Below are 72,089 nucleotides of genomic sequence, written 5' to 3'. Positions count from 1 at the left end.
TCAAGGCGATTCTTGTGGCACTACCTAGGCTGTTACGCTTACCGGTTTTCTAGATTTCCTCACAGTCCTCTAGTTTTTTGAAAGTGCCTATATAAGACAATCTACCTCACAGCACGAAAGTCTAAAGCAACTACGGGTTTTAATCCTGGTTTAATAGACAATGGAATGTTTAAGGACTTATAAACCAAACCGAGACCTATTAATAACCTCGAGCCTCACAGCGACAAGATTAGCAGAACACTTGATTTTATTAAATTACCGAATATTACTTCTAAGGTTACTTACTAGATTTTCACCCTAAAGGATTAATGATCTATTACGTGATAAAGACCGTCACCTAAATCAAGAACCCTAGCACAACCCTATTATGTGATAAAGACCGTCACCAAGGATTATACGAAGCAATAAACAGTGATAAAACAATTGTCAAGCACGCATATACACCAAGTTAAATTCCCAAAGCTTTTACAATACAAGAAAAATCCATAACCACGCCAAAAATTGAATAAAGATCCAAACTTTATTTAACTCGTGTTATTAGCCTAGGTAGTTTATGAAGTTTAGCCGGAAAGCATAATCAAGAACATAATCAAAATCATAAACAGATCTGAATTCATCGTGTTACACATAAAAACGAACGAAGAACGAAAGATTAGGATAGTAAAACCCATAGTCTTCACTCTTGAACGCTCCTGGAGTATACCCGAATGATTCCTTGCTCCAAAATGCTCTCAAGATCTTCAACAGCCTTCAATGGTGGTTTCCAGCTCCAAAATTCGTGTCCCCTCCGACTGTTGATGAAGATGATGTTATATAGCCCTTAAACCCTACTAGCCGTTGCTTATTTGAAGTCGGTGCAGATCTTAACTCTATCGCGGCCCAATAAGTTTCCTTCAAAAAGTGCACGTGTACCTTCTTATGTCCCCCCCAACTGTCTTCGTGCCCTACTCTTTTCTTTTTATTTACGTCCACCTTAGCCCATTCACAAGTCAGCAGCCCAAACAAATAGACACATAGTGGTCCACCAACTCAAAATTTGGTCAATACTCACATGCTCGGTCAACATCTAATTCTTGAACACTTTGCACTTTATCAAACTAGAATTAATTAAGTTTCATCACATATGCAACTTTAGTCCCTCGAATTTAATCGACTATTTTTAAACCGACTTTCAATTTATTGCGGTTTGGTCCTTCGAGCTTATATAATAGAGATAGCAGCCTCGACTCACTCAAAGAAAATAGCACCAATTTTGCTTCGGTTTCTGGCACCCCACTCTGCCCAACTGGCTGGTTATTTTTATATTACTCGTTTTTTCCCCATTTGCACCAGAACCTAGCAAAACACAAAATAATATAATATAATGCTAAAACTAAAAATAATAAATAAAAAATATACAAAAATTATACAATTTACACGGAACAAATATGTGTATTTTATCACTTATCAGGGTCGTATACTATTATACGGCCCGTATACACCATGTGAAAAAAATTTACCGGGTCATTTTTACCCTTTAAATACGGGTCGTATACTATTATACAGCCGTATACAGCATGTGAAAATTTTTTTTACCGATCGTATACTATGTATACGATGATTGTATATGGGCCGTATATTGTTATACGGCCCGTATACTATGGGTAAAAAATGGTAAAAATTGGTTTATTCTCTATTTAATCTATTAGAACGATCCTTGTAATCATCAACCGGCTTTGAACGACTGTAGAACACTCGTAATCCTCAACCGGCTTTGAAACCGGACGGAACCTTTGGCTGCTTTCATTTGAATATGAAGATGAAGATGAAGATCAACAGAAATAACTGAAATAACTCGCCATTCTCTTGCACCTGTATACGTTGATTGTGGATTTAACTTGCAAGAATTGGGTCCGTCGCATGATAGAAGATACATATCGTCCATTCAAGTTGAGCTTCCTGATGCAATTTGTTGGAATTTGTGGATTTCGGTTGGTTCAGATCTCAGAAGTACTGAACAACAGAAATAACAGCTTCGGTTTCATCAACTGGTTTTTTGACAAATCATCTGTTTCCTGAATCTGAATCTGAATCTGAAAGTTAACTAGACCCCTCAAGTTGTCATTCATAAAAACTAAGCGTCTGGAGAAGAGTATGTTGATATAGGAGAGTTGATGCAATTTTCCAAGCATTTTATTGTGTGTTGTAATTTTAATGAAGCAATGAAGATTGAATATGCAAACCGCATCCATCTTCTGTTATGATTCGAAACATTCTGAATAACTAGCAGAACCCGACACGTCTTCTGTGATGATTCGAAACATTTCGAATAACTAGCAGAACCCGACACGTCTTCATAGCCATATTCCCACTCACAAGTTGTTGATCTTTGGGTGGTGATTTACTCCCGAACAAACCATGCCCACCTTGACCAAAATAGATAAGCGTATCACTCGATCCACTTACATTCGAATAACGCTGAGAATCCACAACGCTTATGCCCAGATTCTTTCCTTTAATCTTGGCAAAATTAATGGCTGCTTGTTTTATTATCACGAAAGTACTGAACAACCGAGATAGGCACAATAACAACAACAGGTTTGTCTGACATCTTGATTTTGATTACCAACTCACCATATCAATTTCTAGGGTTTTGAAAATTTGGGGATTTTAGGTAGAACGATGTACCGTTATTTTCACTTTTGTAGGAGGGGGTGTAAAAGCATGGTCTTTATTTTCACTTTTGTTAATCTTAATGAGAAATTAAGGATACTAGTTTTTTTGTCGTCGCGCATTGCGGCGAAATCGAGCAAATGATAATGTAAAACAAACGTGATTCACATACACAACGGTCTCTTTGCTTCGTCCACTAGAACTATTTGTGTATGCATTCTTTTGGTAGTTAACAACGCTAATTAGAAAAAAATCTGTAAAATTAATCATATCGATTGCTATAACAGGATGGATGTGACACACATAGATAGATAAGCTGTCACAGTTGTCAAGACTGTTTGTCGGGTTTCCAATGCTCACACAGGGTGATAAACAACGCTGATACGAACACATGTGTTTCGAAATAGGCTTTGTTCTTGGTTTAATGAAGTTACACGTAACATCTAGTTATATTCAGGTTTAAACAATGCCCGCCTCAACTGAGATAACGGACATCCATCAAGCTCAAAAAGAAAACTTGTGTTTCCCATAGTCACAAAAGATTGCGGTTTGTATTTCGCATAGCCACCGTTTCCGTAGTACCGGTTGGGTTTGCACATTCAATCTTCAATACTTCATTAAAATACCACTAGTAGAAGAACCCGACACGTCTTCATGTTACGGAGAATGTTCTAGAAATTGAAGGAAAAGGAAAAGATTTGTTGAAATCGAATTTGACAACTATGACAGCTTATTAAAAGTAGCAATCACCTCCAATCATTTCCTGGTCAAATCACACACTATAAAGTTTAAAGTTATCGTGTGTTATAGTTTGGAAAGATGACCGAATAGAGATCTGAATAACAAACTGTGGAGAACTTGTTTGTGTCGGGTTCTTCTGCTAGTTACTCGATCAACGGACTGATCGGTAACGTTACTTCTACTTGTGCTCCGATTTAAGCGGGGTGTTCCGATCAACGTTGTTAAAGGTGATGAAGAGTTTAGAAAACCTAGAATGATGGTGTTTTTACGGGAAAAAACGTGATACTTGAAAAACATCCATATATACGGCCCGTATACTGTTATACGGCCCATATACATTTGGTAACATCAAAAACCTCCCAAAATAAATCCATTGAGCCGTATAGTTTTTACAAATCGTATAACTATATACGGGCCGTATATAGTAAAATCAAAAAAACATTCTCTGCGCATTTTCCTATTCAAAAACATTCTATACGGGCCGTATATTTTGTATACGGCCCATATACACTAGGGATGTGAAAATAAGATATAGTGGGTGTGGGAACAAGGGGGCCTTGTTAAAACTTAAAATTGTTGCTTTATACAAATTTAATATACTTTTTATGGAAGTTGGTACTGAAACAGTGCAACTTAAAAACAATAAAACATGTTACTTTTAATAAATCACAAATAGTTATCTAATTTCTATTTAATCAAACATTTTTATTTGATAGTGTTCACACATGGGGAATAACTTTATATTATATATATATGTATATATATATATTATATTATAATCATACAAATTTGAAGTTAGTAATCCATTTTGATTGGTTGTTAAAAAAGTGAAGCCAATTAGAAGCTGCCATGTGTTTTCCACTAACTTTTTTAGTTTATTTTATTTGTATATATCTATAAATATAGATATAGATTATTGAGTAAACTTCCGTTTTGCTCCCTATGTTTTGATCATTTTAATAGTTTTGTTCCAAACCTTTAAAAATAGCCATTTTCCTTCAATAGTTTGCTATGTTTTTCCATTTTGCTCCCTGTGGGAAGCAAAATGGAAAAACAGACAATTTGGATGGAGTTAAAGGCAGGGAGCAAAATGAAAAAACCATACCAAAGTATTGGAGGAAAATGACTATTTTTAAAGGTTTGGGGCAAAACCGTTAAAGTGACCAAACCACAGGGAGTAAAACGGAAGTTTACTCTAGATTATTTAAAAGGCATATAACTTTTTTTTTAATTTATTTTATGTGTATATATCAATAAATATAGATTACTTAAAAGACATAAGGGTGTCCGGAGTGGGGGCGGCAAACCCACCCGGCACCGATCTTTCATCAATCGGTAACCAATGCCGAGCCCCTTGCCGCATGAAGGTTTGACGAAATGGGGTTTGATTCGGTGGGTGCATGCCGACGCGGGGAAGGGAGGAAGGAGAGAGAGAGGATAGTGTGGGGTGGGGTCCATTTTAATTTCAACCAATCACACATTTTTTCTTTTTTTTAAAGTTTACCACTTCACCAAATGTCTAAACCATTGCCAACACTTTTCACCAAAGTTTAAACACTTTTCACTGATTGACATGACGCACTCTGATTGGTCGATTTTTTATTTTATCACTCTCAAGTGTTTAACCGCTCCTATCACCCTAAAGCAACTCAACTTGTTATCATGTATACACTCAAACCTAAACCGGATGTTTCGGTTTCAATCTCCGAAAGTTTGTTTTTGTCTATTTTTTATTATACAATTATTCAGTGTCCCTTTGTAAATTTGTGTAATAGAATTCTAGTAGTTTCATTTCTACACTTTTCAAATATTTAGTAATGTTTATATTTGTTATTTATGTTTTAACAAATTGTTATATTATGGTTGTGTTTAGTTCGGTATAAATTTTGTTAACAATGGAGTTGTATTAAAAATAGAGTATTTTGTTGAGTGCTGGGACCGTGCCAATACCCTGGCATACCACATCGATTCTAATCAAATGACATTTACACTAATAATCCAACACAACAATTATTCGTTAATTTAGTATTATTCTAGCCATATTCTTATTTAAATAGTATCAAAATTATTATTTGATGAGAAAAAAACTCAAATTACAACTAAATGCATTATGGGAACTTTGGAAAGTTTGTTTACGTTATCTTTCTATTAAAAATACGCAATTAATTCTTTTTCTCAATGCTCAGATATAAATTTTATTAAACTTGGAATTGTATTCAACTTATAACATTTTTCATTAGGAACAAAACAAACTACGTAACTTCTTTTTTTTATGTTGTACATGTGATAGTTTAGTAAAAAACGCTCACTACTTATTTACGAGACACCCCGCTGCATAGCGCGGGTGTCTCACCTAGTTAACAACAAAAACAAATTAATTTAGTTAATTAACTAATAAACCTTACAAACAATGTTTAGTCACAGTCATTAAATTGGTGTTCACTTTAACTTTATACATCTATACATATATCTCTGTGTTCACATGTAATAACTTTAAAATTCCCAAAACCGAGAGAAATCTAATGGCGTTAAACGGGTTATGTTTGCGGCTTTACTAGTCCACCCTAACCTGAACCCGGAAATCGTGTCAAAACATGAGCACGACAAGAATGCACACAGGTTGATGCGGTTGATGCGAACACGGCTTGTTTAACCCGGTTTTTTTTAAATCTTTTTATGTTTTTGCATATCAATATTTTAAATATAATAGTTTACAACAAAAATTACAATTGTATATAAAACAGTTACATTTGAATTTTAAACAATACGTAAATTACTCTTTTAAGTTTAATTATTGTATAAAATATCCAACCAATTTAACTTATGACATAAAATCATATTTCGGAAAAATTAAAATATAATATAATATAGTATAATATAAATATAATAAACACGTTAACCCGCCAACCCATCGGGTTTGCGGGTTCAACCAAAAACTGGCCCGAACTTGTTTACACTAAACCCAAACTTGCGAATTCCGTGTGATGTTCATGTCGTGTTTTCGAGTCATGACCTCTAAAAAATCCTAAGACAAATCATCGGTGTTCACATGAAGCAAAAAACTCAATCCGAAAGCAGTAAGCAACAAATTTTAGGAAAAAAACAAATTAAGTGATTCAAAAGCCATATGATTCATTCATAAACTCATATAAACTACATATGATTTCGGATCAACCATCTACTTATCCATAAAGTTATAGTCATTAGATGACATCTATTAAGTACATGTTTTCGGATCTGGGATTGTGATACTACAAGCCTGTGCAACTGTTTTTATACCAGGCATACCAAGAAACGGTTGGTATGCTGGATTCTTCACATAGCCACAAAGGCATTTGTTTTGATCGTGAAGAACATTGCAACATTCAGAATCTGGTGGTGGCGGCGTATTACCGGTTACAAATGAATAACATGGCGGTACTAGCTTCATCGGGTCGCATTCTTGTGCCATACCCACATTCATCTGGACCATAAGAATCGTCATAGCTAACATCGTTGCGACCAAAGAAGCATAAGACATCTTCATCATTTTGAAGATAAAAAAAGAATATTGAGAGAAAATGTTTTGTAAGGACTGATTGCTATGTGGTACCTTAACAAGTTTTGCAATGCTATTTATAGACTTCAAAGAAGAAAATTGTGAAATCTTGAGTGTTCATTTTCTGATCTAACGGTGATAAAGAAAAAGGAAATTATATATATTTAATTGTTCAAAATGTACAAGCATACAAAAAAAATAAATTAATGTTAATGAATGGATACAAATTCAATAAATGCTACTTTATTTTGACTATTCAAATGAAAAATATTAAATAATGAAAAAGAGTACTTTAATCATTCAAACGTGGTTAATTATCCAATAAACAGCAAAACCAATATTTCAAAAAACTAATTATGCTATAATTAACAAGTTTTTTATTTTGAAATTTTGATTTGGTTGAAAATTATATATATTATACTAGGTTACAATCTCGTGTATTACACAGTTTGAGTAGTAAAGGAATGTTATACACTTAATAAAAAAGAGAAAGTGAATATGGAGTTGTTATACATCTAAGCTTAGACACGAAACCCTCAAAAAATTTATATAAATTTTATACACGTAATAAAAAAATTTATAAACAAGTTTATATTTATAAATGTGTGTGTATATGCATATATATTATATTTATAATTATTTTTATTTAAAAATAAAAAAGAAAATTATAATATTAAAAAGACAAAAGAATAAATGGGTAAATTGGCAAAATTGTTCATGAGTTTATGAAATTGCTAAAATCGTCTATGAGTTAACGATACATTTTAACTAAATTAGTTAAAAAATCTTATTTTAGATGTAATTGACAAAAGTATCCAAACCTAATAGAAGATTTTAGCATTTTATTATGTAACATATATTAGTGTTGGTAGATGTTTCACTTTAATGTAAGTAACATATATCAATATTGGTTGATGTTTCACTCCAAAAAGTTTTTTTTTATTAATTTTAAATCCACTGGAAAAAAATGTTACTAAATAACTAATATCAAATAATTTATTAGAAACAACTTATTTTACACTAAATAAGTAGTTAATCTGAAAAAAAATAGTTTAAACATTCAAAAATAGGTTTTTGTTAATGTGTGAGAAAGTTACATATTTTTTATATTATGTGGTGAAATTAACAAATAATTATATTATTGTAATATTTTATATATGTTCATCTTATATTATAAATAATTTTTTTATATTATATGTGGCAAAGTTACACTTTTTTTATTTTAGGTTTTTATATAGGTTTTTTATTATTTAGATTTGAATTTATGCTATGTAATATAATTTTAAAAATTATTTTATTATTTAAATATATACATAATATAAACAAAAATAATTTATTATAAAAGAAATAAATTAGATATGTATTAATAAAGGGAAAAGCAGAAGATGAGGTGGATGCTAGGCGGTGGTTTGTAGTGGTTTTTTATTGGAGGAAAAATAAAGGTTTTTGAAGGTTGGTTTATCTCATATGACATATTGAGGTGGCTGTTTGAAATGGAGGATGAGTCCACTGCTGTTGATGCTCTAAGTACCCTAATGGATCCAACCGTTGAGTGATAACCACATTATTTCTACTAGGGGTATGCATGGGTCAGTTTGGGTCGGTTTTGACAAAAAAAAAATATAACCATAACCACGATGTCGGTTAATGGATAACCATAATCATAACCGATCGGTTATGGTGGTTATGGTTATTCGGTTTTGATGGTTATAGCGGGTCTGTTATGGGTGGTTAACCGTGTATTTAGCTTAGCTAAAAATAGCTCAATTTTTTTTTTAACATGGAATAAATTGTTATTGCATATTTGTATATATTAGTATATTACATAGTATTAAAATATACATATAATCTATAATATTAATACCAATTATTATCGAATATTCAAATAAAGTGGATATTCAAATAAAGTGATATGATATATTCCATAAATTCAAATAAACATTCAACCAAAACCACAAAATGATATGAAAAACCCATAAGTACTAAAAATCTTGAGTAAAAAACATCAAATATTAAAAATATGGTGAAAAGTCCTAAATCCTACAAAGATTTATTACATGTCGGTTCGGTTCGATTATTGTGGGTATGGAAAAATGATAACCATACCCGACCCGCTAATTTCAATTTTGAAAAAAATCATTAACCGACCCACCAGTTTTTTATTTGGTTTGGTTTTTTTGGTTCGATTTTTTCGGTTAATTCATTTATGGTTTGGTTAATTCGGTTTTTCACATCCCTAATTTCTACCCAAATCCAACCCAAAGTATCATAAGTCCCTAAGTGGTTGTGTCACTACCCTAAGTGCCCTAATTCATTTGTTTCATTTTTTATACATTTTCTAATGTGTGTGTATATATATTATATTTAATGCATTTATTTAAAGAAAACAAAAACCTGTAAACAACATCATCATTTTCGGCAACCGCACCTCTGATTGGCAACATCATCTTCCCTAGCAACGAAACTCGAAGCCTTTCCACCATGTACTCGAAGTCTTGGGAGGCCAGAATGAAACGACAACGATATCATCAGTTTCCCCCGCAGGAAGCTCAACCCAGAGGGTGATTTTTTGTCCAACAACGAAATATTTGAATGGAAACAAACAACCCATAGGCAGGTTACACACACCCAACGGTCAAAAAATCTTGTCCCTTTACCACGTACTCGACGTGGTAACCACTACCCGACCATCTTAGCCACGGGCCTACCTGACCAGCTTGTGCCAGTTTACCCATCAAACCCGAGACGCATGTGTTGGTTACCTAAGTGGTGCCCCAAGCACCCTAAGAAAGAATTCAATATGCTTATTCCTTTTATTTTACAAGACCGCGGGGAGAAATGGAGTTAGGTTAATTGCTTAAAATAATTCATGGAGAAATTTGATGACAAACTTTTTTAGTTTTATCATGTTGATCTAGACGTGTGCCAAAGATACAAATAATTACTCTTCACTTGATCAAATTAACTTTATTTCAACTTGGTTTATAGGTTCAATTCAAAACCATTATACTAGACATTTTTATCTAGGGATGGCAATCAAACTCGAACCCGATAGGTAACTTAAAACCCGACACATTTGGGACGGATTTAGGGTCAGTTAATCAGTTGGGAACTAGTTTTTATTTTTTTCACGGGTTTTGAGATTTAGTGATATACCCATTTACATAACCTGATTACCCGATAAAGTGTACTCATTTACCCGATATAATTTCTTTTATATTTTTAAATATGTATACTGTAACACCCCAAAAATATTAAATTTGATTATTATGCTTAAAATGATATTTATCAAGACGAGTAATAACTATGATGTTTTAACCTAGTATAATGTCACAACCCCTGTTCCCTAACAACCCAGGAACGGGCGGCCGTGGCCAGTTTCAGTGGTATCGGTGTTTATTAATTTGTCAGCGGAAAATTTCATCAGGACCGTAGTTAGGAAATATGTTATTAGAGTTAAACACCAAAATATTTATATTAAAGGAATGGGATAAAACCCAAGTTTTTCTGATAATATATTTATAAGTGGGACAAAACCCGATTTTTCATTTTGATACATTTATAGGGAATAATCTCAATTATTGAAAACAATTCTCCTTTTTAATTAGGTAACTTTTATTGTCACTTTTCTAAGCCTTCAGTGCTCTCTGGCTGGCTTTTATTGGCTTCACACTAAGTTACCTAAAACACGTGTTTAAAACATTTTATCAGCAGGAAATACTGGTGAGTGAATCCCAGTTTAATCAAGTTTAATAAAAACCATAGTACAGTATTGAGGGCGCATCCGCAATTATATTTGTTTCCAAGTCATATCAATTACCACCACACGGTACTGCCGTTCCGACTTATGGTCATGTTACTCCTCGCAAGATAGTAACAAATTTAGTATTCAAAACCACAAATTTACCGACTGTAATTGTATCCTTACAAATACTCAATGACTGCTTAATGTATAATTAATTAAGTGAGGTTTTCTAAAAACAGTTTGTAAAAAGGAGATTACTCACATTGCTATTATAGGGCTTTCCTTTGTGACTTCCTGGTTATAATCTAATTAAATAAACAATGCACACGTATTAGTATAATAACCCATTTTAACATTAGTAATACCCTCCCCGAGACGACATTCCAACGACTACGTCGGGCAGAACCACGACAGCTGTTACGGAACCCTAGATCAATCGGGCAACGTATCTAATACGTATCCAGGGGTTATGATACTTACAACGAGGCAGAGCTTTGCTAATTAGGGGGTATAATGCCCGGGTATAGTGTCTACACTATAGAATTTGAGAGAGAAAGTTGAGAGATTGAACGGTTTGCAACTGAAGCCTCTCGATCCAATTTATAGGGTTGTTCAGGGACTTCGTCGCGCCCCGCGAAGACCACACCAAGGTCTTACGCGGCCCGCGAGGGCTAGAAAAGGCGTCGGCGATGCTGAGTCATCCCAGGGGTGTTGACGCGTGTAGGGACACGTGGCGGCTCAAGGGCTCTCCCTGACTCCGGGCTGTCGCGGCCCGCGTAGGCTACTGCCGACACGTTCGCGGCCCGCGAGCGAGGGTTAAATCTTATTTTTATTTAATTTTTATAATAATAAAGGTATTCGGGACCGGTTTTCGTATACAGGGTGTATTTTAGGACGTATAGGGGTATTCTAAATATATTAGGGGTGTCTCAAATATTTTAGGAGGGTTGTCATATCTTGGGTATAACTACTGGATTGTTTAATAAAATATATAGTGCACTCATATTAAGTATAGTAACCCAATTCCACTTTATCCCTACGTCACGAGACAGAACCCCAACAAAATTAGTCGGGCAGAGCCTTGACATTCGTTATGGAGCCCTACGTCAATCGGACAGGGTATCAGTGATCAAGGGTTAAAACACTTAAAACGGGACATGGCTTTTGAAATATTATAGTTGGAATATTTAAGAAAAATGGGAATATATTATATGGAGAGTGTATATATCGAGAGGGAGAAACAAGGAAATTGAGCAACTTCTGAAACTCTCATTTTTTGTGCTATATATAGATACGATCGAAACTTAATGCCCACTCAAATGTACATAGCATTAAATGCTTAGCTGAATTGGAAAGTTTGTTCAAAAGATGCCATGCGTGTTATTTCAATTCTTATCCATCCTATGTAGACATTAATTATTTAATGTAAATTTTAGTTATTTAATTAGTTTATTATTTATATATTATAACTAATTCAGCTGCTTCACTACGCATATAGCTTCTAAAATATGACGTTTTATAAAATAATGAATATGTCATTAGAATGAGAATATTGGCGTCTACATTTTGACCCAAGTTTCATTAAAAACGGAGTAGGTCCAAATATGTTGTATTTTTATAATTTAATTATTAAACGGTTCCTAGGCCCGTCTAGGTACTTCATATTTCTAACAGGTATCTTACCCATGATCTATCCGTTTAATAACCTAAGTTTTTATATACTTTATTTTGAATTTTATAAATTAAAATTTTGGGAATGTTACATCCTCCCCACCTTGTTTTAAATCTCGTCCTCGAGATTTACTGAAATACAGATGGATACTTTTAGTTTGTCACTGATCTGGTCTTTGCTTTGAATTTTGACCAGAACTACTCTCTATGTTTTGAGAGTCTTATCTTCTCAGGAGTTCTTAATGAAGGTAAAATTACTGTTAGCGTAAGCTTTCACACAACTTTTAGTTACAGGTTTCCTAATGCGTCAATAATCTAAAGTATCGCAAGGAAAATTCTTATACTTTCGATGACGTTTCAACTTATAGGGTTCCCGTTGTTCATCTTGTTACACAAGACGGATGATCAAACGAAATAGTGTTTGATATCGGAATTATAGATGTATACGAGAGTTTCCTAACAAATCTAAAATTATCAGTGACACACATGTTCGTGGTTTATTCCTAATTGTCAATCATTATGGTCTTTGAATTTCCTCATAGATATACATATCTATATAATCATATATTTCACATACTGTAATATACACACCATTCATAAGGTCAATGTATTTAACAGATTTATATTTCCAAAAACAAGTCAGACATCAGGTCATGGTACTATTTAGGGAATTTCATTATCATAACATATACCCCATCTCACCCGGTCTCGCAGGAGAGGTACCCCCATCTCACCCGGACAAGCTGGAGAGTCTACTACACCATACCCAATCTTGCCGGAGAGGTAATTATCATTGTAATTCCCTTAAATGGGATTTTCTCAAATCATGATTTTTAACAGCGCATCATTTATTATGGCTTGCGTCAAGAAACAAGGAAATTAGTATTCTCATGATGGATCATATTCTAGAACCGAGTAGTACTAATAAACAAGAAATAACAGTGGCCATACTTGCACTGTTCTAGTCATCATCCTTACAGCATCCATCACACTTTATTTACACAAGTAATTAGCTTATCTCAAAGCTTATACCAAGGCATTTTTCTTAGGTTCAAGTCTAAATACTATTCTGGGTGTCACGAGTAAACATCAATATCCTAACTCTTTTGTTTAAGCATAGATATTGTTATGGTTGTGACTTTCTTTTGTTTGGAAAATGAAGTTCTGATAAAAATATTATTGTCTCCATTGATACTATGGTTAAGTTTGTTGAGTACGTTTTACAACTAACTTTATTTATGCTTATATATTATTAGATTCCGATGCACAGAATATTTTATTGAGACAGATCGTATTTTATAATACGTTTCAGGGTTTATTCTTATATGACTTCATGTTTTTATATGATTCGCCCGTGATATTTTCTCTTATGTTTATCTTTAGAAGATTTTTAATTATTATATTGTGTATACCGTATACTATCAAGAAATTCTATGTATATATTTAGAAGCATAAAATTTCAAATCTCTTGTTAATATCAAAACTTACATAATACATATACATATACATACACACACACACATATATATAATATTGAATTGTTTAATTTATATATATATCCGATGGTACCAATTATCAAGCTTATCCCCCTAGCTTTATTTACCCTTTTATAAAAGTAATATATTGAAATAAACTTCTGTTAAATTTATTGAATATAATATTTTGGAACTAAAGGATGGATCAATAAGAGATTTAAAGAAAATTAATCAAATATAAATTTTCTGGACTCATGGGAACAATTTCATTACTAGTGGGTTGAACCATATTGGTTTAAAATATTAAAACTTAACTCTCAATTTATTGTATATTATATTATTTATTCAAAGAAGTATTATAGTAAGCAATACAAAGTTTGACGTCTAAAATTGATTATAAATATGTTAGGTAATTAAGTAATATACATGTATTAGAATATGTATGTATATCTCAAACAATAGTAATAGTAATTTATTTAAAGATATTACAATATTAAAATTGTAATTTGATAGACAAGCGTATTAAACATACATTTGAGTCAATTATTTTTATTGGGGGCATCTATTTTAATTTTAGTTTGAAAATGAAACAATAACTAGAATGTTGAAGGAAATTTTAACGTGCCAGGTAAAAATAAAATATTAAATTATTAATTTAAGTCGAGTAAGAAAAAGGGGTTTTCATTTTATAATATCTTTACTTCTAAAAATATTAACTATAAACTCTCTTTTATACCTATTGTACAAACCATCAGACCCATATATATATATATATATATATAATGTAAGTATCTATGAAAAACCCATTTAATCTAGAAAACTTGGCAAACCTGAATTGTGTGGTCAAGATTGATCCACATCATATCTTTAAACACATGTTAAAATGGCAAATTAGTCATTTGTTCAAGCCATCATTTCACCCTCTTCCCCATCCCATCAAGTCATTTATTACCCATCATCTCATCACTTTTTTAAACCAAACAATATATACAGAACTTGCATCTCTTTCTTCCTTCTTTATCCCCCATTCCTTTCTTCTTCAAACACCCTAATTCCTTTGCTTTCTCCCATCTTTCATGGCTGATTTTCAGGCATCAATCCATCACCTTTTTAGTCAAAATCCAACCCCACATTTTAAACCCCCATTTTCTTTCTACCTCAACTGTTTCTCTCTCAACATTCAAAACCCCAAAACCCACCGGAGAAGAAGAAGAAAGCACTGCAGATCCAAACATTGCCGACGATCATTTGAGCACAAATTTGTACGGCGATCATTGGAGAAACAAGAAAAAACGACGGTGCTTTTCGTTTGGAGGAAAACCCTAGATATGAGAGCCACATTTTCGGTTGTTATCATCCGGTAAATGTCACCGGAAATGGAAGAAATCAAGAAGCAAGTGCAGAACCAAGTAAGTTTCCTCCGTTTTTCCGATAAATGTCGCCGGAAATGTAGTTATTACGGTTTTTTTCCGATGATTGACGGAACAGACAACCATCTGTCTCATCGCTCGTCGATCGGTAGGTGTTTAGCTTCGAATGTCTCGTGTTTTTGCGACTTTTAATCTGATACAAAATTGTTAGTTGTTTTGAATGAGAGTAGAAATATGTGTCTTCTTGTTCATAACTGATGTTGTGATTTTTTATAAGATTTCAAGTAGGATCCCATGACAACTGTTATGTGCTTAATTAGTTTATTAGAGAGTTGGTTTTATAAAAGTTAGGATTGAGATGTTCACTTGGCTGAGATAATGTTGAATTCGAGTTTTGTTATATGCTAAGGATGTTGACTTAATATTCTAGGGGACGAAAGGTTGTTTGATGAACTGTTGGTTTGTTTGCTTTTTTTGTTTGAATACATGTTGAGAATAATGGCCATAAACTGCGTAGGAGACTGTGCAATTTCAACTCAGAAAAACAGATTAGGTAACATGTGTTAAACCTGTCTTATTTTTATCAAATTAGGTAACATGTATTAAACCTGCATTATTTTTATCAAAAACATATTAGGTAAACCTGTCTTTATTAGGGTAACTTGTGTTAAACCTGTCTTATTAGGTAAACATTTAGAGTAACATGTGTTAAACCTGTCTTATTTTAATCGAATTACAAAATATAGGAGATTAATACTGATGTACTTGTTTTGTTCATAGGTGAATGGTTGTTTTGTGTTCAAAATGAAGATGGCTATCAAGAAGCAAAGCATAGCTAGATTTTAACTTATAATAGTTTTTGGATCATTTTTATATATTTAAGTTCTCATAAAACACTTTTGCCACTTTTGTTACCTTATGTATTACATTACAACTTCCAGGAACCAACTGAAGATGTTACATATGTTAACATAAGTAGATTCTCTTAATATCTGAAGAAGTATTACATCTCGTAAAGAGGAGTATTGTTGAACGTAATATAACATTACATGTACCACATAACATCATTAAAAGTAAACCATAAAAATGTTGTTGTAAACCATTCAATGAAACACGTAAACTATAATGTCAGAAAAGGGTAATATAACATTACATGTTACCCATAACATTATTAAAAGGTAATATATAAAAATGATACAAAAAGTATAAACTTCATAATTTATTCGGAATACCTCGTTTATTTTACAAATAAAAAGTCATGTTTTTTTTGTGGGATAATTAGCTACATATGTAGTAACAACGTTACACAAGTTACTTATAGTTACCCCAACCCTTTTTTAGACACAAAGAGGGGTTTCACATATGTAATACATGTTTGTAACATGTGTTACACTAGAGAGGTAACACATGTATAGCCACGTTACACATGTTACATAGGAGATTAATAAGTTTTAACTATAGAAGATTAATATTGATGTACTTGTTTTGTTCATAGGTGAAAAGATGTTTTGTGTTCAAGATGAGGATGGTTATCAAGAAGCGAAGCCCGCCGAAGCATTACAACGCATCATCAGGTTTTCGTGGTGACGATGGTGTGTTTTTTGGTTGGCTGCTATGTGTTGTAAAGATGGATGTTGCTGTGATGACCATTTTTAGAAGCATTACAACTATTGATATAAAATTCATTTTTATTTTCTTTGTTAGTATGAATACGGATGTTGTTGGGAAGGCAATTTTTTTATGCAACAACTATATGTAACATGTGTAATAGTGACGTTGTAACACATGTAAAACCTATATGTAACATGTGTAAGATGGTTATACACGTGTTACATATGTTACCCCATAGTGTAACATATGTTATAAACATGTGTTACATATGTCAGCCCGTTTGGTGTCAATTTAAACTTAGTAAAATTACATATGTAACAACATTACATCATCCAAATTGTCATATAAGTAAACAAACAAGTAATATTAGTAAAATTACATATGTAACATACGTTTACATACATGGAGTTACATGTCTTAAATAAGTGGTAACGTATGTATACTCATAATATACACATTACACCCTTATGTTAGAGACTCTGGCCTACAACCTGAGTATACACGTGTTAATGTGTTTTTTAACCTCATGGTGTTATATTAGGAAGCTACACGTAACACGTAACACAAGTTACATTTGAAGTGTTTGCACCCTTATAAATTTTCCTTTTCCATCTGTTTATGTGTTATATTAGAAAGTTAAATGTAACACAAGTTACATTTGAAACTATAACACAAGTTACATTATTGAACGGTGGGATTATGGCACAAGTTACATATCCTGATCTTCTTACACCTTCATGTTTTTTTACTCCATAAATGATGTAATATTGTTGGATTGTATGCCACTTTCTACTCCTAATACATGCAACACTGCTTGGAACATTTGTTACATGGTTATATATTGGGATCTTTGTTCCACCCTCATCTTACAAAGGTTTAAACATATCAAAACCCACTTCATATTGGTTTAACATATGTCACAACATATCCAACCATTTTTAACTAGTATATTTGTTGTATATGCTACAAGGGTTCCTCTATGCTACAATTATTTTAATGTGTATAAATTGTCACAGTTAGCCTTACCCTACGTAATTATCGCTCCCACCAATTTTATAGATCAATTGAGTGATGAGTATGGCGACTTGTCATTACCACCACGTACCAATCAAGGTCAAACATTTCCACGTATGGGCTCATATGTTCATGAAGGTTTTGATTGAATAATATCTGTTTATCAATTTCCATGTTTTGTATGTGTTACTCCAAAGTGGATAACATATGTACAACCAAGTTACATATGTTGCATAGTGTAGTTACGTGATCTACACCAGAGGCCAACACTTGCATAGCAAGGTTACACATGTTATCTTTTATTTGTAACACGTGTTACACTGATTGTAACATATTTTTAGATAACACAGGATGTTACATGTGTTACACATGTTACATAGAGTAGTTGCATGTTCTACACCAGAGGCTAGCACTTGTATAGCCACGTTACACATGTTACCACATGTAATCTTTATATAGAGAAAACAAGATGTAGCATGTGTTACACGTGTTACATAAAGTAGTTGCATAGGATATAGCATTGTAACACATGTTACCTGGAAAACCAGGTAACACATGTAACAAACTAAAAAGAGATCAAATTAAGTTGCACAAGCAAACTAACATATGATAAACGTTCGAAAAATACAAAATATGAAATACAATGCTGAAATATATACAACATATCAATTTCATCTGCCTTTTTTCACCTAGAAAATTAATACATTCAATTCCTCTCATAATTGTTTTCTTATCCTTTTTTCACTTGCCACATTGACCCAAAAAATAATATCCCACAAAACAACCGATTAGCTACTGATTGAAATCATATCCCACAAAATAACCGATTAGCCACTAATCGAATGTGGTTCAGCAATCACAACATCCGATTGGTCGTTGCAACATTTAACGACAGTGGTTGTTGGAAGAAGACGATTTGTTTAAAGTACATTAGGTGGTTTCACTTACTGATTGATGGCTACAACGTTTAACGATAGCGGTTTCACTTACCGTCGGTAAGGAAGAAGACGGTTGTGTTAGTGGCTGTTGGTGGTGTTGCCGAATCCGGTTTTACTTACCGCCGACAAGGAAGAAGACGGTTGTGTTAGTGGTTGTTGGTTGTTGGAAGAAGTCGGTTGCTGGTACGAGACATTTCCAGATCTATAAATTTGTCACCATAGCTTCAGATCTGAAAATCAGTCACCACGATGTGAAACCGGAAAAATGGTGTGAGAAGTGGCTGGACGCCCTACCTTATTTGTCTCTCTTTATACAATCCATGTCTCCCCTTTATATGCAACAATTACTAATATAACGACGAACAAAAAAAATCTCGTGATAATTGAAACAAATTTATTTAATATGAAATTTAAAATTAATTTGAATGAAAAATAAAGTTGTAGATAAAGTAAAAGAGAGAGAATGTTGGTGAGAGAAAAAAAAGTAGAGAGAAAATGTTGGTGAGAGAAAAAAGGTAGAGAGAGAATGTTGGTGAGAGAAAAAGGTACAGAGAGAATATTGGTGAGAGAAAAAGTGGAAAGAGAATGTTGGTGAGAGAAAAAGATAGAGAGAGAATGTTGGTGAGAGAAAAGGTGGAGAGAGAATGTTGGTGAAATGAAAGGTGGAAAGAGAATGTTATTTAATATTATTTCTTATGTACTTTGTGTAATATGTCTTGACCAAAATACCCCTCCAGCCACTTAAATGGTATTAAATTTAAATCAAATTACTATCTAATAATTTCAACCATTGGATCATGTTGATCAATGGTTATCATAGAGTTTACTAGGTTTTCTTACTACAAATAAGTTTTCTATAGATCCTTTCCCTATATATATATATATATATATATAGGGGATGGTTCAAATGAAAACCACTTTTATTGTGAAAACTCGAAAACTAACTAAAAAAAGCCTAAAAAACACACAAAAAAAATTTTTTTTTTTCAATTTTTTTTTATAAAAATCGCTAGTTTTTATATATAAAAAAAAACTTTTTTTCAAAAAAAAAAAAAAAATTTTGTGTAGTGCACATGTGTAATAATACACATGTGTAGTACACATACATATGTGCAGTATTACACATGTGCACTACACAAAAAAAAAACTTTTTTTTTTTTGAAATTTTTTTTATATTAAAAAACCTGCGAAATTTTGATTGCAAAAAAAAAAAATTAAAAAAAAAAAAATTTTTGTATGTTTTTTTGGCTTTTTTTAATTAGTTTTCGAGTTTTCACAATAACTAGTGGTTTTCATTTGAACCTTCCCTATATATATATATATATATTATTAACCACACAAAACTTGATATACCCATTACCACGACATAATATTATAAAAAGAATATATAAGTATATTTTTAATATGTTTAATACTGATATAATATTTGTATCACTGAAAATAATACACATCGCATACTTTTAAATAATAAAGAATTATATAATAAAACTAATTCCTGAATCAAATGATTTTCAACATAACAATAAATTCTCCATACATAGAGTAACATATTATACGTTTTAACTTGATCTATATGAAATTTGTTGAAATGAGATATTTATTTATTTATTTATTTATTTTTCATAAAATTATTTTACAAAAATACACGAAAATTTGAACATTTTTTTTTATAACCAAAGAATTCAACCAATGATCAATTTAACAAGTTAATCACGATCCATTTAAGAAATAGATTAATCCCTTTAAGAGTCTTTTGAAAAAGTTTGTATTTAAACTTTATAGTTTATTTAAAAGTATTGAATTAATAAATATTGAAATTTAAAGTTTCATATTGGGTTATACAATTTTTTTTCCTTTTTCAAAAGTGAAGTTAATTGCTGTTAGAAAAATTGTCATTCAAAATTTTTATCACCTCTAAACCTTTAATAGATTTTTATCATCTTTTAATCTTCAGCAACTTTATTACTATATATATATATATATATGTATATTTTCCAACTACCCAGCTCCAATTCTTTTCATTGGTTACTCTAACCTCAAACTAAATATACAAAATCAAGTTTTTCTCTATGAATCAACTAAGAAAATAGAAACAGTGCCACTAGATTTTAATCAATTGGCTTTAATACCTTCTGGAACAATTAGCTAAATAAATTAATATTGTATCTATATATAACTCTTATTTTAGGTTTAGCTAAAATAAGTATATAAGTATTACTATTATGATTTTTTTAATGGTGTATTATAACGTATGTTTATTATAAGTATACTATACTACAACATGTATATTATTTTGCATACAATTAGTATTGTATATTAACACGATTTCTGGATTTAAGGTCAATCCAGAAATTTACCATAATCTATACCACCATTCACCATAATCTATACCACCATTCATAAGGATAGATCATGGTATAGATCATGAAGTCTATGAATCAACTAAAATAACATACTTATATTTATTTAAGGTGGATACATAATGTTATTCGATTTCTTACGTAAGTTTACCATAAATTATGATTTTAGATTTAATATCTAAAATTTATACCCATGATCTATGAATATTTTGTACAAAATGAACATGTATTAATATTTCCTAGTAAGGTTGATATACACATAGTAGTATATATATATATATATATATATATTTTACGGTACATTCATTTATTTAAGAAGGGATCTAACTCAAGGTGGTACCCTAGGTTACTAATTGTATAAGAGTGTAGTATAATACATCTGCCTAGGTAGCCTATGGGTACGTCTCGTCAGATTGGTTACTCATACTTTGAACTCGAAACATAAAAATCGTAATATAAATATTAATATTTATCTACACAGAATAACACATAAATTGTCATATTAATTTCCTAACATAAGGTTTAAGTTTAGGTATTTAAAAGAACACCTAGATGGCTTAAACCAGTGGCATAGCTCTGATACCACCTTCTGTCACAACCCCTGTTCCCTAACAACCCAGGAACAGGCGGTCGTGGCCAGTTTCAGTGGTATCGGTGTTTATCAATTTAGCAGCGGAAAATTTCATCAGAACCGTAGTTAGAAAATATGTTATCAGAGTTAAACACCAAAATATTTATATTAAAGGAATGGGATAAAACCCAAGTTTTTCTGATAATATATTTATAAGTGGGACAAAACCCGATTTTTTATTTTGATACATTTATAGGGAATAATCTCAATTATTGAAAACAATTCTCCTTTTTAATTAGGTAACTTTTATTGCCACTTTTCTAAGCCTTCAGTGCTCTCCAGCTGGCTTTTATTGGCTTCTAAGTTACCTGAAACACGTGTTTAAAACATTTTATCAGCAGGAAATACTGGTGAGTGAATCCCAGTTTAATCAAGTTTAATAAAAACCATAGTACAATATTGAGGGCGCATCCGCAATTACGTTTGTTTCCAAGTCATATCAATTACCACCACACGGTACTGTCGTTCCGACTTATGGTCATGTTACTCCTCGCAAGATAGTAACAAATTTTGTATACAAAACCACAAATTTACCGACTGTAATTGTATCCTTACAAATACTCAATGACTGCTTAATGTATAATTAATTAAGTGAGGTTTTGTAAAAACAGTTTGCAGAAAGGAGGTTACTCACATTGCTATTATAGGGCTTTCCTTTGTGACTTCCAGGTTATAATCTAATTAAATAAACAATGCACATGTATTAGTATAATAACCCATTTTAACATTAGTAATACCCTCCCCGAGACGGCATTCCAACGACTACGTCGGGCAGAACCACGACAGCCGTTACGGAACCCTAGATCAATCGGGCAGCGTATCTAATACGTATCCAGGGGTTATGATACTTACAACGATGCAGAGCTTTGCTAATTAGGGGGTATATTGCCCGGGTATAGTGTCTACACTATAGAATTTGAGAGAGAAAGTTGAGAGATTGAACGGTTTGCAACTGAAGCCTGTGGATCCAATTTATAGGGCTGTTCAGGGACTTCGTCGCGCCCCGCGAAGACCACACCAAGGTCTTACGCGGCCCGTGAGGACCAGAAAAGGCGGCGGCGGTGCTGAGTCATCCCAGGGGTGTTGACGCGTGTAGGGATACGTGGCGGCTCAAGGGCTCTCCCTGACTCCGGGCTGTCGCGGCCCGCATAGGCTACTGCCTACACGTTCGCGGCCCGCGAGCGAGGGTTAAATCTTATTTTTATTTAATTTTTATAATAATAAAGGTATTTGGGACCGGTTTTCGTATACAGGGTGTATTTTAGGACGTATAGGGGTATTCTAAATATATTAGGGGTGTCTCAAATATTTTAGGAGGGTTGTCATATCTTGGGTTTAACTACTGGATTGTTTAATAAAATATATAGTGCACTCATATTAAGTATAGTAACCCAATTCCACTTTATCCCTACGTCACAAGACAGAACCCCAACGAAGTTAGTCGGGCAGAGCCGTGACATTCGTTACGGGGCCCTACGTTAATCGGACATAGTATCAGTGATCAAGGGTTAAAACACTTAAAACGGGACAGGGCTTTTGAAATATTATAGTTGGAATATTTAAGAAAAATGGGAATATATATATATATGGAGAGTGTATATATCGAGAGGGAGAAGCAAGGAAATTGAGCAACTTTTGTAACTCTCATTTGTGCTATATATATATATATATATACACGATCGAAACTTGCCCACTCAAATGTACATAGCATTAAATGCTTAGCTGAATTGGAAAGTTTGTTCAAAAGATGCCATACGTGTTATTTCAATTCTTATCCATCCTATGTAGACATTAATTATTTAATGTAAATTTTAGTTATTTAATTAGTTTATTATTTATAGAGTTAATTGCATGGTTAGTCCCTGTGGTTTATATGAAGTAACAATGTCAGGTACTAATAGTTTAAAATCACACTTTAAGGTATTAACTTTCAATTTTGTAACATTCTAGAGTACTAAGACTAACAGATGTTAGTTTTTTAGTCAGATTTTTATAAAATGACAAAAATACCCTTTACTTATAAGAACAAAAGGAACAAAAACCATAAGGACTAACTTGTAATTTATCAGAACATATAGACTAATTAATATACAATTCAAAAGTCAAGATTATCTGGATTACTTATATAAATTAATTAAAATTAGTAACTTTAATTGATGATCCACATACAATGATTTATTCAACGAGCATATTTCATTCTCAAATCCATTTCATTCTCACAGCCTTAACCATCATCCATATGCAAGAAATTGACGGCGTTGAAAAGCTTTTATTTGCTTCCGCCGCCGTCACTTTCTCCGGCAACGGTGACGGAGAAGGTTCCGATTTGTTGTGTAAATATTTAATTCTATGATCATGTAAGCTTCATAATGAATCACAACCTCTTCAACTCAACAATTGGAAACGGCTTCCAATTAGGGCTTGGTTAGGGTTTCAAACTTCAAGAGCAATTCACACAAAAAATATGCAAATCTAGGGGATTCAAAGTGTTGATACCCGAATTAACCTTTACCCGGTGCCATCTCGAACACACCCAAGGCCTCAGCCTTGCGGTTTTCATCCCCCATTGATGCGAATCTTGGAGTGATGTGATGCGAATCTGATGAATCTGGGGCAAGATCTTGGTCGAAATCCTCAGGTTGGATGTGGTGGTGATCTGAAAATAGAACTGGTGGTGATGATGATCTGCAGAGAGAGAGTGGTGGTGATGGTGATCTGCAAAGATAGAAGTGGGGGGTGGTGATGCGGATCTTGGTATGCCAATTAAATGTTTTTTTCTTTTATTTTTTGTAAATTACAAAAAGAGCCCCTCATTAACTAATTAGTTACATAATTAGTCTTTTAAGAGTAAAATGACTTAAATGCCCTTGAACCTAACATGAAAACTAACATCTGTTAGTCTTAGTACTCTAGGATGTTACAAAATTGAAAGTTGATACCTGAAAGTGTGATTTCAAACTATTAGTACCTAACATTGTTATTTCATATAAACCACAGGGACTAACCATGTAATTAACTCTTATTTATATATTATAATTGATTCAGCTGCTTCACTTATTTGACGCATATAGCTTCTAAAATATGACGTTTTATAAAATAATGAATATGTCATTAGAATGAGAATATTGGCGTCTACATTTTGACCCAAGTTTCATTAAAAACAGAGTAGGTCCAAATATGTTGTATTTTTATAATTTAATTATTAAACGGTTCCTACGCCCGTCTAGGTACTTCATATTTCTAACAGTTATCTTACCCATGATCTATCCGTTTAATAACCTAAGTTTTCATATACTTTATTTTGAATTTTATAAATTAAAATTTTGGAAATGTTACATATAATATATATAAGTTTCAACCATATCAAAATTGGTGTTCACTTTAACTTTATACATCTACACACACATATATATATATATACATACATATATATATATATATATATATATATATATATAGGGTTGGGCTATATAGAAAACTCTAAAAATTTTAAGAAACCCTAGAAAACCCAACCTCCCGACATTTTTTTTTTTAAAAAAATAACACATGTAATATACATGTTTTTAAGAGTATTGGGCCAAAAAAAAAAAAAAAGCTCCGAAGGAATGTTTTAAAAAAAAAATAAACAAGTTTCAGCATTTTTTGTCTAACACATGTTAGTCACAAAAGTTGCTGAAATTTGTTTATTTTTTTTTAAAAAAATCCTTCGGCGCTTTTTTGTTTTTTTGGCCTAAAACTCTTAAAAACATGTATATTACATGTGTTATTTTTTTTCAAAAAAAAAATGTCGGGAGGTTGGGTTTTCTAGGGTTTCTTAAAATTTTTAGGGTTTTTTGTCTAGCATTAGCCTATATATATATATATATATATATATATATATATATATATATATATATATATATATATATATATATAGGGTACGGATATGGTAAAAAGTGTCTAAAATGTGAGAAGGGTAAGAAGTGTTTTAAACTATTGGATATTTGATCTAATGGTTGAGATCAATAAGGTATAAAATGTAAATTGTGTTTTTATTAGAAGGACCTTATGTAAAATTAAAGGGCAATAGTGACTTTTCCAACGTTTCAAATATGGTAACCGTTTCAAAACCCCCATCAATCTCCTATAAATCAGCGAATTTATGCTAACTGTTTCAAAACCCCTATCAATCTCCTAAAAAATCAGCGAATTTCTCGTACTGAAATAAATTCTTCGATTTCCTTCACAACAACTTTTTATAACACTATAAAGAACAATATATTACATGATAAAACACTATAGGAAGATATAACACTATCTGTTTACTGTAAGACACTATACATAAATAAAACACTGTTGATGGGGGATAAAACACTATGAAAAGGAACAGTATATTACATGATAAAACACTATAGGAAGATATTACACTATCTGTTTACTGTAAGACACTATACAGAATAAAGCACTATTGATGAGGATAAAACACTATGAAAGGAACAGTATATTACATGATAAAACACTATAGAAAGATATAACACTATCTGTTACTGTAAGACACTATACAGAATAAACACTATTGATGGGGATAAAACACTATGAAAAGGAGATTAAAGATACCTGTAGATAATATAACACTATTGACTGGGGAATATAACACTACAACAAGAACTTACCGTAAACAATTAAATGTATAGAACAAATCGAATTCGAATCACATCCCTAATATATCGCCTGATATTTTTGACAGTTATCTTTGGAAATCAATTAATTGATAACAATGGACAATTACTAATATACCCTTTTGAATTATTTAAGATAAGGGACACTTTTCATTCCCAAATTATTTCTCACACTTCTCACAAAAGTTGGACTTTTTACAGGATCCTCTACCTATATATATATATATATATATATATATATATATAGAGAGAGAGAGAGAGAGAGAGGTTAACGTACAAAACTGCTTAACGTACGTTAACGTGCGCGACGAAAAACAACATGCGTGATTAAGTTTATAACGTGCGTGATTATATATTTGATCAAAATCTCATGCGTGATTACACACATGTATGCGTGATTATATCCAATTTGCTGAAAGCGTGATTAGGTTTTATCAGTTTTGTACGTGCGTGATTTTCATATTAATGTGCGTAAATTTGTCACGTACGTTAAGCCGTGAAGTACATTATACTTATTATATATATATATATATATATATATATATATATATATATATATATATATATATATATATATATCTGTGTTCACATGTAACAACTTTAAAAATTCTCAAATTCGAGAAAAATCCAATAGTGTTAAACAGGTTATGTTCGCGGCTTTACTAGTCCATCCTAACCTGAACCCGGAAATCGTATCAGAACATGAGCGCGACAAGAATGTACACAAGTTGATGCGGTTGATGCGAACGCGACTTGTTTAACTTGATTTTTTAAATCTTTTTTACTGTTTTTTCATATCAATATTTAAAATATAATGGTTTACAACAAAAACTACAATCTAATCTAACTATATAATAAAAGAAACCACTTTTGGGACACTTGTCATCATATTAAAGCATCTCTTATAGATAATTATTATTTTAATTTAATCTTTTCTAATTAATTATAGATAATCCTTCTACTAAATATTATTTAGTTTAATATCTTATGGATAATTATCATTTAGTTTAATCTTATTCTAATTTATAATATTATTTAGAGTAAATTACGATTTTGGCCCATGTGGTTATATCACTTTTACCCTTTTAGCTTAAAGAAAGAATCTTTTAATATCCGAGCCCCAACGTATTCTTTTCTAACTCTTTTGACCCCTAACACTAACCTCATCCATTAAATGTTATTTTTAACATCTGAGCCCCCAATGTTTTCTTTTTTAACCCTTTTGGCCCATAACACTAACCCCATGCATTAAATGTTAGAGGCCAAGAGGGTTAGAAAAAAAGACGTTAGGGGCCAAAAAGGTTAGAAAAAAAAGACGGAGGTTTAGATGTTAAAAAATTATTGTTTGGGCTAGACGTTGGGGGTCAAACAGGTTTTACGAAACTTAATATAAAATTAACGGATATACAAGAAGTTTTTAAGATATAATTTTTTTATTATTTGATGTATAAAATTAGATTTATTCAATTCGTACAATACACGGGGTTTTTAAGGATATATATTTTTTATTATTTAGTACAGAAAATTACATTTGTTCAAACCGTGTAATACGCATATTTTTAAAGATGTATTTTTTTATTATTTGGTACATAAAATTATATTTATTAACCTGTGTAATAAATGAGGTCTTTAAAAATGTATTATTCTTATTATTTGGTAAACAATATTACATTTATTCAACTCGTGCAGTACACGTGTTTTAAAGATATAACTTTTTTATTTGGTATATAAAATTACATTTATTCAACCCGTACAATGTTGTTCTTATAGATATAACTTTTTATTATTTAACATATAAAATTATATTTATTCAACCCGTGCAATAAAGAAGGTTTTTAAAGATATACTATTTTATTATTTAGTATATAAAATTTATTTATTCAACCCGTGTAATAAACGGGGTTATAACCTAGTTGTATATAAAACAGTTACATTTGAATTTTAAATAATACGTAAACTACTCTTTTAAGTTTAATTATTGTATAATTAAAATATCCAACCAATTTAACTCATGACATAAAATCATATTTGGGAAAATTTAAAATATAATATAATAAACACGTTAACCTGCCAACCCATCGGGTTTGCGGGTTCAACCTAAAACTGGCCCGAACTTGTTTACACTAAACCCAAACTTGCGAATTTCGTGTGATGTCCATGTCGTGTTTTCGAGTCATGTTTGAAATTCACACCTCTAGAAAAATCCTAAGACAAATAATCGGTGTTCACATGAAGCAAAAAACTCGAGCCAAAAGCAGTAAGCAACAAATTTGAGGGAAAAAAACAATTTAAATGATTCAAAAGCCATATGATTCATTCATAAACTCATAAAAACTACATATGATTTCTGATCTACCATCTACTAAACCATAAAATACATGTTTTCGGATCTGGGATTTTGATACTACAAGCTTGTGCAACTGTTTTTATACCAGGCATACTAAGAAACGGTTGGTATAATTGATTCCTCACATAGCCACAAAGGCATTTGTTTTGATCGTGAAGAACATTGCAACATTCAGAATCTGGTGGTGGCGGCGTATTACCGGTTATAAATGAATAACATGGCGGTACTAGCTTCATCGGGTTGCATTCTATTGCCATGCCCACATTCACCTGGACCATAAGAATCGTCATAGCTAACATCGTTGCGACCAAAGAAGCATAAGACATCTTCATCATTTTGAAGATAAAAATAGACTATTGAGAGAAAATGTTTTGTAAGGACTGATTGCTATGTGGTACCTTAACAAGTTTTGCAATGCGATTTATAGACTTCAAAGAAGAAAATTGTGAAATCTTGAGTGTTCATTTTCTATCTAACGGTGATAAAGAAAAAGGAATTATATATTTAATTGTTCACAATGTACAAGCATACAAAAGAAAATTAATTAATGTTAATGAATGTATACAAATTCAATAAATGCTACTTTATTTTGACTATTCAAATGAAAAATATTAACCAATGCGGTGATGGTTTATTGGTAAAGACAAAAGCCTTTAAACACTTTAGGAGGGGGTCTTGGGTTCAGGTCCCATACGCAACAGGAAATAAGAAATAAGAAATTTACCGTTCAAAAAAATGAAAATATTAAATAATGAATAAGAGTACTTTAATCATTCAAACGTGGTTAATTATCTAATAAATTACCAATAGAGTGGTGGTCCATTGGCAAAGGCAAAGCCTTTAAACACTTTGGGATGGAGAGGTCTTGGGTTCAAGTCCCACAGACGACAGAAATAAAAGAAATTTGTCGTTCAAAAAAATTATTATAATAAATAGCAAAGCCAATATTTCAAAAAATAATTATGCTATAATTAACAACTTTTTTGATTTTGAAATGTTGATTTAGTTGAAAATTATATATGTACTAGGTTACAATCTTGTGTATTATACAGCTTGAGTAGTAAAGGATTGTTATACACTTAATAAAAAAGAGAAAGTGAATATGGGGTTGTTACACATCAAAACTTAGATACAAAACCCTTAAAACTACGTGGTTTTGATTAAAACCCCTGAAATTAAAAACTAAGACATACCATTTTAGTTCTTCCTTTTTTCTATGTGATTATGTTCTACGACGTAGTTTTAAGGGTTTCGCATCTAAGCTTGAGCGTTTATGTTCTACCACGTGGTATGATTTAGTTTATAATTTAAGGGTTTTGAATCAAAACGATGTAGTTTTGAGGGTTTCACATCTAAACTTAGACGTGTGACAACCCCATATTCACTTTCCCATAATAAAAAATATGCATGCCTTTAACACACCTGTGTATTGATCGAATTGAATAAACGCGTGTATTACACCAACATGGTTCACAAATAATATTATAAAGATAATTTTATACTAAATAAACCCACTTGTAATTTTAGTTTCTTAAGTTATACTATAAATAAAATTACAAGTGCTTGTACAAGTTATTTGATACCTTATTAGTAATTATATTTTATATTCAAATAATACGTTTTATATTAATAAGCTGGTATGTTCGGGTTAAATTACAAGTTATACTATAAATAAAAATTACAAGTGCATGTACAAGTTATTTGATACCTTATTAGTAATTATTTGATACTATTTTGCTAGGGTTGTTTTTTTTTGGCTACCTTAACATCGTCTATAAATAAAAATATATATATAGATTCAGTTAAATTATTATTTGATATTTAGATTCCTCATTTTTTTCTATAACCAGACACTATTTAAAAAATAAAAAAGTTAATGAAATGAAATGAATTATTGGTTTATAAAAGAGACTGAATTCTATAGTTTTTTTTTAACCAAATTGGTTTATAAAAGAAATTGAATTCTATAGTTTTTTTTAATCAAATAAAAGTTTGTGTCACATTGTTTAAGCAGCTTTTCTGTAGATATACACGAGTTTTTACTTAAAAATAATAATTTGTTAAGAAACCATATATTTCCATTAAGCAGTTTTCCGTAGATATACATAAGTTTTTACTTAAACGGAAAGAATAAGGATTTTAATAATCCTAACTATCAGCTATTGGCCGATGTCGGTCTCAACTACATAAATATCTACTGGCGGTCTCACCTTTTAACATATTGGCCAACAACAACATATTCTAACTGAGGTCTAACCCAGTTAGTTCTCGCTTACATGGATGCTGACTTGGATGCTTACGTAGCAAAAGAATAATTCAAATCTGATCTCTCTCTTCCCCATCTATCTCTCTCTGTCTCTTTCTCTCTCTCTCTTCCTCATCTCAAATCTGTGTAGGGTTGAATAGGGTTCCGAACATCATGTGATGGTGGTTTGGTGCGGTTTGGCGAAGCAAAGAGGTTGTTGTAGGCGGAGGTTTGGCAGTTAGGGATGGTTGTAAGTGGTGATTTGGCGGCGGAGGAAAGGGTTGTTGCAGGTGGTGGTTTGGGTGGTTAGGGATCGTTGCAGGTGGTGGTTTGGCGTCAGAGGAAATGGGTTGTTGAAGGTGGTGGTTTGGGGTGGTGGTTAGAGGTGGTTTTTGCGGTGGCTACATTGTGCGACGGCAGTGAGCTGGTACAATGGTGTGACAATTGGCACAAAACCGGTAATATCCGTACTATTTTAATATTAATTATTAATTACAATTATGTGCTTAAATGTCAACATTGTCTGATTACTTGCTATAGATGTGAATTCATGCATGTTTATTATTTCAAATATTGCTTTGAGCATTTCTTTAAGCGTTGCGTCAGAAAGACTAGTAAACTCACTGGTAAGACAGACTGTGTCAGCATTTTCGCAGAAAGCAGCCAGACAATAGAATTAGGGCCTAGGAGTAGGTCCAACATCTAAAATACATTAAAACCCAAGTATGGATACAAGGGTTAACATATAAACTTTCCGGAAGCTAAACTATGCACTAAAAGACACTCGAAACTTACCTAAAATGCTGAATTCTGCATAATTCAGCAATAATTCAGCTATAAACAGCATTTGAACACTAAAATATCATGCAGAATTTATGATTTAATGTCCGGAATAACTTACAAAGTGTCGGAAATTGAAGCTGCCACAAAAGGTGCTTCATACTTAGTGAAACTACGCAATTTAGCACTTTAACGAACAATAACGAAACGAACAACCGGACACTATCCGAAACATCAAAATTTGACTAGAAATAATGTTTTAATGATATAAAGCTAGTATTGGTGGTAGAACACCTTAAAAATCATAAAAACACCTAAACACACTTAAACTAACTTAAACCTTCTCGTTTGCACTTTAAACCCTCAACTTCCAAAACTTGACATTTTACCCCCCCCCCCACCATAACCGGTCCCAATGGGCCCCACATACCTTTTGATTATTTTATTTTCCTTGTCCCCTTAATTATATGCAAAAGATCTTGAAGAAGATTAACATGTTGGAAATTCACCATAAGTAGTAAACATTATCCAACATCTCACAAATTTCACCATCTTCTTCCTTTCTTCCCTTCTTGGTCTCGGCTCACACACCACACACTACCACCACCATTTTCACTTCATTACAAGGCAATCCAAGGTCACTAGAAGGTGTATGGAGGCTATCTAAGGAGGCTTGAAGTGAACTTGAAGGACCTCTTTGTGGAGCCTTTAACTACTCATTTTCTTCCATATTCATCTTCATCCTTCTTGTGCCACTTCCTTAGCCATTAGATCTAGTAGTAAGCCTCTTGATCACTATATTAGTTCATGTTTATGTTATGTACAAGTCTCACCATCTAAACAACTAAACTTTTAAAGATGAAAATGAGAAGATCTAACATATTTATAAAGAAAACAAGTGATTATAGTAATTTTTGGTGTATGTGATGAAGTTGTTGATGTTAAATCTTGTGTATATGTTTAGATCAAGTATGTTAAGCTTGTTAGAAGCTTAGATCTAACAAGTTTAAGCATGGATCTTGAAGGATCCATGGTTAAACTTGAAGATGAACATATGAAGCATTATGTGAACTTGAAACATGAATTTCTAAGCATGATCTTGTAATCTTGAAGTAATAAAGTGTATGTAAAAATAATTTTTGAAACTAAAACCCATGAAAAGTTTGTTAAAAGTTTAACATAAAGCTTGTTTATGAAAGATCTAAAGATGTTAAGCATGGATCTTGAAAGATCCATGGTGAAACATGATGTTGAACATAGTGATCTTTCTAATAAACATAAAAATGGTTTTCGAACATGATTTACAAACTTTGAAACCATAAAACTCATGGATGATCTAGTTAGTAAATTAAAGTTTCATAAAAAGTTGGTTAAAAATTTACAAGAACACTTGATTTCAAAAGATCCTTGTATGTGAAGTGTAGATCTAAAAGACTACACATTTTTAACAAAAACCAAGTTCACCATAATGTTTCATATGAAGAAATTAGTGTATGTTGTTGGTGATTATTGTTGGAAATTGTTTTGGTGTTGAAAAGAAAATAAACACATGTTTTGAAAACATGGGAAACATCCATTTTTAGGGCAAATAAAAATTTTTGACACGTATAAAAATATAAGTTTTGGTGAAACTTATCCCCTAAAAATTCACCTAAAAATATTTACCAAGGTTTCCCTAATTTTTGTATGAAATTACAAGTTAAAAGATAATGATTTCTTGAAGTAAAATTTATATTAAGTATATATATTTTAGGAAAAATAAATATATTTAGTGATCACCAAATTTTGTGCTAAGTGTATATTATGTGTAGTATATGTAGTAGTGTATTAGGGACTTGAAAATACACTAAATACTACCAAGAAATATAAATACCAAAATACACATACAAATACATGAGGATACTAAAGTATACATGTATACAAAATTTCTCACAAGGAAGTACATGGACAAATACAAGAAAATATATTTATGAAAATATATTCCTTAGCATATTATTGAATTTGGACAATTATGGACACTTATGGACTTAAATATATATTTTTGGACAAATATATAACCATTACCAAGTAATGGAATTTATACAAAATCGGGTGAATGACGAGAATAATTATATATATTTTATGGCATGAGAAAATATATATATTTCCTACAAGACTTAAAAATATATTATTTTTAAGAAATATAATTCCGGAAAGTAATAAAAATCAAAGTGTTGATTTTTGGTGAATAATACAAAATACACAAGTATTTACATAAAAATACAAGTATACTTTCCTAAGTATACTTGTACAAAAATAATATTGAGAATATTATTTCACAAAATACTTATATTTATTTTTGGAAAAATAATATAAGTAACATATATGAAAAGTTAAAAATATAAATTATTTTTAACAACTTATTACCTTGACAAAGACTTCATAAACAAATATATATTTTGAGAAGTGAAATGTATATCTACGAATAGACAATACATACTCGAAGTGTAATACACCACAAACGGGCAAGACCCGGCAAACAAGGGCATGACCCTCATGAAAGAATGAACATACAAAGAACATATACATAAGCTAAAGATGGTGACTTTTACTTGTGTGATACAAGTCTAGTGACTAACATACATAGAACCCGTATAGGTCACGATGCTACAAAACCAACCGGTGAAGTTTACGACGCATGATACGCAAAATTGTGAGTTCATGTCCCCACTTTTAAACTTTTGCTAGTTTTCTAAACTTGGGGAAAATACATGTACTATGGTATGTAGAATACAAAACTAAGGAATGACACATAGATCATGTGACGTATAGGGTGCCATAAGCACCATTAATCAACTATAAACCTAGACCGCGGAACAAGAGGTTAGATCTAATGGGTTTCAGGCAGCCACACTCTTGGCCACACTTTTACCAAGAGTGCTTTTGTGTCTCTAGTCGTGAATCGACAAGTAAAAATGCCTATGGTTTGGATGCTTCCTATATCGTTGCATATGTTAGTGGCCTCGCGAACCATTAGCGATCTCGTATTCTTTACATTTACAGAAATGCTTGTTTCAGTACAATTACATACCATGTTTTCTACAACGAGTGCTTAAATGTTTTACACAAAACTGCATGAATTCACACCAACATTATGTTGATGATTTTTCAAAACTTACATGTATTTCATGTAACTAAGTGGATGTACGTGCGGTCTCATCCTTGCTCAAGGATGTCGCTTATGTTTTTAGTTATGTTGTGTCAAGGCTCCTATGCCTATTTTGTGGGATTTGGTTGTTATATCCCATCCCGTGTGGTGATATAAGGATCAAAACCTTGATGTTTGTCTTTGGAATAAGTTGTAAACTTTTCAAACAATTATCTATCTTGTGATGTAAACACTTAACTTTAATTATGTTTTGAATATTTAATGTCAATGGCATCTTGGAGTTTGTTTTATGATCATGTAGTAAGTTTACTATTCATATGCAATAAGAACCTTTCAGGATCACACCTCGTGCTTCCGCCTTAGAAAGGGGTGTGACAAATGTTGGTGCAGTGGTGGTGGAGATTGTTGAAGGTTAGGGATGGTTGCAGGTGGTGGTTTGGCGGCAGAGGAAAAGGGTGGTACGGTGTTGGAGGTTGTGAAATTGGTGGTCCTGGTGTTTGCGGTGGCTAGGTTGTGCAACGGTGGTGAGGTGGTACAACTGTGGTGCAGTGGTGGTGGATATGGTGGAAATGGAGAGAAGAAGATAGGTATAGAGAGTGGCGGTGGAGATGGTGGTGATGTGGTATCCAAGTCTGCATCCACGTAAGCAAGAACAAGAAGCTTGAACCAAGTCAGCATCCACGTAAGCAAGAACTAACTGGGTTAGACCTTAGTTAGAAAATGTCCGTCGTTGGCCAATATGTTAAAAGGTGGGACCGCTAGTGGATATTTCTGTAGTTGGACCGACAACAGCCAATAGATGATAGTTGGGATTATTAAAATTCGTTATTCCTAAAAATAATAATTTGTTAAGAAACGCTATATTTCCATACTACAGATTATCGACTTTTAGGTGTTTTATGATCTTGTACTCTATGTTTGGAGGGTTTTAACTTTTTTCATGAGTTTTAACACAAAGGTTTTGATCTTTCAATTTAAATCTTTTTTTCATTTTAACCCAAAATTTTTATTCTTTAGCAATTTAACTCTGTCACTTTTTTTTTTCAACTTTGGTCTTCTGTACTTTTCATCTTTCGCAAGTTTTTTGTTTTACGCTTCGTTCTAAATTTTGCGAATTATCATGTCACAACGTGCGTGTTGGGTTCAACATTTTTCGTCTATTCTTTCCCATTTGACAGGATTTGTTGCAACAGGTCTTTTTTCCCTCGTTTGACAGGTTCAACACAATGCGTGGGTCCTAGGTCAACTTAATTATTCTTTTCTAATTTTTACGTTTCGATCTAATTTCTTCGCATTAAAACGCCGCGGCGTGCGTGGTTCAACGATTTTACGTCTATTTTTCGTTCGTTATTATTTTTCCTTTTTTACTTAGTTTGTTTTTACGAGATTTTCTGGTATTGATGATCACTGGTAGTAGTGTGCCATTGGTGCTACTTGCCACGGTTTTACGCTCCCTTCGCCGCAATGCTAGTTTTAACTAAATTTACAGATACTTTGGTCGATTTTGACACAAACAAAATGAAACATATGGTATTAATGTTCTTGTATAAAAAAAATACTTATGATATTCTAGGGTACTAGGGCCTAGGGCACTACCCTAAAAACATCTTCAATGGTCTTGTTCGAAATTTCGAACCACAACCACATACAGGAGACACCATTGGAGGGTATTGCCCGTATTATTTGTATTTGGGTATGCGGACTCATCTCACCCACTAGTTAGCTTAATATTTGATTAAAAAAAAGCTTTTTAACGATGGAGTGGTGAATGTGCATGTACCGCGAAGCCTGTTAAAGTTAACTAGTTTTTTTACGTCGTGCGTTGCGACGAAATCGAACAAGTGATAATTTAAAACAAACGTGATTTGAAAATAAAGCATGTTGTTTAGATAGTCAAACTATTAACACAGTTTAGTTTATCATCGTATCATTTTATGATATCAAATAAATACTTTATTTAGAGTACAACTTTGTTTTTAACAAAACTTATAACAGAATGTCGGGGAAAAAATGAAGCACAACTACATACTTAAGTTTTTATAAAAAATTTATAAACGTAAATTATTAAAGAAGTATCAAATTAATCGATAAATTAATATATGTTCTAAAAAAAGAGTTATTAAAAAATGGTATAGGAAATATATGGTTTTAAAAAGGGAAAAAAATAAAAATATGTTATTAAAAGTAAATTTAATAATAAACTATTATAATATATTAAATAAAAGAAAAAGAAAAACAAGAAGCTATATATTGTTATAAAAATAAGGTTGCTATTCATCGTCCTTCGTCAATAGATACCAAATAAATACTTTATTTAGAGTACAACTTCATTTTTAACAAAACTTATAATAGAATGTCGGGGAAAAAAATCAAGTACAACTACATACTTAAGTTTTTAGAATAAAGTTATAAATGTAAATTATTAAAGAAGTGTCAAATTAATCGATAAATTAATATATGTTCTAAAAAAGAAAAAATAATTATCAAAAAATGGTATAGGAAATATATGGTTTTAAAAAAGGTAAACAAATTAAAAATATGTTAATAAAAGGAAATATAATAATAAACTATTATAATATATTAAATAAAAGAAAAACAAAAAAAACTATATGTTATTATAAAAATAAAGTTACTATTCATCGTCTTTCGTCAACAATATTTATATAAGATAATACTTTATTTAGAGTACAACTTTGTTTTTAACAAAACTTATAACAGAATGTTGTGGAAAAAATCAAGCACAACTACATACTTAAGTTATTAAAATAAAGTTATAAATGTAAATTATTAAAGAAGTACCAAATTAATCGATAAATTAATATATGTTCGAAAACAGAAAAAAAGAATTATTTAAAAATGGTATAGGAAATATATGGTTTAAAAAAGGGAAAAAATTAAAAATATGTTATTAAAACTAAATATAATAATAAACTATTATAATATATTAAATAAAAGAAAAACAAAAAACTACATATTATTATAAAAAGAAAGTTACTATTTATCGTTCTTCGTCAACAATATTTACTAGTTTTTATTTACGTCACGCGTTGCGGCGAAACCGAGCAAATGATAATGTAAACAAACGTGATTTGAAAATAAAATATGTTGTTTAGAAAGCCAAACTATTAGAACGGTTTAGTTTATCATCGTGCCGCTTTATGATACCAAATAAATACTTTATTATGAGTTAAACTTCATTTTTAATAAAACTTATAACAAAATGTCGGGGAAAAATCAAACACAATTATGTAGTTAAATTTTTAGAAAAAAAGTTATAAATGTAAATTATTAAAGAAATATTAAGTTAATCCATAAATTAATATATTTTCTAAAAAAAGAAAAAATTATTAGAAAAATGGTAAAGGAAATATATGGTTTTAAAAAAGGAAAAAAGTAAAAATATGTTATTAAAAGTAAATATAATAATAACCTATCATAATATATTAAATAAAAGAATAAAAAAGCTATATATTATTATAAAAATAAAGTTACTATTCTTCGTCCTTCATTTATAAAGCCAAACCATTAGAACAGTTTATTTTATCATCGTACCGCTTTATGATACCAAATAAATACTTAAATTTGAGTTCAACTTCGTTTTTAACAAAACTTATAATGGAATATCAGGGAAAAAATAAAGCACAACTATGTACTTAAGTTTTTAGAAAAAAGTTATAAACGTAAATTATTAAAGAACTATCAAGTTAATGGATAAACTAATATATGTTCTAAAAAAAAGAAAAAAATATTAGAAAAAATGGTAAAGGAAATACATGGTTTTAAAAAAGGAAAAAAAAGTAAAAATGTGTTATTAAAAGTAAATATAATAATAAACTATTATAATATACTAAATAAAAAAATAAAAAATTATATATTATTATAAAAATAAAGTTACTATTCATCGTTATTCATCAACAATATATATATATAACATAGAATAAAATGTTAAAATTGCACTTTAATCCATTAGGTACTTTTGCATGTTACATCCGTAATAATTTTTTTTTTTTTTTTTTTTTTTGTAACTGGACACTTGACATTTCATTTGTGTTGTTATTTTCATGCAAATTACTAACTCAGTTAAAATGTATTGTTAACTTAGTGACGATTTTACCAATTTCGTTAACTTAGAGACGAGTTTGCCAATTTACACATTTATTCTTTTGTTTTTAAATTTTAAATTTTATCTTTAAATAAAAAACAATAAAAATAATTATAAAACATAAAGTTGTACGAGTGCTGAGATAGACATGTTGAGAAGAGAGAATGATAGAAGAGAGAGAGTGTGCGTATATATATATATATATATATATATATATATATATATATTTATATAAATGTGTGTATATTTATATATATTTTAATTAATTTATTGTATCTTTTATTTAAAGGTAATATTTTTTATAAATAAGTTTATATATATATATAAAAATGTGTGCGTATATGTATATATTATAATTATAATTATTTTTATTTAAAAATAAAAAAGAAAATTTTAATATTAAAAAGACAAAAGAATAAATGGGTAAATTGGCAAAATCGTCCATGAGTTCACGAAATTGCTAAAATCGTCTATAAGTTAACGATACGTTTTAACTAAATTAGTGATTTTGATGGAAATGACAACAAAAATAAAACGTCAAGGTCTAGTTAAAAAAAAATTAATTGAAAAAAGTATCCAAACCTAATAGAAGATTTTAGCATTTTATTACGTAACATATATTAGTGTTTGGTAGATGTTTCACTTTAATGTAACACTAGTAATAATTACCGCGCACGTTGTGGCACGGGTACATTGTAAACGTCAAACGGATTAGTCCAAGCGTTATACGAAGTGTTAATCATATGAAAACACACGTTTTGGCGTATCCGATTGAACTCAATGTAACCTATAGTTGCATTACGATTGGATCAAAACGTAAAGTAAATCGAGTTTATACCGTACAATCATAACGTATTATATGCAACCTGACTAACCCGAATTTATACTGTCAAGTCAAAACGTATTATATGCTACCCGATTCGTATGTAAGTAACATACAAAATAAAGTCAGAAAGCGTATACCAAATTTACGCCGAAACATAAAAATGCAAAGTTTAAAAGTTGAAGGGTCGGTATAAAGCATATGGGCTAAAAATTTAATTACCAAAGTATGAACCAAAAATGTAAGTTACAAGAGTAGAAGGTCAAAAGAAAAATTCTATATGGAAAAATGTAAATTATAAAAGTATATGTTAAAAATAAAAAATTTCAAAGTCAAAGGGTGATAGTGGGAAATGACCCAAAGTTAAGGGATGATAGTTGAAAATTCCACCGTCAGTGTACTTTAATATGCAAACTGACTAACCAGAATTTATACTGTCAAGTCAAAACATATTATATGCTACCCGATTCGTATGTAGGAAACATACAAAATAAAGCACGAAAGCGTATACCAAATTTACGCCGAAACATAAAAATGCAAAGTTTAAAAGTTGAAGGGTCGGTATAAAGCATATGGGCTAAAAAATTAATTACCAAAGTATGGACCAAAAATATAAATTACAAAAGTAGAATGTCAAAAGAAAAATTCTATATGGTAAAAATGTAAATTATAAAAGTATATGTTAAAAATAAAAATTTTCAAAGTCAAAGGATGGTAGTGGAAAACCACCCGGATGATAGTAAAAAATTCCACCGTCATTGTACTCTAGGATATATAGAAATATATCAATGTTGGTTGATGTTTCACTCCAAAAAGTTATTTTTTTTATTAATTTTAAATCCACTGAAAAAAATGTGACTAAATAATTAATATCAAATAATTTATTAGAAACAACTTATTTTACACTAAATAAGTAGCTAATCTGAAAAAAATAGTTTAAACATTCAAAAGGTTTTTATTATGTGTGAGAAAGGTAAATATTTTTTTATATTATGTGGTGAAATTAACAATAATTATATTAGTTTAATATTTTATATATGTTCATCTTATATTATAAATAATTTTTTTATATTATATGTGGCAAAGTTACACTTTTTATTTTAGGTTTTTATATAGGTTTTTTATTATTTAGATTTGAATTTACGCTATGTAATATAATTTAAAAAAATATTTTATTATTTAAATATATACGTAATATAAACAAAAATAATTTATTATAAATGAAATAAATTAGATAATGGATTAATAAAGGGAAAAGTAGAAGATGAGGTAGATGCTAGACGGTGGTTTTTAGTGGTTTTTTGTTGAAGGAAAAATAAAGGTTTTTGAAGGTTGGTTTATCTCATATGACATACTAAGGTGGATGTTCGAAATGGAGGACGAGTCCACCACTGTTGATGCCTAAGTACCCTAATGGATCCAACCAGTGAGTGATAACTACATTATTTCTACCCAAATACAACCCAAAATATCGTAAGTCCCTAAGTGGTTGTGTCACTACGCTAAGTGCCCTAATTCTTTTGTTTCATTTTTTATACATTTTCTAATATATGTGTGTGTATATATATATATATATTATATTTAATGCATTTATTTAAATAAAACAAAAACATGTGAACAATATCATCATCTTCAGCAACGAACCTCTGATCGACAACATCATTTTCTCTAGCAACGAAACTCGAAGCCTTTCCACCATGTACTCGAAGTCTTGGGAGGCCAGAATGAAACGACAACGGTATCATCAGTTTCTCCCGCAGAAGCTCAACCGAGAGGGTGATTTTTTGTCCAACAATGAAATATTTGAATGGAAACAAATAGCCCATAAACAGTTACACACACCCAACGGTCAAAACCCGAGACGCATGTGTTAGTTACCTTTCCCACGTACCCGACATGGTAACCGCTACCCGACCACCTTAGCTGCGGGCCTACCCGACCAACTTGTGCCAGTTTACCCTTCAAACCCAAGACACATGTGTTGGTTACCTAAGTGGTGCCCCGAGCATCCTAAAAAAGAATTCAATATGCTTAGTATTTTATTATTCCTTTTATGTTACAAGATGGGGAGAAATGGAGTTAGGTTAATTGCTTAAAATAATTCATGGAGAAATTTAATGACAAACTTTTTTAGTTTCATCATGATGAGCTAGACGTGTGCCAAAGATACAAATAATTACTTTTTATTTGATCAAATTAACTATAGGATAATGCTCTATAAGAAATCCTTGAATTTTAGAAAACTTTGCAAACCCAATGCATGGTCTAGATTTTGCCACGTGTCCATAGTAAATATCATATTCTTTTTGTCCTTGAAGGCATTATGGTATTTTCACATCTATCTTAGATATCTTCCCCTATTTGATTTGACAATCATTAATACCCATCACATCCAAATCTACTTTCAAAACCCAAGATCCACCATTCAAAACCTCCATTTTTTCATTAACTTCATCTCTGTGTTTCAAGATCCACCCTTTCAAAACCTCTATTTTCCATTAACTTCATATCTGTTTCAAGTTCTACCCAAGATCCATTTCCATGAACTTCATTTCGGTTTCAAGATCCACCATTTCAAAACCTCCATTTAAAGATCCCCACTGACGGGAACGTCATTCACAACGAGTTCCCTACTGACGAGGACAAGAATGATCAAGGTTTTTCATCCTTTTTTTTTGATGGGTTCGAGTTTTTTTTTCTTTTTTACACCCCTAATTCAACTTTACATGTTAATTTCTTAAAAGAAATCGAAGAACCAAGATACTGTCGAAGAATCATGATCCTGTCAATAATAAGTTGGTTTTGATTTTTAATTGTCATTTACTTTGATTTTCATTCTTCACAATTGGTTTTATTTTTTCCAGAATTAAGAATGTTGCCAAAAGATTAATTATTTTTCAATACCATTGATTATTGTTTCAAAAAAAAATGACGTTTATAGGTAATAAATTTCAATACTATTGATTTTAGTTTGGTTTTCATTCTCCTGGTGTTTATAAATTTTGATTTTGATTCATGGATTACTTGTTTTGGTTTCAAACTCGTTTGATTTTGATCCATGGACTAGTTATTTTTGTGTTAAAAAAATGTGTTTGTTGGTTTGGGGATTTTGATCTGAATAGTAACTGTTTTTTGTTGGTTAGGTTGCTTTGTTTTGGGCTTTTGATCTGAATAGATCTATGGTTGTCATTTTTTATTTTTAGACGTCTAATAATCGGCACATCTGTTTTTAGAAACGAAAAGCCAAGTTTGTCTTACAGGACAACCAACGTAACACGTGTTATAGTCTGAACTCCTGTTTCACAGATAAGCCAAGTTTATCTTACAGCACAACCAACGTAACACGTGTTATAGTCTGAACTCCTGTTTCACAGCTAAACCATAGTAACTGTTTTTGTGATGTTATTTGAGAAAAAAGATTTTCTGGCTATGAATGTGTTAATATTTATGTCTGGTTAACGACTTAACGGTTATCTTATCTTTTTGTTTATTAGGACGGTGATGGATACAAGGGATATAAGATCCAATTCTCGGGACCGTTGATTTCGTCAAACGTGGATCAGATACTCAAGGATCATGACCATGTTTATGTTGCAGCACAACACAACTAACACGTGTTATAGTTTGAACTTCTCGGACATGCATGTGTTACATGTAACATGAAACCCATGTACAACGTAACACGTGTTACGTGTGACATGAAAACACATTTTTATAACTTCCCTGGCATACGCACACCCACATGTTTACAAACCGTTTCAAGACCGACCCAAACAATAAAGCAAGGGTAGCCGCTGAAAAGCTAAGGCAGCAACGGTAGCCGCTGAAAAGCTAAGGCAGATTTTCAAAGGAAGCTCCGCCATTTTCTTAGTGCTATGTATTTTCGTTTACTAGTAATATGTAATGTGAGACTCTTATTTTGTTTTGTCTAGTACATGATGTTAAAACGGTATGGACTTAACACATTCTGGAAGTCTTAACACACGTTATAAAAGAGGCTTAACACACGTTATATCAGGTATACTATGTTATTAAGTTACTATTGGAGTTTATGCATCCATTCTGGAAGTCTTAACACACGTTATACAATATTAACTTGTATGTTCCATATTAACTTGTACACATATTAACTTGCAAACCACTTTCATATACATGAATACAAGTCGGGTTATAATGGATGCTTACATGTTATCATATGTATACAAGTGGAGTTACAACAAGATTACGATATTAACTAAGCTCACCATTAAACTCATCGCCCCTGTCGACTGTTTTCACCGTTGTCACATGTTAAGCAATTACATGTTCCGAACAGACAAATTGTAACACATGTTAGATCAGTATATACACATCATGGTGTTTTGTAAACCCCTAGCTTATACATGAATATATGTCAGGTTACAAAAAGATTATAACAGAGGCTTAACACATGTTATACATTCCAAAATGTGCAAAACAAACACATGTTATAAACGAACGAAGAGTTCTTTCCCACGTTATATATCATTCTAACAGGGGCTTAACACATGTTATACATGAACACATGTCAGATTACATCATGGTGTTCTGTTACAGCTTGAACCATCAACACATGTTATAAATGAACGAAGATTTCTTTCCCAAAGGATGTGACTTTCATATACATGAATACAAGTCGGGTTACGGTGTTACAATATTAACTTGTATGTTCCAAGATTATACACGTTAATAGTGTTTTAGAAACCACTAGCTTATACATGACACAATGTTGGGTTAAACCAAGATTATAACAGAGGCTTAACACATGTTATCCCAGGTATACGGTGTTACAATATTAACTTGTATGTTCCATATTAACTTGTACACGTGTTACGATCAGTATATGCACATCATGGGGTTTTTGCAAACCACTTTTGATATACATGAATACAAGTCGGGTTATAATGGATGCTTACATGTTATCATATGTATACAAGTGGGGTTACAACAAGATTACGATATTAACTATGCTCACCATTAAACTCATCCCCCCCCCCCCCCGTCGACTGTTTTCACCATTGTCACATGTTAATCAATTACATGTTCCGAACAGACAAATTGTAACACATGTTAGATCAGTATATACACATCATGGTGTTTTGTAAACCACTAGCTTATACATAAATACATGTCAGGTTACAAAAAGATTATAACAGAGGCTTAACACATGTTACACATTCCAAAATGTGCTAAACATGTTATAAATGAACGAAAACTTGTTACAGCATGAAAACTTCTTTATGGATCTGTTACAGCATGAACCGCTAACACATGTTATAAACGAACGAAAACTTCTTTCCCAAAAGATTTGACTTATTCAATATCCCCGCATCCATCCAGCTTGTCAATTGAATATCTTTATGGATCTGTTTCTGTAAATCAACACACGTTATATATTATTCTAACAGGTGCTTAACACATGTTATGGGTCTGTTTCTGTAAATCAAACAACCCAACAAAAAAAAACACTTACTGTTCAGATCAAAAGGCTAAACCAGCAACCAAACCAACAAAAAAAAAAACAATTATTGTTAAGATCAAAATCCCCAAACAAGCAACCAAACCAACAAAAAATCCCGTTCAAAAATCTCATCCTAAAGTTTTCGATTTATTTAAAATACATGAACATTAACCATTACTAGATCTTGATTGAAGACAGAGGAGAGGAGAGAGAGAGAGAACATTAACCATTACTAGATCTTGACTCCGACGACGTTTCGAACTCCGGCGCCACCAACCACCCACCCTCCACCACCTTCTACAACCACCCACTGTCGCCGTTATCAACTACCAACAACCCAGAATGAACCAGCCACCACCTTCCACCAACCACCATCGTGCCTCACTCATCGTGCATCTACCGCCTCCCCTGCCCCAACCATAACGGTCAACAACACCACCGCCACAAAGCTGCTGCTGCCGTGGGTGGGTGGAAACCCACCAGTTTTCTCTCTCTCTTTCGATTTCTCTGGACCTCTCTTTCTCTTTCGATTTCTCTGGTACTCTCTCTCACGGCTCTCACTCTCTCTTTAGGCTTGCAGGTTGTAAGTGTTGTGTAGAGAGAAGGGAAACTCATGGGAAAGAGGGAATTGAGAGAGCTAAGATTGTGATTTTGAATTGGATATGAAGAGAGAGAAAGAGAGGTGCATTAAAGATGATAGGACTAGACAGTGGAAAGAGAAGGAATATACTACCCAAAATGCCCTTCTAGTTGACTAATGTGTATTATTACATTTCTTTTAAATCTAGTTGTTACCAAAATTATGAGAGCCATTGATCAAGTGTGATGAAACATAATCAATGGATGGTATTGGGTTTGCATAGTTTTTTAAAAAAGATGGGGTTTCTTGTATAGCCAAGCCCATTAACTATATTTCAACTTGGTTTACAGGTTCAATTTAAAACCATTATGCTAGACATTTTTATCTAGGGATGGCAATTAAACTCGAACCCGATGGGTAACTTAAAACCCGATACATTTGGGATGGGTTTAGGGTCGGTTAATCGGTTTGGAATTAGTTTTTATTTTTTTTCACGGGTGTTGAGATTTGGTTACATACTCATTTACCCAACCTGATTACCCGATAAAGTGTACTTGTTTACCCGATATAATTTATTTTATAGTTTTAAATATGTCTACTGTAACACCCCAAAAATATTAAATTTGATTTATTATGCTTAAAATAATATTTAGAGTAAAGTTCTTTTTGAGTCCCTGTGGTTTGTGCATTTTAACCATTTGAATCCAAAAACCAAACTTGTCTTGATTTGAGTCCCTGTGGTTTCTAATTTTAACCATTTGAATCCAAAACGTAAACAACATTCAAATTAGAAACATTTGGTTTTTGGATTCAAATGGCTAAAATTAGAGACCACAGGGACTCAAATGGTTAAAATTAGAGAGCACAGGGACTCAAATCAAGACAAGTTCAGTTTTTGGATTCAAATGTTAAAATACACAAACCACAGAGACTCAAAAAGGACTTTACTCTAATATTTATCATGATAAGTAATAACTGGGACGTTTTAACCTAGTTATAAAATTTATTAATTATATACATATATTAAACCCATTAAGTCTAACCACTTTTTGAATCAATATCCATCGTCGGATCATGCTGAGATGAAATCTTAGCCGTTTAAACTCCCCAAAATAACCGCTCTAATGGCGGTTCCCAGAGGTTATTTGCAGTTTTCTGAGCAGGTGGTTTGTTCCACCTTTTTCTACACATGATCTCCACAACTTTGATGGTTAGATCCGAATTTTCCCAAAAACCGTTCTTTAAGCAGTTCAGAGAAGTTTTTAGCAGTTTAGCTAGATCACTTCTCCATCCCATTTTGTAGGTTCATATTTCCCATCCACGTTTGCCTATTTCTCCTTCCCAACCACCCTAGGCCACCCATTATAAATCCTCCACCACCCACCATCGGCAAAGATTGCTCTCTCTCCTATTTCGCCTTCCTCTATTTCCATCTTCGAATCAAGATCAGGAAGCTATAAATCTGGCCTTCAATGAGTGCGGACGAATGTGATATCTGCTTGCTCTGGTCATGGAACAAATGGTAAGTTTGTATGGATTTCACCCTAACCCTCACTCGATCTAGAAACCTCAAAATTGTTGATATTTAATTGCACAAACATGTTCACTTGATAGATTATGTTTGAATTGTGTAGGGAATGGGAAGATGGCGGAAAGCTTGGGAAGGAGAAACAAAGGATCAAAGGTCAAACTAGGGTATCGCAACCCCTACATACAATAGTATCTCTGAAAAGTTGAATTGCTGGCAGAATTTGAGTTTGATCACATTGTTAGCCGGAGCTTGAAGATTCGGTCCTATTGTATCCCGTTTTTGCTAATAGTGTATACATATATGACTGTGATCACCTCAATTTCGTGAATAGTTTAAGAAAAAGATTTGCTATGTAAGAAGAATCAACAAGCAACTCCACGACATCAAATCGCAATGGCTTAATTTCTAAAATTCTATGTTCGCTAATGGAGATCATTGATTGTGGTTAGGTATTTAATCTCAAAATTTAGCTGTATCAAGTACTGCTGGTCTGATTGTTCTAATTTTTTATTCAAGATCCACAAAATTATGAAAAGATATGTTTATCTGTTAATTTTTGTATTTGATGATGTCTTCTAGGTGTTTGATAAAATGCTAGATATGTTCAAGTGGAGCAATTGTTAAAATTATCTTTGTTTAATGATTCTTATATGTTTTCCAATTGGCATTTTTTCCACTAATAACATGTACACTTGCAGACAATTTGTGCATATGTAGAATGCATCAGCAACAGAGTATGTCTTTCTAATGTTGTCTCGCCTGACTCGCCATATCCATTATTCATGACACGAGTTTATATTTGTATTTGCTGGTAAATGTTGTAAATTAGACATGATTGGTTATGATTGAAAGGTCTATTTTTTAGTGTACGATAATTGGATATATGTTGTTTGATGTAATGCCTCACTGACCTGCTAACAAATGTCACTGAGTTTTAATGTTCTATAGAAGAAAATATGTCAACTGATAATGATACAGAGGTTTAGTTGTAAATGAATTAATAAATAATAATTATATATTATGGTTTTTGTTTGTTATGATGTTTGTTTGAGGCATTGTTGTTGATAAGGAGATATATATTTTGACATTTGAAAGTTTTGGGCATTTGGTATTTAACCAGGGGCGGATTCATAGCCATGCTAGGGGTGGCACCAACCCCTCACTTTAAGCTTAAAAGAGTAAAAATTAAAAAGCCAGTTATTTTTTAAGAAAGGTTAGGCCATTTTCCTACTTCTCAACATCCTCCCTTCTATTATTTTCTTGATGTTTGTTCGTTTTTATTTTAGAGAATTATGAAAGCGGCTAATGGGTTTGCAGCCATGGAAGCTTTGTAGAACACAGATAAAAGTGAAAGACAAATGGATGATGAAAAGCTGGGAAAAGGGAAATATAAGTGGTACCATCCGGATATTACAAAAACGTTCATATTAATCCTGTTGGTAGAAGTACAAGTAAAACCTTGTACTCTTCTTTGAATTTTAAATATTTAGTCATTAAATTATTCAGTTAAAATACAAGTGTTTTTTTCTTTCAAATTTTTTATTTAGTTTCTTTTTCTTTTTCTTTTTTTTTCCTTCTTAATTATGATACAGACTATAGAGGTGGTTTTTTTACAAGTATGGTTTTTCTCATATTTAAAAAAAGATGTCAGATCATTACGTAAGTATGGTTTTTCACTTTTTCTCATATGTAAAAAAAGATGTCAGATCATTACGTAAATAAATGTAAATAAATATGAATTTTTTACACCCAAACCTTTTTAATGGGACTTATATCCGGCCCAATTTCTACACCCTCTCAAACAAACTACTGAATCCGCTACTGCATTAATGATCTTCATAAGCTGGATGTATTTTGCTCTTCCCTTAATTCAGGGTTGTAAGTTTATTTTGGGGAAACATCTTTGTTAACAAGGCCAAGGACAAAACGATGCGAGTCAGTGAGCATTATGTCAGAAAAGGTTTGGTTGTTTGCTTGCTGGGAAGTGGGCTGGAAAAGCCCTGTGTAGTCATCGGCTGAAAGGGATGAGTTGGAACTGCTGCTGGCTAAGTTGGGGCAGCAGGTTTTAAATGTCACTAGTAACCATCATCCATTACTGTTTTTTAATTCAGTTATTGTTCCTAACAAATTGCAAGTTGCAATGAGCTTAAAGAAAATATATTTATGAAACTCACTGGATATTGTCTATTTTAAATTGCAATTTGGCTTGAGTTTTGTAGAAATTGGGCTTGAGTTTTGGAGAACAAATAGGTAATATGTGGAAACACAAATTAGAAAGATACGGGTTCGGTACAAACACAATGCAAACCCAAACTTTATGCAGGCCAAATGAATTACCAGTCCATCCTGTCACTCAAACCCGCCATACCCGGAACTGACCCAGTACTACTCGGTACCGGCTCACCATTGTAAACGCAACTAAACACATTGGTTATTTATGAATATTCAAAGCAAGGTTAGTGGGTCAATCGTCAACACGATCTTTTCTTTGAAGTAAACTAATTTTCTATCGTTTTTGGCACAATTTGTTGCAGAAGCCACCCTTCGAAGAGTTTGTGCGGATGAGAAAGGTGATGAGATGCCCCCTATTTAGGCCATTATTGCTTCACTGGAGGCAGAACTCAAGTTGGTTAGAATGGAGGTAAGGACGCTAAACTTATACCCACCATACAATTGATTTTAGACGACATGCTAAGAAAGAAATTTTTCAATTATGATTGGAGGCAATTTGCACACATTAAACGTTTTTCAGTTGACAATTTTATTCTTATACGTAACTATTTTGCTGGACTATTTCTGTGACGCGAGGCTAAAATTGTGAAAAAAACGTTTTGTTCTAACTTTTAACTTATTTTAAGTAAACAACTTTTTTTGGAAAGAAAAAATCATCAGTTTCAAGAATCTGATACAAGGTAACAAACTTTCTAAAGCTTGGATTTAAGGTAATATGATCTGGTAACTAACAATTTTGATGGAGTGGTAATTTATCCATAGCAAAAAGTGATTTTACGCAATAAATGTGAAAAAAAGGTATCATTTATTGCGTAAAATCACTTTTTGTTATGGACAAATTACCTCTCCATCAAAATTGTCAGTTACCAGATCATATTACCTTAAATCCAAGCTTTAGAAAGTTTGTTACCTTGTATCAGAATTGTTGAAACTGATGATTTTTTCTTTCCTAAAAAAAGTTGGTTACTTAAAATAAGGTAAAAGTTAGACCAAAACTGCCACGAGGGAAATTTAATCAGACTCATAAAATATAAGGGAAATACTCGACAAGTTGAATGGACTGGATACAAACAAGTGGGCCTGGAAATTAAAGTGTACTGGGATAAACCATTGCTTATGGATTTGTCGTCTTTTAAGTGGACTGGTACTAAAGTGGATCTCAAAAGAGGAAAACATGGGTTGTAGCTTTAAAAAAAAAATAATGAGCTGGCCCAGAAAATAAAATAAGTGTGGATTATTAGATGGGGTTCTTATGGTGGAATTAATTTGTTGGGCTGGATGCCTGGGAATCTTGTACCTGCGGTTTACTTTTCTTCTATATAACGAGCTTTATAATCAATTTAATTCAGTGACGCCCGAAAGGAAGAAAAGAAGGAAAACCGAAGCTGATGATTAGGCTTGAATATTTGGTGAGAATTTTTGTTGCTATTTAATTAACTTGAAGAATATGTTAAGCAATTTTGGATGGTTAAAAACTGCGTTTGTGATTACTGGTGTTTGTTTTTATCTAGGAATCAATTTTTAATGTTGTTGAGTTTGTCTTTCAAGCTATTTGACTCTCTTTCACACACACACACACACACACACACCCACTCACACACACACACACACATATGGACTCACGTTTGTGATTACTGTTTAGAAACTTATAGGTTGTATGTCTTCAGTGCATGAATAGAAGAAATTATGTTTTGAAGTCTCATGTTTATTATTTGATTTGCGTCCATCTTTGTTTATATCTATATGCACTTATGTTCAGTTTTACTTTGTAATTCCATGTTTAAGGTCTCATGGTACCTGTAGCGTACCAAGAATCCAAATGTAACACTTGACACAAGTATAATTTGACCCATTATATTTGTTCTGCAAGAGTTACCCGGTTGGATTCTTACCCTTATCATAGAGCTGGCTAATACATCTCATTTTATCATTGTGGCTATTAAATTTAGAGAAAATCAGTAGAATAATATACCTTTTGATATATGAGTGAGTTACTTCGGCTTGTGAGTCAAATCAGCTTGGGTTTTATAAAAGCGAGATACATTCAGGCAGCTTTCATAGATCTTTTTAGGAATACAGCAATACTTAACATATATTATGATAAGTACAGCCACTTATATGCAGTTGCTATATAAAGTCGCTACAGGCTTTAGTTAGAGGGGTCGATTCATGAAATTATCATTCTTCAGTGTCTTCACTTTACACTTTCTCTAGGGTTTCGTATTGAAAGGCGTTTCAGATCTTTGTAGATATAGATTCTGTTGTCTGTTAAATCTTTTGAGAGTTTTATACATATCATCATGTGGATGTTCTGTATGTGAGGTTGTGAGAAGATTTGTTGCTGAATCTGTTAAGAGTTTTTATATAATCGGTTGTAATAATCAAAGTTCAAAGTTCTTGATCCATGAAATTTGACACATTCAGGCAAAGATCAAACTACCATTGTTTATCTTTTTGTTCTTGATATACTGATTGCTTTGAAAATCTTTAGTAACTTTCACAACAGTTTCTTGAATAATAAATAATTGGTTACTTGGGCAAATGTCATAGAATGCAAGTTACTTTTGGAGTTTAATTTGGCTTGTCACCATGAAATTTGAAGACTATAAAAGAAAGGGAAGTTTTCGTAGGTTTGTTTCTTTTTATTTTCTTTTTCCTTAAATTTGATAGTAACTTCTTTGAAATATTATTATGTGATACTTCTTTGTTCATGATGCAACTTTCAGAAAACCAAATGAATGGATGAGTGTTGCTGTAAAGATCATAATCAGTATTGATTTTGGGTTCTCCATTGGAGTATCATTTAAGGATATTTCACCACCAAAGGTATGTATTTTTTTGGGCATATATCGTGTGATTTGACTTTTAAGAGTATAAGTAGTTGTATTTTAATTCAATTTTTCAAGAAGTTGTGTAGACGATATTGGTAACTAGATTTTTTTTTTTTTTTAACTATAATATTCCATTCCAAACATTAGGGCAAATTACATAAGGATAGCAGGTAGACGAGCAAAAAACTAGATTGAACTTTATAAAGTTTCTTTATTGTTTCTGGCTTTTTCACCACCAAGGTACATACTTGATATTTCAACTTATATCCCAAAAAGTCTGTTCTTGACTTTTGAGAGTCAAAGTAGCTATACTTATTATTGGGCATGTGGTATCTTTGACTTTTAGTTGAATTCATAGGTGGTATGCTAAAAGATTCTTGCATCCGTATATTGTTGCACCGTATGACTTCATATTTATATGGGATGAAGATCTTGGAGTTGAGAATTTTGATGCTGAAGAGTGAGTGTCTATGACGACTTTTTAAATAGTCAATGTTTGACTTTGACTTTGACATGATCTTTGAATCTTTACATTTTCAGATACATCAAACTTGTGAAGAAGTACAAATTGGAGATATCATAGCCCTGCTTGGATTTAAAAAGTGAGGGTTTGACATGGGATATGACCCAGAGACAAGAAGAACTTGAAGTTCACAAGTAAGTCAACACTTTGACCTTATGTTTAGTTCAACATCAAACCTTAATCTAGGTATTTTAATCAATGAAGTGAGTTTTTATGTTTGTTGTTTCATTTGTTATGGTTTGCCTCCATGTGCAGCGTATGGACATATATAATTTCATATATAACTTTTACATATAGTTTTGTCTTTTGAGGTTAAATGGGCTCATATGAAATTCAAGATTGTAGGGGACAATTTACGGATTTGTTTAATATTAGGAAAAACATAAAACAAAAATTGCCAAGAAAGGTAACCAGAGATTAAAATGACCAACTTTGACCAGTACTTGAAACTACCAACTTTGACCCGTTACTCAACCCAACCCAACAGACCGTCCCTTTTGCCATTTTTACCTATGAGTATGACATTTTTACCTTCGCCAATATCAAAAATAACAAATGATTAGAGAAAATGGCATTGTGAAAAAGACACCATTTATAAAAATTGTGGCTAATATTTGGACGAAGAATGATGAATCCAAGCTGCTATGAATATTGTTATTACAAGCTTTGAGCTTATTCATATACATTATTTTAGATTTTCTTTCACTCTACCGGCCATAAACTCAAAATATAAATAATTTCATATAGGCAAGTGAATTGAGTGAAATTGGATCAAAGGACACAGAACAAAAGTATGAGGAAAGTGTCAAGAAAATTGAGCAAGATGAAGAGATTGAAGAAACCAAGCCGGATGTAGAAATTGAAAAAAGGAGCAAAATGGGTTATTACAAGCAATCACCCCCGATTCTTGCGCCTCAACAGAAACAATACCTCAAGTAGAGACGACAGAACATGAAGAAAGGAGAAAGTTGTCAACGTATTAGAAAAAGATCAAGATGAGGATGACGTTACACGCGCACAGGAGGTGACGGTTGAAGGAGGCTTACAAGAAAAAACCCACCACAATGACGATAGTGAGAGTTAAGTTGTTGAAGCTAAAGAAAGTGTAGAGGAAGATGTTGCTGATGTTTGTGTCTCAACACTTGTCAAAGAAAGTACAAATATTCAGTTCCATTAAGTATGATCTTTTGTTTTGTTCATTTTAATGTTTGGTTATTTGTAGTGTTTGGATAATGTGTTGAGAATGAGTTTTAGTGGTTTGAAAAGAAGAAAAGGAAAAGTTAGATGGTTGCAATCTTTTCAAAAAAGGATATGGAAAAGAAGAAAAGGAGAAGCGTTCCCGAAAACCCTCAATATACATTATCTTTGTTTGTTACGTTGTTAGCGTAAGCCGTCCAACGGACGGGTATTAAACTAGTTTCTAGTGGTAATGATGAATAGAAATACGTAAACTAGTCGGAACATGTTGTTAACTAGTAAAGTGGGCAAATAATGGCTTAGTTATGACAAAACCAAACCCCAGGGGCTGAAGTTGGGTCATTTGCAAAGATGTGGGTATTTAAGAATGAAAAACATAAAACACACACACTGTGTGTGTGTCGTGACTTTCACTCTGTTCCCGAGACTCGTTTAACAGGGGGAGGGGAGGGAAAAGAGAAGAAAATATGAAAAACCATGTTCCCGAGTTTCATTTAACAGGGGGAGGGGAGGGAAAAGAGAAGAAAATATGACCAAATATGGCCATATATTCATCCTCCCAAATTGGAGAGATTAGGAGAGAAAATTTTCCTTCCCCTCCCCTCACCTCACCTCCCCTTGTTAAATGACTCGGGAACATAGTGTTTGAGAGAGAAAAAGAGGAACTCCTCCAAAACCCTAGAACTTGAAATCTGAGAAATTTGAATGAAATAAAAGGTGAACTGTGTGCATGTTTGAAGTTCTAGAGCATACAAGATAACTACAACATAAGGCATGTCTTGATTTCATATTTGGTTGAGTTCTCAAGTTATGGAAAATTCATGAAAAAATGATCTAGTGACCTAATCACTAGAAAGATGAGTTTGTTGATTGTAGGAGTGATTTAGACTATCATAATTGTTGATTATGTGAAATAGTTGTTTTATGACATGTTTGGATGATTGTTCAAGCATGAAGTCAAGTGGGTTTCAACCTAAGTGTGAATAGCGCCAATTTCATGTGTAGTAAATGGATGTGATGATATTGATTTATTGAACTTACATGTTAATTTGATTATAATTGATGATTGAACTTGTTGAGTTAAGATAAAGTGATAAGTGATGGATAACTTAAGCTAATGATGTAGCTAGAAAACAATGCCTACCAAGTGCTCGATCAAATGCCTAAGTGAAAAACTTGAATAATTACTTGGCTAGAAATTTGATGAAAATGTTATGATATGCTTACTAGTGAACCCCTCTTTGAGGAGACCTGAATGATGATATTCTAATGATCAAAAGGGTTTTGAACTTTAGGCGACTCAAGTGATAGTTCGGTAGGACAAGTGCGAAAGGACAATCGGCTTAAAGGAAAGCTTTAAGGTACGTAGCTTGATATTACGTTGTTTATTTTACATAGCTATTGATGTTGTTAGAAATAGTTGTTAAATGAATTGAATGGAGTTGTACTTTATACAAATGAAAAGGAAAGAATACGAGTTTTTAAATAAGTTCGCCAAGGGCATGTAAAACTAACGCATAAATGACCTGTGGAGTCATAGAGGCGAAAGTGATGCCCTACGCGAATGGACATGGTCAATGACCATGGCGAAAATGATTAAGAGTGATGGTTGATTCTCATGAGTGATAGTAATCACAAAAGCAAACCAAACGGGTCGTTTATGGTCCTTCAACGCCATAAACTAGATGACGGACAGGTAAAGCCAAGGTATAAACAACTCGCGGAGTCATAGAGGCCGAGGTGTTGCCCGAGATACCAACTATGACCCTTGATCATGGTTGGAATATGATAAGAACCCATGTTGAAAGAATATGGGTGACTTGAGATAAAACGCTCAATGTCCCAACGGGTTGGGTTGGGTATTAAGTTACCAAACTAAAAGAACAAAGCAAAAACTTGATAAACCCGGGTCCGGGTAATGGGTTACGGGTTTACAAATGATAAGAAATAAGTTTTAAAAAAGAAAAAAAAAAACTGATCTGGACTGATCTTGGGCTTGTTTGGCAAAAATTGGCGAAATGGGTCATGGGTTGCAATGTTGCTAATGCTGACAAGGGGTCCTCCCACGATGCGCGGGGGCCCTCCAGAACAGGGCCGGCCCAAGGGTAAGCCAAATGAGGCTTGGGCCTTAGGCCACCAAAACTACAGGGCCTCCACAATTTGATAAAACCACAGTCTATTTATAAAAGATTTAGGGTATGGGTTATCAATAGATTGATTGTTGGTAGTGTAGTGGTTTTGTGTATGTATGGATTTTGGTGAGACCCGGGTTCGAATCCCTATTTCAGCAATTTTTCCCTTGTTTTTAAATTTTAACACAATCTTTCAAATAATTACACTTGGGCCCTTCAAGTTTAACTTTCAATTACATACATTTTTTTGGGAAAAAGGCCACAAGATTTTACTTCGCCTTAGGCCACCAAAATGGTTGAGCCGGCCCTGCTCCAGAATTAAAATATTATTTAATTTTCTGGTTTGACGGTTTTAGTTTATGCTTAATTTCTAATCGTTATTATGGATTAACATGTCAGGTAATTCCGCTCAAGTTAAACCGACGAAGATCAAATCAAACGAAGAACTGAACACTCATCGATCATTATCTTCTTTCGCTTTTGTTAATATGTTTATGTTATGAATACATGGTATTTTAAAATTGAAATTACGTTTAATATTTTAGCAACTTATGTTTATCTAAATGCAATGTTATCTTAAATTCATTGTTTGAAATGTTAAAATCTATATGTATATGGGAATGTTGTTACATATACATATACTAGGTTAGAACCCCGTGTAATACACGGGTTAAATAAATATAATTTTATATATCAAATAATAGAAAAATATTTTTAAAACTTCGTTTATTACACTGGTTGAATAAATGTAATTTTATATACTAAATAATAAAAATATATCTTTAAAAATCTCATTTATTACATGGGTTGAATAAATTTAACTTTATACATTAAATAATGAAAAAAATTACATTTTTAAGAACCTCATGTATTGTACGGGTTGGAAACATGTAATTTTATATACCTATCAATAAAATGTTATATCTTATTATATCTTTATAAACCCTACCTTGTGTATTATAAAACCTTTGGACTAAACTGACAAAATGACCCAAACCATAGGACTAAAATGACATTTAACTCTTTACATTATATTAATTATACATTTAGTGTACGTCTATCTTTTGTTAATGTCAAGATAAATAATTTTAAAATCTAATAAATATTACAAAAGATTATATTATCTCCTATACGAATTGTTTAAATTTAATTTTATCATTATCTTTTAATTAATATTAATTATCACGGGTTAAATAAATGTAATTTTATATATTAAATAATAAAAAAGTTATATCTTTATGAAACTCGCATATTGTACGGGTTAAATAAATGTAATTTTATGTATCAAGTAATAAAAAAAGTTATATTTTTAAAAAACCATGTGTATTACACAGATTAAATAAATGTAATTTTGTATACTAAATACTAAAAACATCGTATCTTTAAAAAACCCGTGTATAATCAGGTTGAATAAATCTACCAAATGATAAAAAAATTACATCCTTAAAACCCCCGTATATTATACGTGTTGAATAGATATAAAAAAGAGTTATATCTTTAAAAACTATGTGTATTACACAGATTAAATAAATGTAATTTTGTATATTAAATACTAAAAACGTCGTATCTATAAAAAAAACCCGTTTATAGTCGGGTTGAAAAATCTACCAAATAATAAAAAAAATTATATCCTTAAAAACCCTGTGTATCACACGCGTTGAATAAATCTAATTATACATAGCAAATGATAAAAAAAAATTATATCTTTAAAAACTTCGTGTATTACACGGGTTATATAAATGTAACTTTGTATAGTAAATAATAAAAGTTAAATTTTTAAAAACCCCGCGTTTTACACGAGTTGAATAAATTAGGATAACATTTAATATTAATTTATTATTTATATATTTAATATAAGATAAGTAGAAAAGAGAGTGATTTGTTTTAAAAATATATTAAATTAACAATTTAGATTTGAGGATAATATTTTATTAAAGTATGATAAGATTTAATATTAACTAGTGTGATTACCCCGCGCGATGCGCGGGTACTCGATCGTTTCAAGCAATTATGACTGCACATGTAGCTTAGGCATACAACATGTTCAGTGATAACATTTGAAATTAAAAGATGCTTAATGTAAGTAATTACCTGGTAAAAGGCAGAAAGTTGTTGGTGGGTGGCATCTTCTATGACCACATTATCGAGATGCATAATTGTGATTGTCACAATTAGTGCACATCCAATCTCCATAATGCCATTGCTTTGCCCTGACAAATTACAGCATGATGCAAGTATTACAAGACTCTTCAAAGCTCAAAGTTAAATGTCAATTTAAGATACATGAAGATTTCATATAAATCTTGAGTTTTTTTAGAAGTTACCCTTTTCCAGGAAGTGTTGGCAAAGCCATGATCTGAGGCAATTGCAGGTTGAGTTGTGAATGTTGCACTGCTGGGGCCATTCCATCAGGATAGAGCTGAAAGAGACCAGCTGTTTGATTTGAAGCAGAACTCGCCATCGGAAAAGGTGTTAGATAGGATGAACTTGATATCTGCCCAGTTGGTGGATAAGCCTGCTGCAAGCCCAACATCCGCATATCAAACAAATTAATGTCCATATACACCAGAATGAAATTTGGAATCATATCTCATAAGTTGAATATTACCTGACCGGTATTCAGCCGTTTGTTATCCCCTCTCCTCCTTCAGCTCAATCGACGATATTATTCTCCACGAAGCTCTCCGTGCTCCGATCACTTTTTCCATGACTTCAACCATTTCTTCGTAGCGTTCGGCTTGTTCGACGAGTTTTGCCATGTAGATGTTGTCTTCGCAAGGTGATGAGGTGGCGGCCATTGATGTGGTGGTGTGAATTGGAGAAGATGAAGATGATGAAGCAGTTACATGTGTGTAACTGATTTGGGGGTTTTGAGTTTGTGAAATGTGAAGAGTGTTGCCGTATGTGAAACCTAACGCCGTCAGTTAATATACACTGTTTCTCAGTTATGTTGTGAATTAATACATATACAAGATTACACCGAATACCTCGTTAACAGCTTGCTCAAAGAAATCATACGCTGAATCAAAATAACCCTTTGCTTCATCTTTATCCGGAGTCAAAAAAGCATAAGAAGTTTGGGCATTCCCCATACACCACAAAGCATCTTGTTTCTTCGGATAAATCGCCAATGCTTCATCCAACTTCGATATCGCATCTACATAGTAACATCAAACAAACCATCAATGAGAATAATTACAGAGAAAGTTATAAAGTAAACCTAATCCAATCAAATCTCCTATAATAAACCTTGGCTAATAAATTACATGTAGGGATGAGCTCAGTACCAGTACCAAAAGTACCGATCCCGAAAATCACCAAAATTAGGTACCGGTACCAAAAATGCTCGGTAAGGTACCGATATTTAAAGGTAAAAATCGGTGAAATACCGGTACCGAACCAAAAGTATCGATCCCGAAAAACACCAAAAAGTGAGTATCGAATCGTAAGGAAAATGTCTGGAATGCTCATCCCCAGTTACATCTAATATATCTCCCAAACAGTTCCAACAAAGAATACACAAAACCTAACTTAAAAACACAAATCAACAACACATTCATTTTTGCAAATTAGGTTACCTTTGATCATCAACTTTGATTCCTGAACACTCTGGAACGCGGATAGTTCAAGCAACGCACCTCCCCATCTAGTTAAGTTCTGTCAGAATAAACAAATCTAACTCAGAAACACTTAATGATTGAAAACATTATGCATAAACATACTTATTGTTGTATAAGCAAACCCTAACCTCGGTATCCAGAGGGTTTTTCTCGTAGGTGACTTCAGCACTCCGGCGAGCATGTTCGAAAAACATAAGCCGATCGAAGTCGTTTTGCATCTCCATGGCTGAATTTCTCCGGTTTGTTTACACCTCGTCGTCGGCGATTTTTTGGTGGATGAACACTAACAACAGCAGAGTTGTACGACGATGGATAAGACCTAAATGATGGTTTTCTAATGGATATGGATGCTTGAGGTGTGATACACGCGCAAGGTTTGTTTGGAGGTAGAGAGCACGCTATGGAGGTGCGAGTGGTATTGTTTTCGCCTTCTATGCAAGTTAAGTATAATTAACGGCCGTTACCGTCAATTCACTGTTGTTCGGTTATGTGTTGAATTAATATATATATATGAATTTATTATTTATTTATTTAGTTAATATAAGATAAGTATATATATGAGGATGCCTTCAATGAATGACACGTGTCCAAAACTTGGTTTCTTTTATTATATAGATAGATGATACATCCATATTTTATACATATAGGTATTTTATTCTGTGTACATTCTAGGTGTTTGAAACATTTTTATAATGATAACTAGGTTTAAAAAACCCATGCATTACACGGGATTTGATCAATAAATTATTAAATAGGTATTAATAAGCCGGAAAAATATACCCCGTAGTTTAAAAACAATAATTAAATAAATGAAATATTCATAAATAGTTGAAAAAATAAGCACTTTTAACATTTGGCCCCTTAAAGATCAAACATTTCTCAAACCAAATCTTTTCATAAAAAAATTAGGTGAAGTTGTCACATCTACAATACATATATACATATGCAAAGAGCAAAAATAAGCCATGACATAAATCAAACTGGGAATATAAAATAATAATTACTTGAATACTTTTGACTATAAGAGGGGAAGGGGCATCCTCAACTAAGGGTGCACAGCTTCGAAGCCATATGCGAAACACCCCCGCCACCCCTCCTTCGGATAGGCGAGCGGCTAGGGAAGTTCAGCTACTCTTTATTGAATGTGAAGAGGGGGATTTGTGACCTTTTAACAATCATATAACCGTTACATTTATCGAAAAAGTTAATTTATTTATTTTAAATCATTATTTTTACACCATTCACAAACTATCAAACCTTCCACCATATTTTCAGATACCCATTTTTATTAATGGCTAATTTCTTAAAGAATGATCTCGGTATTTAATGTCAATGGGCACTTATACAAACGTAGGTACTATTTAACCAATGGGATCTAGCCTACCTAGTCAACGTTTATGAAAACGTTTCCACATCCAACTGACTTGGTTGAAAGTTGCAAGAAGGGACAAGAAAAGATGTGGAACACGCTTTTGGTGTTCTAAAGGGAAAATGAGGCATAGTTAGGTAACCCATGTGGACCACAAATGTTGACAAGATTAGAAGCATGACGTATGTTTGCATGATATTGTACAACATGATTCTTAAGGACGACGGGCATGCCTTCTCACCAGTCCACATAAGGATCCTTTAGTTCAACCCGTTTTGGACAATGATGCCTTAGGTGAGATTATGGATCCAGATACGCATTTCCGACTTCGCATTGATCTTGTGACATATATTGCAATTTAAGATCTACCTTATCTAGAAGATTCAGACGAGAAATAGTTTATTTTTATTTTGTATTATGTTAAATTATTTATTTTGTAATTTATTTGAATTTGAATCTTACTGTACTAATAAATAAAAATCTTTTAGGGTAGATTTGATGTGACACTGAAGGATTTGGTATTTAATTATTTAATTTATTTGTGATTTTAGTCTATGCAAGATTAGGTAGTCTTAGACTACTTTAGGCCCTCTTCCTCTAATTATAAGAGGAAAAAAATACAATAGAATATGTTAAAATCATATGCTAACTATGCTATTGATTAATCTAGATGGTTATAAATTAAATATTTGTGCTTTTGTTTTTCTAATTAATTAAATTTAAATTAATGCCGTGAATTGTTTTAAGATATTTTGTTTTTCAAATTATTTTAAATTTAATTTAATGCCACAAATTCTTTTTAGATATATTTTTTAACCTAAATAATGTAACGTTCATTATGTATCTTAAAACAAAACTTTTGATGATGATTATCTTTTCGCTATTCATATCTTTGATATTTTTTTATTTTAATATCATTATTCAACATAGGAGATAAGTTTAATAATTATTATTTAGTACGAAATAAAAATATGAAAAATAATACCAAGAGGTATGAGAAAGTGACATGTGTCTCAAAAAGATTTTCATTTATTAGTATGCCCAAAAGCTACCCAAAAGCTAAGATAAGAAGATAAGATACTAAATATAACTTATTAAAAGCTACCCAAAAGATACCCGATAGGTTTTGGATCGAGTATGCCCAATGGGTAAGTCATGTATAAGCGTTAACAACCAATTTCCTATCATCTCCCATATATATACAAACTCTTTTCGATGGACATTAAACATTCCCCTATGATCATTCCTGGTCTTATTAGATTAACTAAATGCAAAAACAAATATACACATGTCCCCTATGATCATTCCTGGTCTTATTAGATTAACTAAATGCAAAAACAAATATAGACATGTCTTATAACTAACTAACATGCAAAAAGATAACATTAATCATTTTTAAAAAAGTTCATAAAAGGAACGAGTTCATTTGGCTGCAATCATTCCAAGATCCTCATGTGTTGATGATATTCAAAGTTTATCTCAACAACCTGCAAAACCTACTAAAAACCATGTCGATTAAGACACAAATTTTCAAAAATTTTGCATTTTTTCATTAAAGCTTTTCAAAAATTTGAAACCATTCGAATCAAGTATAAAACCCCCATCCCCAACTTAAAACATTGCATTATCCCCGATATAATCTTTAAGTTAGAAATAAGAATTCGATAAAAAAAATTTAATTTTACAAAAAAAAAATAATAATAAAACCCTAAAACTCCCTTACGTAGGAATCACGTTCCATTTAGCGTATACAATAAGCCTTCTGAACCACTCAGTAGAGCCAAATGGACGAGTGAAGTCTTGTGAGCGTGTATAGATAATACACCCATAACACTCTTTTTGAGTAAAATGCACGGATAGTCCCTGTGGTTTGGTAAAATTTCATCTTTAGTCCCCAATTTTTTAAAATTACACTCCTGCTCCATGTGGTTTGCTCGGTTGTTACTCAGATAGTCCTGAAGTGGATGACCATTAGTTTGTAGCGTTAAATGAAGTTGAAATGACAAAATTACCCTTTTATATTTAAACAATATAAATTAACTAAGGATTAAATATATATATTTATTTATGGGCCGACTTATTATACCCTTATAAAGAAGCAAGTTTTTGGTGCATCAGCATTTGTACATTTGGCTTTGGGTGGTTTTAAAAAAAAATTGACTCAGCTACACCGTGCCAAACAAAGAAGCTAAAGAGAAGGGTTCACCAATGTCTCCTTCTTCCCCAAAACACACATCCCTTCTTCCTCCCAAAACTGTCAACACAAAGAAGCTAGGCCGAGAGGTAAGACAGAGAATCGCGGTGGTTCGGCGGCGGTGGTGCCACCACGGTGATGATCGGGGCCACCTTGAAACCCTAAGTCGAACCTAAACAGAACGGTTCAGACCATCGTTGTCACGGCCCCCGACCCGGTTTGACCCGTTTCAGGAGCCGCGGGACAGAAAATCCCGTGGTATTTATTTTTATAGCGGAAGTCTTAACAGGATCGTTTTAAACTTGAAAAGTTTGCCCGAGTATTATTTATTTACATTTAGGATAAACCCCGTAAATATCATAATTTCATTATTTTACAAACATGTTTATTTAATTGAGCCATTATTTCAAGCTTGATGGTGCTCCGTAGCACGTGTACTGAAATCACTATGTCACCTGAAACATTTTGTAAAAAGGTTTTGTCAGCGGGGAAATACTGAGTGAATCATTCATTTTGATAAAAACGACACATAGTTATAATTTACAGCATAAGAGCGATTACTATGGTAGTATCTTAATTAATATCTGGTCTTGCCACCCGTGTGACGATGGTCATACCACTATTGGGTCCAGTCACCCAATTAGTGACGTTTTGTCACTGTTAGGTCTTATTAGCCTAACCACTGTTAGGGCTTATTGCCTAACTGTGAGAAATTAGTAATGTGCACAATACCCCACTAACCAGCGGTCAAGATAACCACGACTTAATCCCTGTAATTATAACGTTTTGGAAAATACTTTGAGGTATTGTAAATAGTTTGAGAAAAAGAGAATGACTCACAAACTGTGAGAAAAGAGTTTATAAAAGAGGAATGACTCACAAACTGTGAGAAAAAAGTTTATAAAAGAGGAATGACTCACTTTGCAGATTTAACGGGCAAGGTATAAGCCTACTGATTAGCCTTGATTAAACCTAATTTGATAATAATGCACACACAATAGGTTAGTAACTAATTCAGCAGTTACGTCAATTCACGAGATCAAACCCTCACAATGATTAATAAGTGCAATACTTAATAATTCAATCGGATTCACAACGAATAACAGAGCATAGTCCGAATTCGAACAGTACTCAAATATTCAAGTCGAAATCACGATGAATAATCAAAGTAGAAGCTCAATTTGAGCAGCACTCAGACAATCGTTGGATAGTTATAATCGATCGGACGTTGAATCGTAATAGCGATCGAGTTATTACCCTGATTGCGGCAGCACCTCATGATCGTGTGTGTTTAATTGTGGTATTATAGCTCTAACTCGACGTACAGGCAGAATTTGTGCGTCGTTTTAAGTTCCCAGATTCAGTCCCAAGGCCTGCTATTTATACACGAAATTGGCCACGCTTACGGACCGTAAGCCTAACCCTTTACGGTCCGTAAGGGGTTGGAACCGACTATAGGTTGCCACGCGCGGGACTAGCCTAGCTGAGTCAATGAAATTGACCAATCAGATCTATACAACGTTTAATTTAGATAAACGTCCAACTAGGGTTTACCCCCCTTGAGTTTTAGGGGTCCTGATCCTGATTCCGATTGTCCTGAAAATTTTAGGGCTAGTGCCGAATTACTTGGGTGTCTCAATTAGAGTTTTCTTATTGACTAATTATTATCCTAATTATCGATTTTAGTGACAGTTGTTACAATCGTCCTCTCCGGTTACACCGTTTTCTTCTCCGGCCAAACCATTATTATACCATATGACGACAGCGGTGGCTAGGGTTTCACCAGAAAACACCATGGGAACCAACGATGGTGAAGCTTTGCGAACGGAGGCTGTAGAGGAAAACGAACAGAGCGTTGACAGTTGGGTAAATCGCAATCAATCAACACGAGGTCAGCCATTTATCACTTTATATCTTTCCGATCAGATTTCAGGCAAGCCCCTTTGGGCTTGCATGTTTCGCTCCTCTTTAGATCTAACAACTAACTTCTGTTGGATTCGACTTTGGTACAATGGTTCTTCTAAATTCTGACAACCTTTAGATGTCGAATGGTTTTGTGAGAAGATGTTGAGCAGCAAATGACAGTGGTGATAGTTGTGTTGGGTTTATAATATTCAACTCAAGAAAGGTGTCATATAGGGCTATTTAGTCGACTTAAACTTCCGGCGACCAAACATAGAATTGCACACTTGCTGTTTGGTTTTGTGCGTTTTATTCTTTTTGTCGTGCGTCACATCTACGTGTCCGGACCCCTTTTATTTTTACCCTCGATTATAAAACCATGCTAATCCTTTTATTTTTTTTCTTTACATTTCATAGGCTATCAACTGAGATTTTGGAGAATATCCACTACCAATCTCAAGTAAAAGCAAAGGTATGTCCTTAATTAGTTAGTTTTAATTATGTATAAATTTAATTACCATTTCCTATTGTTTGTTCTGTTTGCTATATGGAGTCAATTCATCCATTTACGGCTGTTTCTCAATTTGACATTCCATGAATTTGAGTTTGTATTTCAACTTGGGGGAGGCATACCTGAAGGGTTTAACATGTGGTAATCATAGGATGAGACATAAAAGGAGGCATGTGTGAGCATGTGTTAATGTATAATATACCATGCTTAGGCATGTCACATGTAATGTATAACATGAAAGTCGATTGTGTTGCGAATGCATATCTTAGTTATTAATGTTTGACAAACTAATCATTTGTGTGCCTAGAATTCTATCTTTTTACTTAAGCTCAACTAGAATTAGTTCCCACCGCAATGCGGCGGGGTTCTTCCATATGTGTCACAGATCTAAAATAATAACAAATCTGATTTGGATCAAGTTTACCACCAATTTCACCAAATGAAAATTACATGAATAGTCCGAATGAAAATAGATAATGTTCATTATTTGATTTCTATTATCCAGTTACACACACGGAATGAAATTCATGCTATGGCGAGATTGTTATTGATGTGGTTTAGGTTGGTAACAAAATGTGGAGCTATTGTTGAAGCCATTGAATCTGCGCCCAGTCGAAGCAAAAACAAGTAGTCACATTTCCGAGTGGCGAGTGATGCAGGTCAGTGGTATTACTTTTGTTATCATGCTAAGATCTAGCGCGGTACACGTGTAATATGCACATTGGTTAAGTGTTAGTCATATATACAAGTTGTACCCACCGCATTGCGGCGGGCACTAATTCTAGTTATACAAACAATATAACAAACAACCCTCATCTGTCAAATTTTATATCCCCTCTTTCTCTTACTGCTCTGTTTCTCTCTAGCCACAAATGGTGATAGAGGATGATGGTCGTGGAAGGACGATGGCGGTGGGAAGGTGTAGTAAACGGTGGTTAGGGTTTTCAATGGAGGTTTCTGGTGGGTTGTAACTTGTAACAGGATATGGTGGAGGTGCGGCGACGAAGGTGGAGGTGTGGTGTAGTGGTGGAATCGGGTTGTTGTGCGACGGTGGTAGCAGTTGGAGGTTAAAGGAAAAGTGAATGGTGATGACAGGTGCCGGCAGTCACCGGCATAGGTGGTGACAGGTGCCGACAGTCACCGGCGTCGGTACCTCTTTGGTGGTACAGCTTGGGCCAGGAAAAAGATCTTCGGTGCACTGTTATGCTTTTTGCGACTTGGGTTTTGGTTGAGGAAGTCGAGTCGCCGGCGACTCTGTTTTTGTTCAGGAAAACGATCTGGTTGGGGGAATTTATGATTTAATCTTAGGGTGAGAGGGGCACTCCCCTCTTAGGGGGAGTCCCCTCTCTTACACACACCCAATCAGGTTATGCCACGTCAACTCCTCTCTTAAACTCCCCTCACACCCTCAATTTGATGGCGGCACCCCTCTCTTAGGGGACTTGTTTTTTTCTTTTTTTTTTTGTTTTTTTTATTTGTTGTAATTATCCATTTTTCCCTTTTTATCCCAAGCGTCATCTTCTTCGTTGCCCGTGTCTTCATCCACATTACATTCATCGTCGCCGGTGTCATCTTCATAGTCGCCCAAATTTTGAGTTTCGGGCACTACTTCCTCGTCCTCGTCGTCGTAAATAGGTAGAGGACGTTCAACATTTCCTCGTGTAGATGGAACTTGTGGGGAACGAAAACCATACGGGTCGAAGGCGGGGGATTAAGGAGGATCCATTGATAACAAATTTTGAAAATAGCCGAAAGTGGGTTGAAGGTTGGGTGGTTGGGTGTTGTAAAAGGAGGGGTGTGAAGGTTGTTGGAAAAAAACGGGGGTTGTGAAGTATATCCAAAAGGGGGTTGTGGTTGTGCACTTGCACCGCTCGAACCAACACGAGACGGTTGCGAGCCGCGTCCCTTAGATTTTTTCTTGGCTTCGCGGGGTTGGTTCTCTATTGCTCGGTTTGGCTTTGTGTTGTATTTGATAGATTTTTAGAGTGATTTTGAGAATGGGTGTGAAATTAGATTAAGTTAGTTATATATATTGGTTAAAATTGAATTATTTTTTTTTTAAATTCGACCGTTGCCCAACGTCTCAATCTCGATCCTCGCAATTCTTCCGCGGTGAACCCTCCCCGATCACCCTACCCGCGGTGATGGCGGCGGTGTTCCCGCTCGGGGACTTGGGTCACCGCCCCACTCCCCGCATGGTGCCCCGTATACCCTTAGAAAATTGGGTTGTGGTATAGATATAACGGTGGGATCTGATTGTACCTTTATGTCCATTTTGAACAAGACTGTGAAGCGAAGAAGATGGATATCAGGTTTCTTTTTTCGATTTGTACTGTCATAATTTATTAGTGGCCGGAATCTTGCCGCCGACGATTTAGGGAAGATGAACAGAGGTTGGGGTTTTAATTTGTTTTTTATTTGTCTGTGGGTCCAACTAATTCTTTAGTATTTTCTTTTAATCTACAGTTGTTGTATCTTTTTAAGAGTAAGGGTATATTAGTCTTTTTACTTTTACTTAACCTTAAAAACTAACGCCCATCCATACCTGGGAGCATCCGTGTAACATATTTGTAAACCACAAGGAGCAGGAATGTAATTTCAAAAAGTTGGGGACTAAAGATGAAATTTCACCAAACCACGTGGACTATTCGTGCATTTTACTCTAAAGAAAAATGAAATACAAAATATACAAAATATACAAAATCATCATGTTGCCTCTTGAGCAACGCTAAGGTTATATTCGCGATTCGACATTACCTAGCATCCTCATGGTGGCTGGAGTGAGCATTTTCATGCCGAGTTTTCAATATACGCTCGGTAGTTGACTTCCAATTCCACAATCATTTCCAAATGATTGACATGAAATTGAGACATTGTTGCAGAGCCACTTCATGATCGCTTTCCCGACGTCTTGCCATCTCACCTTTCTTTCTTTCTTTCAATCTCACGCTCTTTTCCCCAACTTTATCGTTTGAAATAACCGATATATGAGTTTTGTCAGGATACACTATGATTACCTTGGTTACTGGTTTTTTGAAAAGCGTTACGTCTTCATTATTCCTAATTTAAGGTTACATACAAATCAAGATCAACAAACATGCATTACCTCTCAAACATATGTTTTCTATGCTTGCCTCCATTGAAATAGCAATCACCATGGTAATCGGGGCTTTAATTCACCGGAGGTTTCACCGTCGCCTATAGGAGATCAAGCATAAGGATGTAAGTGATGTGGTTGGGGAAAGTTAAGGAAGAATACAATGATTTAGGGTGTCGTTTGGGGTGAAAAGACAAATATTCCCCCACCCCAACGTTGACCGTCTTACTCCAAACGGTATATACTCACAGCGTTAGGGCCAAGGACTCAATTGGATACATAATGTCATGGTGAGGGACTTAAGAAGGAAATTGCAAGTTTTAGGGATCCGGGGAGCAATTTGACAAACACCACAGGGACCCATAATGAAGTATACTCTAAAAATATATACCAAACATGATTTTCTCAATTTTACCGTATTAATTCTATTTGGTTATCAATTTGTACATGTTCTCGTCTTGTTTAGCAATACTATAAGCCTTTTGGTTTGGGTGATGTAGAAAAGATTATGGTTGATGTGGAAGAGAGGTATATATTAACAGTGGTTATGATATCAATTATGTTCCTTGCCTTTCAATATTGATACAATGTACATATATAGGATACACTATGGAAACTATCCTCCTATACACATGGTAATACAATATCTTCTAAATACAAAAGATGGTGGAGATCAATGCCATAATCGGATGGCTGACTAATACTCCCCCTCAGTTTGAACGGGGACTCCGGCAGACGGTCAAACTGGCACGAAAACTTTCAAATAGCTGTCTCGAAAGACCCTTGGTGAAGATGTCAGCGTACTGAAAAGAAGACGGCACATGGAGTACACGAACATGACCTAACTGAACCTTCTCTCGCACGAAATGGATATCAAGTTCCACATGTTTGGTCCGTTGATGTTGAACCGGATTTTCTGATAAGTAAACGGCTGAAATGTTATCACAATATACTATGGTTGCTTGACGAATCGGTGTGTGTAACTCGAGTAGGAGGTTGCGAAGCCATGTGGTCTCTGCAACGGCATTGGCGACCCCTCGATATTCAGCTTCTGCACTGGAACGTGAAATGGTGGGTTGCCGTTTGGAGGACCAAGAGAGAAGGTTGGAGCCCATGTAGACACAGTAGCCAGAAGTCGACCTTCGAGAGTCTGGGCACCCAGCCCAGTCAGCGTCGGAATAGGCGGTTAGGGACGAGCTGGGACTGGCAGATAAACGTAGCCCATATTCCAAAGTCCCCTTAACATAGCGGAGTATGCGTTTTAGGAATGCAAAATGAGGTTCCCTGGGAGCATGCATAAATAAGCATATCTGTTGTACCGCATAAGTGATGTCGGGTCTAGTGAATGTTAAGTATTGTAGAGCGCCAGCTAAACTGCGGTATAAGGTACCATCCTGTAGTGGCTCGCCAGTCAGAGCACTAAGCTTTGAATTAGTATCAACGGGGGTAGAGCAGGGCTTGCAGTCAGTCATGTTGGCCCGATGTAGGATATCTTTTGCATATTGAGACTGAGACATGAATAACCCATGAGAATCCCGTTGAACAGTGATACCTAAGAAATGATGCAAGGCTCCCATATCTGACATAGCAAACTCTCGAGAGAGAAGCCCAATAATGTTATTAAGTAATGCTGTAGATGAAGCTGTCAGAATGATGTCATCAACGTAAAGCAATAAATAGGCCATATGACCACCATGATGATATATGAATAAGGAGGGGTCACAGACACTGCTCCTGAATCCCTTAGATAAGACAAAAGTCGAAAATCTACTGAACCAAGCCCGAGGCGCCTGCTTAAGACCATAAAGAGACTTCCGCAGGCGACACACATAATTAGGACGTGAAGTGTCCACAAAGCCCGGAGGTTGGTGCATGAAAACTGTTTCCTGTAAGTCCCCGTGTAGGAAAGCATTTTTGACGTCAAGCTGATTTATGGCCCAACCCTTAGAAATAGCCAAAGATAAAACGGTGCGAATGGTAGCCGGTTTTACAACCGGGCTGAAAGTGTCCGCACAATCTATGCCAACTGTCTGGGATTTCCCGTTCACAACCAGACGTGCCTTGTACCTGTCTAGAGAACCGTCGGCTTTGAACTTATGCCGAAACAACCACATACACCTGATGACAGGATGAGACTGAGGTCGAGGGACCAACTCCCATGTTCCATTATCTATTAATGCTTTATACTCGCAGTTCATGGCACTTTGCCAATTTGGGTCGGCCAAGGCTCGTAAGTGAGATGTGGGAATGGGAGAAACAGTAGGAAGGGAGGTGGTGGTTAGGTTATACTTGGGGTTAGGTTTGGTGATACCTCCCTTTGCCCGGGTGGTCATATGGTGGGTGTTGCTTGGTGGCGGTGGGGGCGGTGGTGTGGTGATGGGGGTAGGAGGTTGGCCGGAAGGGTGAGTTGGGGGTACGGTGGGGATAGGTGGGTCGCGTGGTGGACATGGGGTGCGAGGTGGGGAGTGGGCCGAAGTAAGGTTGGGTAGTAGTGTTTGGGCCGGTGTGTTAAGAGGGGCGGTGTAGGAGTTGGGCTGTAAGGGAGCTGGTGAAGGAAAGGTATGGGCTGGTGGAGTGATTGGGCCTGTGTTGTAATTGGGCTGTAAGGGAATGGCGGTGGGGACAGTAGGTGTAGGGAAGTTGTATGGTATATCGGGTATAGGGTCGTCATCCAGAAAGTGGTATGTAGGTTGGTGTGGGGTTTCAGCAAAGGGAAAGGATGACTCATCAAATTGTACGTGTCTAGAGATATGAACCTTGCCGGTTGAAGGATCAAGACAACGATACCCGCGGAAGTTGGGCGGGTAGCCGAGAAAGATGCACCGGTGAGAGCGTTGTAAGAGTTTGTTGGGTTGAGTGGCAGACTCATTTGGGAAACATGCACATCCAAATACTTTTAGGTGGTCATAAATGGGATGACAAAGATACAAAGCATATGTGGGTGTGTTAAAATTCAAACGTTTGGTAGGAAGAATGTTATGTAGGTAAGCAGCAGTATGGAGTGCTTCTACCCAAAAAGTGGGTGGTATCTTTGCGTGTGCA

At 33.4% G+C, this 72,089-nt stretch overlaps 1 protein-coding gene and 1 long non-coding RNA gene across 4 annotated transcripts; one reads left to right on the top strand and one right to left on the bottom strand.

Moving 5' to 3' along the window:
• Nucleotides 1-45,085: 45,085 nt before the first annotated feature.
• Nucleotides 45,086-60,298, bottom strand: LOC110900077 (mitochondrial import receptor subunit TOM20). 3 transcript variants are annotated; one of them, XM_022146978.2, is made up of 7 exons: nucleotides 60,103-60,298; nucleotides 59,933-60,011; nucleotides 59,342-59,511; nucleotides 58,963-59,265; nucleotides 58,679-58,872; nucleotides 58,446-58,564; nucleotides 45,086-45,239 (listed from the first exon to the last, which is right to left on the bottom strand). In XM_022146978.2, the coding sequence occupies exons 1-4, from the start codon at nucleotides 60,196-60,198 to the stop codon at nucleotides 59,197-59,199; spliced, it is 414 nt and encodes a 137-aa protein (XP_022002670.1). In that variant the 5' UTR covers nucleotides 60,199-60,298; the 3' UTR covers nucleotides 45,086-45,239; nucleotides 58,446-58,564; nucleotides 58,679-58,872; nucleotides 58,963-59,196. The 3 variants fall into 3 exon arrangements, with proteins under 3 accessions (XP_022002670.1, XP_035837602.1, XP_022002668.1); XM_035981709.1 differs by lacking the exon at nucleotides 45,086-45,239 and having other exon boundaries at nucleotides 58,284-58,564; nucleotides 58,679-58,869; XM_022146976.2 differs by lacking the exon at nucleotides 45,086-45,239 and having other exon boundaries at nucleotides 58,286-58,564.
• Nucleotides 52,221-54,310, top strand: LOC110900079. The gene is made up of 3 exons (XR_002570755.2): nucleotides 52,221-52,962; nucleotides 53,043-53,159; nucleotides 53,773-54,310. It is a non-coding gene; the product is annotated as an uncharacterized LOC110900079 (long non-coding RNA).
• Nucleotides 60,299-72,089: the final 11,791 nt, after the last annotated feature.

This window comes from Helianthus annuus, chromosome 13, assembly GCF_002127325.2.
Source record: "Helianthus annuus cultivar XRQ/B chromosome 13, HanXRQr2.0-SUNRISE, whole genome shotgun sequence".
Taxonomy (NCBI): Eukaryota; Viridiplantae; Streptophyta; class Magnoliopsida; order Asterales; family Asteraceae; genus Helianthus; species Helianthus annuus.
Note: the sequence above shows the minus strand (reverse complement) of the source record. Positions and strands in the feature narration are given on the sequence as shown.

Coding starts and splice junctions, on each gene's coding strand:
- LOC110900077 (XM_022146978.2), bottom strand. CDS start 60,198: ATGGAGATGCAAAACGACTTCGATCGGCTTATGTTTTTCGAACATGCT. Junction 60,012..60,102: donor AAAACCCTCTGGATACCGAG/GTTAGGGTTTGC, acceptor TTATTCTGACAG/AACTTAACTAGATGGGGAGG. Junction 59,266..59,341: donor TTGAGCAAGCTGTTAACGAG/GTATTCGGTGTA, acceptor TGACGGCGTTAG/GTTTCACATACGGCAACACT.